Source organism: Haemaphysalis longicornis, unplaced genomic scaffold (genome assembly GCF_048455015.1).
Source record: "Haemaphysalis longicornis isolate Haplotype H1 unplaced genomic scaffold, Haemaphysalis longicornis Haplotype H1 scaffold_1, whole genome shotgun sequence".
In the NCBI taxonomy this organism is placed as follows: Eukaryota; Metazoa; Arthropoda; class Arachnida; order Ixodida; family Ixodidae; genus Haemaphysalis; species Haemaphysalis longicornis.
In genome coordinates this window covers 363,803,292-363,875,380 of record NW_027526203.1, presented here as the reverse complement: position 1 = coordinate 363,875,380, position 72,089 = coordinate 363,803,292, and the positions used below count along the sequence as shown (strand labels likewise).

At 47.6% G+C, this 72,089-nt stretch overlaps 2 protein-coding genes and 2 long non-coding RNA genes across 5 annotated transcripts; 1 reads left to right on the top strand and 3 right to left on the bottom strand.

Moving 5' to 3' along the window:
• Positions 1–15,561: 15,561 nt before the first annotated feature.
• On the top strand, positions 15,562–29,482 carry LOC144171113 (uncharacterized). Its single transcript, XR_013322849.1, has 3 exons — positions 15,562–15,728; positions 28,481–28,649; positions 29,156–29,482. It is a non-coding gene; the product is annotated as an uncharacterized LOC144171113 (long non-coding RNA).
• Positions 18,179–25,028, bottom strand: LOC144171102 (uncharacterized). The gene is made up of 3 exons (XR_013322838.1): positions 24,434–25,028; positions 22,643–22,912; positions 18,179–19,758 (listed from the first exon to the last, which is right to left on the bottom strand). It is a non-coding gene; the product is annotated as an uncharacterized LOC144171102 (long non-coding RNA).
• A 9,149-nt stretch (positions 29,483–38,631) lies between the features above and the next one.
• LOC144160171 (uncharacterized) lies at positions 38,632–43,062 on the bottom strand. The gene is made up of 3 exons (XM_077691764.1): positions 43,051–43,062; positions 39,063–40,123; positions 38,632–38,760 (listed from the first exon to the last, which is right to left on the bottom strand). Exons 1-2 carry the CDS (start codon positions 43,060–43,062, stop codon positions 39,101–39,103), a joined length of 1,035 nt encoding a protein of 344 aa, XP_077547890.1. The 3' UTR covers positions 38,632–38,760; positions 39,063–39,100.
• Positions 43,063–56,707: 13,645 nt separating this feature from the next.
• LOC144155030 (alpha-(1,3)-fucosyltransferase C-like) lies at positions 56,708–58,884 on the bottom strand. Of its 2 annotated transcripts, none has more exons than XM_077686227.1 (2): positions 58,739–58,884; positions 56,708–58,218 (listed from the first exon to the last, which is right to left on the bottom strand). In XM_077686227.1, exon 2 carries the CDS (start codon positions 58,205–58,207, stop codon positions 56,915–56,917), a length of 1,293 nt encoding a protein of 430 aa, XP_077542353.1. In that variant the 5' UTR covers positions 58,208–58,218; positions 58,739–58,884; the 3' UTR covers positions 56,708–56,914. The 2 variants fall into 2 exon arrangements, with proteins under 2 accessions (XP_077542353.1, XP_077542354.1); XM_077686228.1 differs by having other exon boundaries at positions 58,660–58,807.
• Between the last annotated feature and the right edge of the window lie 13,205 nt (positions 58,885–72,089).

Sequence of the window (72,089 nt, the reverse complement as noted above, 5' to 3'; positions counted from 1 at the left end):
GTTTTTAGGAATTTTTCGCAAAGGCACCGTGAAAGTGTCACGCAAAATATTTCTATGGTGCATTGATGTGGCCTTTGAGTGTCGCGCAAAAATAATTTAAGCCGATTACAGAGCGTACTTTTCAAGCAAATTGCTTACAAAGATGTAAGAAAATGAGTTTTTGCCGAACTTCACACCTAAAAAAAGCCCCAAGGCCCTCGAGGTAAAATTACATGAGATGGCTCATTATACGCACCAGCACCTTGCCTTTTATATTAGAAAATTTGATTGCCGAACTTCACACCGAACTTCACACCTAAAAAAAGCCCCAAGGCCCTCGAGGTAAAATTACATGAGATGGCTCATTATACGCACCAGCACCTTGCCTTTTATATTAGAAAATTTGATTCGGGTAAATTTTGTTTGAGGCGAGAAAAAAATTTTTAAAGTTCACAATCAGCTGCACTTGTGTCCACTATGCAACTGCGCCCCCAACTCGGAACGCGTTCGTGCCGCCACCCCTTTTTGTGGCAGGCATGTGCACACTTGGCTCGATACTGAATGAACATTGGTTGTGTCGCTTGACAACACAAAAAATACACCGTAAACAACATACTCCACTCTGCCACTTTTTTATTTTAAAGTCTTTGCCCAGTCACTTCCCATCATTGCAGTTTACATATTTAAGAGCGCAGTGCTCGGAATACAGAAACAAAATCAGCCTCAACTAAAAGAAGAAATTCATTATTTCTTTGACGGAGCTTCTTCGCATACAAGAAAAAAAAGTAACGTCGTGAGTCTCTTCTACACAAGGATGGCCATAAACTGTCGTCATAATAGAATTTCTTTGCCACTTTACACGGCAAAAGTGGATGTCACGGCGTTGGCGGCGCACTTAAACGTCTGACGGAAAGAGCATTTCTCCAGACACCTTCTGAAGATCAGATTGAGACCCGAAAGGACCTGTATGCCTGGGATAAAACAATATAAAAGGAGTAATGGTTCCAAGTTCTAAAATACAAGACACAAGGGCACAACTTGGTTCAACATTCGCCAATGCAATCCCAGTCAAAGGAGCGCGACAATTTCATCACTTCAGACCACCTACTCTTTCAACACTTTTTTTTACCATTGCATCCTAATCAAGCTAGAAAGTGTGGTACCGGGTTTCTTGCACCCGGCCGCGGTTCCCCAGAAAGGACACTGAGCCCCCTCGATCACACCTTTACTTGGAGTCCCGCTACGCCAAGGTACACCGCTCAGCCGATCCGGCTGCACACACGTCGCCCAGCCGAGTCCGCCATGTCCCGCCTTAGCTCGTCCCGCGCCACCTCTTCATCCTCAGCCGGCACATGTCCATCCCGTGGGATTGTCCCCCGCCACTATTGCCGGATTACCAGAAAAGAAATTAAGGTAAAAAAAAGAAGAACAAGGCAGACTTCGTTGACGGTGGTTATTCACCTGGTGAAGCGTTGAATATCTGTGAACAACAACAAAAAAAAAAACCGTAGGCAAAAGAAACAAGTGGAAAGAAATGGTATGTTTGCAGTTAAAAATATTGTGCGTTGAATTTTCTGGGGCTATGTGAAGTGTGTTGCGCAGGCAAAATGACTCTGCGATCGTTCTTCCTCCGCATCAGACATATTTGGTCCAGCTCGTTGATAACTGCTCTACAAAACACTCACTTGCTGTGTTCACTGTACGAATACCCAAAAATAAAAATTACGAAACCTCACACTAACACGCAAGACTTGAAAGTAGCGAAGCTGTACGCAACAGCAGCTGTTTCCTCTTTTCCACCTCACGGCGTCGTTTAAGCCTCACCAGTTTATGAGTGACCACAGCTGGATATTCATCTTCCTTCATCGCACACGGCTCTGCGCCGCACGTGGCCTCCTGGCCTCCATTCGTGCTGCGCGCTTATCACTGCGGCGGCGGCGGCTTGCTTGCACATTCCCGTTCCCTCCTCGCCTATCTCTCCCCTGCAGTCTATCTGTCCCTACCCTAAGGCCGCTGCTTCGTGCCGGGCACTTGCGGAAGGGGGTTGACCTCTATCGCTCAATGTCAAAACTGGTCATCCCGCGAAGACTTGCCGAGATAGTGTAGTGTAGCTCCCGCCACAAAAGTGGTAGAGTGGAGTATGTTGTTTACGGTGTATTTTTTGTGTTGTCAAGCGACACAACCAATGTTCATTCAGTATCGAGCCACGTGTGCACATGCCTGCCACAAAAAGGGGTGGCGGCACGAGCGCGTTCCGAGTTGGGGGCGCAGTTGCATAGTGGACACAAGTGCAGCTGATTGTGAACTTTAAAAATTTTTTTCTCGCCTCAAACAAAATTTACCCGAATCAAATTTTCTAAATTAAAAGGAAAGGTGCTGGTGCGTATATTGAGCCATCTCATGTAATTTTACCTCGAGGGCCTTGGGGCTTTTTTTAGGTGTGAAGTTCGGCAAAAACTCATTTTCTTACATCTTTGTAAGCAATTTGCTTGAAAAGTACGCTCTGTAATCGGCTTAAATTATTTTTGCGCGACACTCAAAGGCCACATCAATGCACCATAGAAATATTTTGGGTGACACTTTCACGGTGCCTTTGCAAAAAATTCCTAAAAACGTGCCATTTTTTGTGTTTTTACTTCGCCAATACAACGCCAAAAATACTTACACAGCTTCAGACACAGTCCCACATCAAAAAACAATGCAAGGGGAATGATCCAAATTAATATTTGTCATTACACATAGTTTCACTATTTATTTAAAATTTATTATCTCCAACCACATTTCGCGTGTTTGCAGAAATTTCAAGGAGCGCTCCCGCGACCGAAAAATTTTTTTCAAGGGAAATACTCCGTGCCGACCTTCTACACTTCATCGGCACCTAGCACAAATTTTTTCAATGAAATTGGCGATGGTCGATTTTTGGGCTGGGACGTTTCGCGTGGAATGACCCTACAACCACCCCGCCAGAATTTCAGGTACTTCAGTGCTGAACATTGCAGCTTTGTTTTCTTTTTAAAAACCTAGCCCCTACATTTAGGTGGTGCGCCTGTTAAGACAATACGAAGCTTCATGCGATCAGTTCACGCGTTATCAGCTTCCAAGATATTAGCAGGACATTCACTTAGGCATAAGCTCCAGATTCCCAGGTTGCAAAAAAAAACGGCTTGTCATTCTACCACAGGAGGCGCAGGAAGTGTTTACTCCTCCTCGTTCCGTTTCTCGCCAACCCGATTGGCGCTGTGATTATATTCAGAAACGGGATGCTGACCCAACTGAAACGTATCCGTCTCAATTCAGTGAGTGGCCGGTCACGACGATGACGCCGACTGTGATTCTGTGACAAACGGACAAATTCTTCTTGGAGCAGGCGTACACAATACTCAGTGATGAAGCCGGCAGGTGTTCTTCGATGCTGATCGCCTTTTTCAAAATGACGAACGACAACGTGCGTATGAGTGCGGACAATGAATAAGATGCCCATTTTCATTCTGAGCTGGCGGAACCCTCCTTGCGTATGTTCCATATGGTGCTGGTTCATTGCTGTTCACTATCAAGAACACTAGTGTAATTGGGCGGACCTAGAACACACAGGTGTGCGCTTTCTATCGTGGTCAATACGTTGGTGGTACGCAGTGGACACTGCAAAGTCCTCTGTGATGCGCTTAAGAGGACCTGCCGTATCCAAACATTAATATATATAGTGTACTGCCCAGAACATACTATCTACTATATTTACTACTATACCTACATGCTATATTTAGAATAGCAAAAAGAAAAAAATCCAATTGTGCGCCCATAAGAGCAGCAGTCTGTCCAGGTAATTTGATAGCACGGCTCGTAGCGAGTCCTGTGTGCCGTCGTGACGTAATGATGCACTGCGCTGTGTACACGCACTACGCAGCAGCCTGTTGAGGACCAGGACTTTAAGCGACCTCAGCGGGACGCGCACGCTGGGCCACGGCCAAATGCTGGGGCCTTTCAGCGAGCTACCGGAAGGGGCGGCTCCCGGATGTGGCGGCCGCCTCATCGCATCGCCACTCGGCTACCTTACAGGGAAGCGTACCTTGAAGGTGAGCAGCCTACGTTCCCAACGCCGCTCGCAATGCTGAGCTGGCCCTGAAGCGCTCACTGGAAAAGTTGCTCTCGCTTTGCTGCGCTCAATTCATATTCCCGCACCTCTTGCATACGTTAAAGTCGCGTTTTTAGATGCGACTGCATCTCATTCACTCGCCTTGTCCCTGCATCCGGCGTCGTCGGCGTTGTCGGCGTCCGCCTCTCCCCCATTCTCCTCGCCGCGTGAGCTGCGCTCTCCGCCGCTCCCCCCCTCTCCTCTCCGATAGCGAACACTCTCTCGCGAGGGGCATTGTATTGGATTCGAATGGATTGACTTGGCCTGGCTTGGATTGGATTGGATTTGGATTGGATTGGATTAAAGTGGATTGTGTTGGATTGTGTTGCGTCATAGCCGCGGCAGACGCACTGGCGCCGGCGCGTCCCCTCACCGTTATGCGCGCTATAAAACGCGGTGCCTGCGCCGCTCCGCTCCATCGTTCCAGCGCCGTACCTCCGCTGTCCAACGCTGCAACGTGAACCCCCCATGCGTCGCATCTACACAGGGGTTCCCGCGAGGGGAGGTGGGAGTTTTTTTACTCCCAACCTCGATGCCGGCTGGGACGCGGGGGACTTGTCACACGGCTGGGACGCGGGGGACTTGTTTCAGTATGATTACAGGGAAAGTGTCTGGTGTGATTGCTAGGAAGATCAGGGAGTGAAGAAGACCGGCGCATAGTGTCCCCTGTGTGGGGCCAATCACTTTCTCCGCTGGTTGTAAGGGGGGAGGGGAGGATGAATATTCGAGACTGGTGTTTCGTCAGCGCCTGTAGCCAAAGGGTAAGGACGCATGCATTGGCGCATGTCGCTCAGTGACCATCGACCGTCGTCGCCGGTACAGACAATTACCGCATTCGCTCCCAGAACGGTTTAAGCAAATAAAGTGCATTGGGAACACCTATGCACACTGCACCGTGCGATCTTAATTCAAGTAAAATGCAACATACATCCTTTAGTAATGTTGCCTAACGATCCTCCTTGCCCTCCACGCAGGCGAGGGCGTGCAAATTTACCAACGCAACGGGCCAGCCTGTCTGGGCGGATAGCTCGGCGCCGCAAACAGGGACTACAAGACAACCGAGAGTCTGCCAGCCGCACCGTGTGTCAGCGGTCCTTCTGCCCGATGCAGCTGACATTAATTTTTTCGCACCACAACTGGTGATAAACACTTAGCTGTTCTCGGCGTCTTTTAATATTGCGGGACATTTGACAGTTGCCGCACTAGTTAAGTATAGTTCGTAATAAGCTGTTCAGGGCTAGACGACCATCGGGGAGGCTAATTTGGTGGCATGTATAATACACGTACTAGAGGGATATATTAGAGGGCGAATGCTCAACAAATATGAGAGCATGGTTTGGTGGTTTTGTCTTCTTATGTCGGTTTCAGCTACTTTTGTTGGCTCTCATGCATGGTGTTTGTACACCGTCATCTTTTCTGCCTTTAATCGGTTTTGGTAAACTTTTTATTAAATGCAGAGCATTTCAGTAACTCACGATGTCACCCGCGTTGACGTCCGTAGTCCGCACGCTCACTGCGCATGCGCGTTCAGTCGAGGCGATAGCGAACGCTCCCTCGCCAGGGGCATTGGATTGGATTCGAACACTCTCTCGCGAGGGGCATTGGATTGGATTCGATTGGATTGGCTTGGATTGGATTGGCTTGGCATGGCTTGGCTTGGCTTGGATTTGGATTGGATTGGATTAAAGTGGATTGTGTTGGATTGTGTTGCGTCATAGCCGCGGCAGACGCGCTGGGGCCGGCGCATGTGCAGTACTCTCTCTTCCGCGGTTTCCTCTCCTTCGGGCGCGCTGCGCATATAACCGGCGTGCCGTTCTCCGGCGAAGCAACATCCGCGCTTGGCTCAAACACCTAGAGTCCACGCCGCTTTACAAGTACGCCAACGTCGTCGACTGGTACCGGCTTACGCAGTCCCCTCAACGTATATAAGCGGCGGAGCGCGCGTTCGGAATTCAGTCAAGGGCGTCCTTGCTTGGCTTTCGCTTGACGTGAGGCTTTGCTTGACTCGAGCAGATGCGACGCATTTACTCGAGTTCCCCGCGTGGGAAGATGCGGGCGGCTTTTTAATTTGGGTGGTTCTGACTGCTTTAGGTTGGTTTCAGCTCTCCATATAGCACAACGAAGGGTAAGAAAATATGTACTTTATTTTCTACAACTGAGTTGTTTCGTCCATTTTCGGTTAGCTTGTGCTGCATTTATTTCAGTTGGGGTGGTTTTGTGTGCTTTAGAGAGGTTTATGGTGTGTCATAATCCCCATTACTAGCTCAGATGATGGCTCGCTGTGCTTACTAGGAAATGAATAAAATTGCAGAAACTCCATCTAAAGAGGGAATTGTCGAATAAGTGCTTAAGCCACTCCGCTGTTCTGTGGTCTCCTTTAAAGTTGGCTTCACTATTTTACACAAGTGCACTGCCGTGGGGACATTTTTCGGAGGTAAATATAATCAGTCTGAAATCCGACTATGAAGTTCTTAGGGCCTTTCAATAAGTACCTTCCTAACCACACAATCTACCCCTATAAGCACTGAGTCAACCCAAATTTGGCTTCACAAAAATACACAAAGTTATTGCTACGAAAGCATTTTTAGGATAAGAAAATGGTCTGATGTCGAAGTATGAATGCTCTAGCGTAATTTATTAAATACTGCTATAAGACCCCGATTTTGCTATGGAGCGCTATGCAACGAGCCCCTTTAGGTAAAGTAGGCTTCACTACTGTATACAAATGCATTGCTATGAAATATTTTCTAGCGGCAATATAACTGGTCCTTCGAGAAGATTTGAAGGGTCTAGCAATTTTTAAATGCAGCATTTTGGTACGCGGTGAAATTGGTACACATCAAGCGTTACAGACGAACAGACGGGTTTCCTTGTTGAGTCGACCTAGACAGGCCTCACAGGAAGCGCTACCGTCGTGGCAGCGCGAGTAAACAACACGGTCAACAGAAACGGATTTCCGACTGCACCGGTCGAAATATTTGGCCGAGCATGTGCTTGATTCGCTGCAGATGTCGTCGAAAGACGACGGTCTTCTGCTGACTGAGGCTGAGTGATTCGATTGGAAGTAGAAAGGAGGTTTATTGAGCACATTATTGAACTTATCTGGGAGTTCACCTGCGTCAAAACCAGTTTTGGGACTGAAATGTGATGAGAGATAATAGGATAGAATAGCGAAAAGCGACAATTAGAAAGATGACATGCGGTAAATTGATTGATTATAGGGTTTAACGCGCCGACGCAACGCAGGCGATGAGGCGCGCCGTAGTGGAGGGCTCCGGATTAATTTTGACCACCTGGGGATCTTTATCGTGCGCCGAAATCTCGTACACACGGGCGTTTTTGCTTTTCGCCTCCATCAGAAAAGCGGCCGCCGCGGCCGGGAATCGAACCCGCGACCTCGTGCTCAGCAGCGCAACGCCTTAGCCACTGAGCCACCGCGGCGGGTAGATGACATGCGGTAATAAAAGGTAGATAGGAGGGGTTCCACTGTGGTTGATCTCGCCCTACACAGCACAAATGGAACATTGCTGGCTGGCGCCATGCTGTGCCTGCGTGACGAGGAGCCTGTACGGGAACGGTGAAGCGTAAAGGCGAGCTTGCTGTGAACAGGCGTGAAGTCTGCGGCGAGTCCGACCACTTGGGAGTTCACTGGACAGGATTGAGGCCGCCAGACGGTGAGCGGGAGCTTGCACTCAACGGCCTGAACCAGCAGAGCACAAACCGGGGGGCATATTCGTATCCAGTGCGACGACCAGCGTGGAGGGCGGGCCGCCGATCCGAAGTCCCGACGAAGTGGATTAGCGCGTTGAAACGTCCGTCCATCTTGGAGGCGACGACCGCCCAACCACCCCTGCCTCGCAACACCTTCTCCGATCCACCCAACCCCCAGGCTGTTCTCCCCCTTCCCCCCTACCAAAATGGAAGCAATCTGGCTTGCTCAATTCGATTCAACTTTCAGCCCTCGCACTGCTCGCGCGCCTTCTATCGGGGCTTTCGATTTTCATTGTTCTCAAAAAGAGTCGAGAAGTCTTTTCTAGTATTGAACCGAGTGACGTGCATTTGGGCAGGTCTGCTACGCTTGAAGGTTCTGCCAAGCGGCACACAATCCCATTTTTTTTCGGTAAGACCTCACAACCGTTATCTCCTGACACCTGTCAGAAGCCGCCCGCAATTTCTTTTGCATTATTAGCTTTACTTGTTCACCAGGCTCACACTGCCGTCGTTAGGTACTACGGCTACCGGGATGGAATTTCAGACAATTTTTCATGTACGTGTCGGGGGGCAAGTCTGTGGACAAGAGGCTCGCCTCCCAGACTTTCACCCTCCGCTCCCGAGGATGAGATCGGTATTGCACTCTCACCGTTGCTCCGGTCTCACCACCGTTATCATAACGTTGTTTTTCTTCGATCTGTGGTTTTCAAATCACTAAACTCCGGGGCAATCGTGCTCCGTGTTATAGACGTACACACAGGCGACACAACTTGCGGCTTGTGGTCCTTCGTTTTCAAAATTGTCTTCTTAGCTTCTGGCGTAAGGTTTGCTTTTTCCTTTTCTTTCATCCAGATATTTTCCCTTCTTTGTTATTGGTTGTGCCCATCACTTACTGGGGCGTAGACAAAAGTTCGACGAAAGTTCGTCCGGTCAGGTATCAGGATGAGACGAAGCTGCGGTCACTGAAAAAGTCAAAAGGAAAACACAGAGATGTTTTGGGGCCCGTACGGGTTCCTTGATCAAACTACCTCAACGTGATCAAGGAACCCGTACGGGTCCCGAAACGTCTCTGTGTTTTCACCTTGACTTGGTCAGTGACCGCACCTTCGTCCTCATCACTTACTGGGATCGGTGTTCTTCAGTGAGCGCTCCTCAATCTCTTTGAGGGAACACTTGCGATTTCAGAGCAGCCCATGATAATTAGTACATCTCCTTTAATGATTATGGGTCATCGCCACTATCATCAGCTCATGTCAAGCCGAAAAAGAGAGTTTGTCATGCGCGCCCGCCTCCATGAAAAAAAGACCTCTTCTTGGCCAATCCACCTAAGCATGTATGCGCCATTTTTGGGCCTCCACCACCACCACCACCACCACCACGCTCCACGCAACCGCTGGCTGCTGCCACGTTCGAAGGTTCGCAGCCGCAGTGGAAGGACGTACCCGGGGAACAGCTACTGCTGCTTCTCGGCCGCCGATCATGGCAGACAGCGGCGAAGGAGCTGACACCACGGTGCCTCGAAGCCCGCAAGACTTTCAAGAGCCTGCGAAAGACGACGACGAGAAGGACGTCAACATCACGCTCGAGGTGAGATGAGGACCCTAAAGGGGAATGAGCGCTAGTGTGACGGAGGAATATAGGGCGGATAGTTTTAAGTGTAGAGCACTTTAGGCGCTCGCCTTGTCGTCGTAGCTCGCTCTAACGATCGATGTCAAGCCAGGGATTTATACACCCTCCCCTAACCCCCCCCCCCCCCCAACACCCCCCCAGAAGAACTTCGACACCCCACCCAAAAAGATTCCACAACCACAAGCACCCTGCCTAGGGATTTATACAACCCCCCCAAACATCCCACGGACACCCCCCAAAATCGAAATTCTGCATAAACCCCTGTGTCAAGCGACTGCCGGAATCAGGCGGTGCAGCGAAATAACGGACCCAAGTAGAGCCCGGCGTACCGTCGTAAGGTGTCCCAAAGAGGCTTCAAAAACCAAGCGGTTTAAATAGTCATAACAATTAGAAACTCGTGAACCGCTGGCGCTTGTCCTACATCTCCCCGTTGTTTAGCGTAAAGAAAACTGCAGGTACAGTTGAGGCAAAATATACGTAATTAACCGCCAGCGCCCGCGTTCATTTAGTTCGGAACGCTCGTTGGCTTGGTTTTTACGATAGCAAGCGAAAAAAAAAAAAAAAAAAAACTGGCAACGCAACGCCGGCACGTGCGGGAGGAAAAGCAAGCACAAAAAGAACAGAACTCCCGCTGGAACTGTTTCATGCAGGGGGCGCGCGCTTCAGTCCATTATGGCGAATCACTGCTCTGTATACACTTCCGACAGCTTTCACGTTGAGTGGAACAGCTTTAATTTTTTAAAGACATGAAGCGTTTTTGCGTTGATGCATTTCGCTTGTGCGAATATGTGCGTTTGCGGGTTTACCCCATGCCAGAAACGTCGTTCGAAACACAATATGAAGGGACACGAGGATCAAACAGGGCTATCGTATCAACACGGTTGCAACACGCATGCCACCGGTCTACATTAAGTTTTGTTTTAAGGTGCTTATATTGTGACGGGTGTTGCAAGCCTTAAAATTTATTACAGTGAAGCTGTTAACTCTAGTTGGTGGGAACATTTCGTGCCGTGAACAAAAAAAAAAAAAAAAAAAGCCCAGGCAGGACCTTTCAGTTCTCGAAAAAGGACTTGCAATCGTGCTAGTTCGTATTCCATAACGTTCATCTTAAGCACACAAAAAACACACGGACACAGAAGACAAGGACAACCGCTTGTCCTCGTCTTCTGTGTACAGGTGCCCCAAAAATAATACGGAGCACGGGAGCGGTGGCCGGAGCGCGCAAAACTGCATGCCAGCGCGATCTATGCGTAGATGCGCCGCAGATAGCGAGAGTGCGTGGGCACATCCGGCTGGCCCCTCTTGATGTTCTGACGCTTGTCTTATCGTCGGCTCAAGCGAAGCCGCGCTGCTGCCACCCCGGCTCGGCAGGGGCGCTTTCGGAGCTTCACGAAGGCCTGTTTACGCAGAGCCAGCGAAGAGAGCTTCATCTTCAGCGGGGTCCGCTTTCTGCTTCGTCATGAATGCCACCGGTTTCACTATGGGTGCCTGCCGTGCTTCGCGATCCGCTTGATTTCGAATCATGTGCTAGAATAATGCCTGGCTCCAGCTAGCGCATAAAATGAGCAAAAAACAAAAATTTCATGCGCGTACTGGCTGCGTTGCTGCGAAGGTTCTAAGCGCCGCTCAAAAGAATTGAGAAAATGAGTGGAGTAAAGGCCAGTTGCTTCAAAACAAATAGGCTTCATTATATCAAATTCAATGAACTGCCAAAATCGGTAATATAATGAACTTAGCGAGGGCTTTCCGACAATATCTCGCACTGATTGAAAAACAGAATCCCGGGACGCTCGCCGCCGAGTCTGTACACAAAGCAGCCGCGTCGGCGGATTGCCTCGAAAGCGCGTCATCCCTATTTCATATTTGGCGCGCTTTCGAGGCGCGTTTTCAAAGAAAGTGCTACGAGTTGTGCCGCGCCCCCGCCAGATGGCGCCACGGGTCCCGCGACCGAGAGAAGACGCAGTGAAACACCCCCCTCGCGAGGGGCACGATCAAATGCAGAGCATTTCCGGGGGCGCACGACGTTAAGTAGTTTGCGTTACGTTAATGTTGTTGCACTTGTGGCAACGGCTGACGAGAGAGCGCTCGTCAGCAGTAATTTGAATGAGTCAACGATAAAAGGCGCGTTCGTAGCGTCCCATTCTGTGTCGGCTTTGTGGCGCAGTGGGTAGAGCACCATGTACATTGCGTTCCGCCCGCAGGGTCGAGGGATCGAAACCGGGCGCCGGGTAGTATTTTTTTTATATAGTAGGGAGGGGTGGGGACTACGGACGTCAACGTGGGTGACATCGTGAGTTACTGAAATGCTCTGCATTTAAAATGAATCAAAAGTATTGACAATTAAACAAATAGTTGAAACAGAATTTCTTGACAAGGAAAAGGGTTGCTTCACAATTTGCTTCAGTGGCAACCACCCTTGATTCATTTCGCCGAGCATTGTGGCAAAATATGCCCAATCACTGCCTTCTCAAGCCGGGACACACTTCATTTTTAAGTGAATTTGTGTAGGTTTGTGTCTCCGTATTTGAGTTGAAGAAAGTGGAGTCCAAAGGTAGCACTTCCCATTTTATTTGATCGCCCATTTGTATCGTTAAGGCAACGCAGCCAGTACGCGCATGAAATTTTTGTTTTTTGCTCATTTTATGCGCTAGCTGGAGCCAGGCATTATTCTAGCACATGATTCGAAATCAAGCGGATCGCGAAGCACGGCAGGCACCCATAGTGAAACCGGTGGCATTCATGACGAAGCAGAAAGCGGACCCCGCTGAAGATGAAGCTCTCTTCGCTGGCTCTGCGTAAACAGGCCTTCGTGAAGCTCCGAAAGCGCCCCTGCCGAGCCGGGGTGGCAGCAGCGCGGCTTCGCTTGAGCCGACGATAAGACAAGCGTCAGAACATCAAGAGGGACCAGCCGGATGTGCCCACGCACTCTCGCTATCTGCGGCGCATCTACGCATAGATCGCGCTGGCATGCAGTTTTGCGCGCTCCGGCCACCGCTCCCGTGCTCCGTATTATTTTTGGGGCACCTGTACGTGTGTTTTTTGTGCGCTTAGGATGAACACCAGCTCTCGCCGAAGACGCCGAGCGCATGCGACAGGCTAATCAGGCATACATCACAGAGCTCACAATTCGTTTAAGGAAAGCACAACACCAGTATCGAAACCATAGTATGGATGATAAGGCGCCTGTAAACAATGGGATCCCCCCCTCCCCCGCGCACTATGTGTTCCTGGTAAAGATTATGTTTGCAAATTATCTTTGAAGGCTATAGGCAGGACTAACCCGCCGCGGTGGCTCAGTGGCTAAGGCGTTGCGCTGCTGAGCACGAGGTTGCGGGTTCGATTCCCGGCCGCGGCGGCCGCTTTTCTGATGGGGGCGAAAAGCAAAAACGCCCGTGTGTACGAGATTTCGGCGCACGTTAAAGATCCCCAGGTGGTCAAAATTAATCCGGAGCCCTCCACTACGGCGCGCCTCATCGCCTGCGTTGCGTCGGCGCGTTAAACCCCGCAATCAATTATAGGCAGGACTAGTGTCAAAAAATAAAGTTCTTGCCCAAGGCATCGAGCGAATGCGTCAGGCTAGGCAGCACCCAGCATTTGCCGCCAGACATGCCGAGCGCAAGCGACAAGCCCGCTGAGACAACGAGAAACATTGCACACCCCGCCCCATCAGCATTTGTAGGGGTTTACAACAGCTTCGCTGGACATCCACTTTCGCAGGGCGGGATGGCGACCATTTTTTTTATTACGTGTCTCAAATACGACCCCCCCCCCCCCTTCCCCGACACACCGATCTACAGGACGGACAAGCAGGGACGCGTTCAGCTACACTGTTGCTGTGACTACTGTTCCATTGCTAAGTCAATAAATCCCCAATTGAGCGAAAAACCCAGCATCCGGCGTGCTATAGCTGCGCTACAGAGCGCGAGGGGTTCTATAATACGCGCTTAAACTCAGCTGCATCAAAAGGGGGCGGTACGTGCCAGAACTGGCTGCAGATGCAATAAGGGAGCGAAAGAACAGAGCCGAGAGAGTGAAGAGGCAACAGGGAAATCCACCATCGTCGTCACCTCTCCCTGTACATGGCAGCACGAATGAGCAGCGGAGCAACGCCCAGTGAAACACTGAAACGATTGGAAAGTGTAAGGCGGAAGTGGATCGCGAAGTAAATCGCATCGAGAGCCAATAGAAGCCCTCCGAAAACGCTTGGCGGAAGCAAAGCGCCTCAGGCGTTCAACTGGACATGAATGCTTTCGCAATTGCTTAGATATGCTGGAACTGAAAGTATCGCGTAAGGTGCGTTAATTTCCTTTAAATGGCATACCTTCCCACATGTCTTTATGTCCGTACTCTTGAGTCACTGTCTGTTCAACTGAAGATTGCAACCCTGAAAAATACTAGGCATCGTGTCATCTTCATTGGTAAAACCGAATCAGAAGTTGACGTTAGGACGCATTGTGCAATACAGGTTCCACGTTTAGTGAATCGTTTGGTGGGATGCCACTTTATTACATACTACACGTGCACAAAACTGTTCTGGCGAGTTTATTGTCGAGAAAACAGCCCACATCATGATTTACCAGTAGTAATGAAGCGTCTTTGCGCTACAAAAATCTGCACTGATTCGCCAAACAAGAATTGTTCGGCGAATCAGTGCAGATGATTGTAGCTCAAAGACGCTTCATATCGTTTGGCCTTTATTGCCTAAGCATATTCCAAAATACTATAGCATTGGCTTGGTAACGCTTGTTTTCCCCGCAGATGAGGCGGATGAGGGAACGTCATCGGCCAATCGCGTCAAACTGGAAACCGCCATTCACGCTAGTGTGAAGACCATCACTAACGAAATTCCTTCGCAGTAACTTCGTAATATCAGGTTACGTAGACGCACAAAATATTCACATAAAGCAGTCATTCAGCAGTTCTTCTGACATAACTTCCGCCTTTTTATCATTCGAGAAGTTCACAGTCATGCCGAGGCAACTTTACCATGTACACGTTCGTTCCAGCTGAGTAATAGAGCCGTTTATCTTAGTCTAGTAAAAAATTGAACTTTGGCCAGCTCAGGACAGCCTGCGTTTCACTGTTTAGGCTTTGCCCTGGATAGGTTAGTCCACTGCACATTAAAGTGAAGAAGGGGCGATCACTTAAGCTTAAGTATCCGACTCAGAGAAAGCCATCGTGATGTTCTCAGGCCTTGAAAATTAGTAATTCTAGTGACTAGTGTGGTACAAGTACATCTGCCGTGATCCGTGAAAAAAAAAAAAAAAGAAATTGCTCGAACCAGCGGCTGACGGGCGTACCCATGTAAAATTGTAATTGTGCGTTTTTTTCTTTTTCTTTTTTTGCAAATGGAAATGTGTGCGCTATTATTCACGCACGAGAGCAGCTCATGGGCGTGTTCTGGCATATTGCTGGAGAATTGCAGTGCTCCCCAGGAACTTCCGCTTGGGCGAAATATCAAATTCATATCGAACCGACCCACCGTGATAGCCCTTTCAGTTTACACGCGCAGGAAGGGAGTCGCTGTCAATTGAGCCGACAGCTGCCCCAATCGGTGGCGCCAACTAACCATTTAAGAGGTGATTGGGCAATATCCGGCAGGGATAGACACACTTCGCTCGTCTTCGGCACAGGCAAATGACCACCGGCACAGGCAAATGACCATGCACGCACGCACACACGCACACACGCACACACGCACACGCACATGCACAGACACACCCATACGCGCGCACGCACAGCGTAGAAGGCCGCTTCCTCAACCATGGTACGGTGCGCATGCAGCATTCCGTACCCCCACCCCCACCCCCCCACCCCCCAGTTTTTTTTTCACCAAATGCGGGCGATATTTTGGTTCACGATCGTTTGTTTGGCACCGCCGCAATAAGCAATGTAGTATATGCTCACAGTGGCCTAGCTGACCGCAGAGCTGCAAGGGGGATACCAATTCAGACCCATACGCTATACTATTGCCCAGTTCTGTTTTAAGTGTAACGCAGAGGCAGTGACATCAGTGTAAAATGTTTGTTAGGCATTCACAAACGTGAGTAGAGGTATTTCATATAGAAATCATAAAGCCTACATGTTAACTGTTTCCTGCTATATTTCCGGCATTTTTCTGGCCATCCAGGACGGCAGATCACGGAGCGCCCCTCCAACTGTCGACAGTCGTTAATTGCGTCGCACGGGCTTGTCTACGAGGTCTGGCTGCTGGACTCGCCGCATATTTGGAACCTCTGCACGCAGAGCCCTTCATCGAGAGTCGGCGACAGGTTAAGAGGTACTACCTTCACGTTACTCGAAAAGCGACCACTGGAAAAATTCTATTAATGCTCTATACAGAAACTTGTAACGTGATCCACGCAAGTGCGGAAAATACTTAAAAGGTACATAAACTTTTCTAAAAGCAAAGTACTTGGCATGCAGTTATATATGGACCAAGATTACAGTATATATTAATTAGTTCGAAAGTACCATTAGCCTATATCTTTCGATTTCTTGTGAAAAGGTCGGAGGCTAATTCATAAAGCTGCCCGTATTTTCCAGTTTTAACTTACCTGATGTGACCCGGGTATGCGATGGCCGGCTATAGGCCTGTCATGCTTTGAGGTTCAACATTGTCAGCAGCCGGTACCCGCTGCTCCACAGACAATGAATATGAAGTTTGGTATGGCGTAAGGTTCAACTTGGTTACCTAGCGTTACACACTAAAAATTTTTACGCCCAAAAGGGTGCTTCAGCTTGTCGCCGCAGGAGCACCCTAAAAACTGAATATTTTACGCCCTTTAGGGTGCTTGGATTTTGTCGCCGCAGGAGCACCCTCTGTGAAGCACCCCAGAAGACAGGTGCCTTATAAACACCCTTTTCCGCCTAAAAGTATCCTAGGGTGCTACTTAGCACCCCAATCTGTAGGAGCATCTTCTGCAAAAGCACCCACCTAAAGGGGTACAAAACGGGTGCGTCATCCTCGGTTCACAGGTGCAGCAGGTGTGAGACCACATATTGCACAATATCACACACGATTATGGTATGAAACATTCGTGCTTTCCAAGCTCGGTTCTGTGAGACATTCCATTGAAGCTCAACATCAGCTGATAATTTCCTTGAACTTGTGTCACCGATTGTTAAAACATCAATTTAAAAAGTCAGGAGCCACATAACTTTAGAGGTAGTTGATTACCCAAAACTTCGTAAAAAACCAATTATATGTTCACTTTGCCGAACTGCAGTACACATCCTTCGAGATTCACTGCAGAGCCTAACCATGCTGTGCAGTGAAAGCAATTAGGTGTGCAACACATCAACCACACAAAACTTCCTTGAACCTTAAAACCCTTGGCTTCTTAGTATTGCATCAAACTTCCAATCAAGGTAGCTACCTGCAATGTTTAGTGCCTTATTCTTGAGCTGAGCAGGAAGGTTCAATATCAAGGAAGACCAAACGCAAAATGTATAGTTTCCTCCGTAATGCGGCTCATAATATAGTTCCCTCCGTACTGCGGCTCATAATCTACTTATAAAAGTTGGGTACCCAAGCCATTTATTTTCGTTTGCATTATTCTTTTTGCTTTACGGAAAAATATTCATATGGTACAGCACTTGCAAGGTTTGGTGGTATTTGGAGTTTTATAAACATACCTTTAGACTAAATGACCCCACATAGCAATAACAAGAACTGCAAACATCACAGAACAATGCATACAAGTTCCCTGGTGAAGCCCATGGTTGAAATGTAATGCCATTGTTCAGAAAACATTATTTTATCATGAGGCTAGCTTGTACATGGTGCCTTGCATTATGTTCCTGCCGGTGGATGTGGGGTCATTTGTCACTGTTGCAAATGAAAAGCCAACAGCCAGGACCCATTAGTTTTGGCTAGTATTACGAGGTGCCTCACGGTAAGCATTCTACGTCGATAGACTTTTTTAGAGTTGACTAGAACTGAAATCAGCAAAAGATTCTCTACAAAACATTCATTCTATCCGCAGCTTTAGGGTTTGCTAATTTCCATAGTTGGGTTTCTTCTGCCTTTCTTAACAACATTTTTCTTTTGATAAGAAGGTGCACAACCAAAAGCAAAAAGCTTTTCTGTAAACCTTTGGTAGCTATATAATTGTTACAAAATATTTTACTCTAAATATGGCAGCTTAAACTGAGAATATTTGCATTTAAAAACATTAAAATAAGTTTAAATTGATCATAAATTTTTAGCTGTTTTTACGCAAAACTGTACATGGGATATGAAGTGCACCACAAGGAGGGCTTTTGATTAGTTTTAGCAAATTTGGGACATTTAAGGTGCACTGAAATCTCTACACATGCACTTTTTCACTTTCTGTATCCACCAGGAAAATGGCTGCCAATTTAGACAGCGATTCGTAATAGTAGTTGACGTGCATTTTAAAATAATCACAAACATTATAGCCACAAAATTAATTTTTACAAGTTGTAGACATTGCCCGTTACACCAGACATTGGACTACACTGTCAAGAGCTTTGACATCTACAATGACGTCTACAAAGCAGGCTTATACTGGTAGAATGTTTCATACCATAATTACTGTGTGTTCAGAGCTCACGTGTGAAGTATGGATACTGCTGCTTCAGCAAGAACCGAGGATGAGCACCCTTCCTGGTTCTGAAAAAAAATAACAGAGGAAATGCCTTAAGCAGGATTCTGAAACGGGGTTGAATGAAACAAGAATGAACAAGAAATTCTTTCAAAACATGTAAAGCAATGCAAACAAATATTTATTTCAACTTATTTCTACAAAAGACCACCTCATGAAGACTGGTGGTGGGGTATTGGCTTAAAAAAAAGCAGAGAGCACCTATACAAATGCTACAGGGAGCCTTCGCAGCCAACAATTGTTTGAACACACCTAAACTAATCACTGTTCAACAAACTCATAAAAAATGTTTGAATGCATAAAAAACCAGTGGTAAACACAGGAAACAGTTAAAACAGAATGACGGCACAAGTTTGTCCCGTCGTTCTCTTCTGTGTCCTAGGTTTTCCTATGGTTTTTCATCCATTCAAACATGTACCAGCTAGCCCAGTCCAACGCCTTGGTATCATAAAAATATGGATAGTCAATCCTTACACAAAGTTGAAAAAAAAAGAAAGTATAAAGTAGGTGACAAAATTAAAACGACAGCAAATTGGTTGGCTTTTAATTTTAAATGATAATATAAAAAATAATGGCATGAATGAAAGTGAGCAGCACGCGAAGTACCTTGTTGCTAGCCCGACATTCCACTTTGAAGCAAAATGTCCGCTTTCAACAACACTACATAGGCTAAACATGCAATGAGGCATTCCTTTAGGCACACAAAATATACCATAATTGTTAAAAAAGCTACGAATTAGTTGAAAAAACCTGACCACGACAAATTGGAATTAGTGACTAGATACAGTTTCAGAAATACACAGCGACATCATATAAAAATATATGGTTCCCATACAAAGATTGATCATAACAAAAATTCAGGACATTTATCAGACTGGCATCAATGTGCAAAGCAGCTTAATGAAGGAAGACGGTCTTCACTAAAAACATGTTTATATTGGGAGCTCATGTGCTTCCCTGCAAGTTGGGTGTGTAAACCCACTGACATCTTAACTAACCCGCCTGAATCATCACTTGATAGACATTGAGGAATTTTACGAATTGGTTTATTGTAGCCAGCTGTCTAGTTTATTTCCCTATTTTTCTTGGCATTTCGTGTCTAATTCTAAATTTGGGGACTAGATAGCTTTTACTATGGTCATGCACTGGTGACAACGAATATTTGATTTTACTTTAAAAAAATTTCAGTTTTGTTTTATTGCTCACCAGCCAACGATCTGAAATATCAGAGGTGCTTAAAACGTATGTTGGCATTTCCTTCCTGCAGTGTAGTACAACTAATCATGACTTTTACCATAATTTGTTCACAAATCGTAATATGTGGAAAGTATTCAGCTTAATGAAAATGTCATTTCAGAAGCATGCACAATCAACAAGGCCTCAATGACTCTCATGACGTGGTCCACTTGTTTCTGTCACAAATAACCTGAGTGCAGACACATTCCACCGAAGACGAAGGTAACATGCCCTCTTGGGTGATGAATATTTAAAAAGCCTTACGAGTAAATTTGCTGCTGAGCACGTGAAATTGTGGCATTAAAACAAAAGATCCCTCTGCGGCATCTTTCACTTGGAGGAGCGCTTGACCACAAACTTTGAGAAGCTGGAAAATGCTCCATGAACCGCTCCAGCCAGCAGAAACGATGCAGGACACAAGTTGGTAGGCGGACCGTTGGCATCCTGCGATTGTGAAGATATTTCTGTTTAGTAGATGCTCTTCTTTTTGTACCACTGTTTATTTCACCTTTAACAAGAAGCTGAACTCCTTAACGTTCGCATAATAAAATGCTGCAATGCGGAACAGTAAGCAGGGTTACCTCAATTTTGCTTTTCTACGAATTAACACAATGTAGGTAATCTGCACACAACTACAATCAAACTACAATTTTCACCTACTTCACTGCTAACATCAGCGTTTGACTGCTCAAGCACAAATACAGGTTAGACATGTGAGCAATCTGCTAAACGTATCCCCACAAACTGAACAATCAGGCATCAGAAATCGGCAAGGAAGGAGGTGTCACGTTTAAATGGCACTTTTTTTGTTCAAAACATAAACAACACCTGGAAGCTTGAAGCGTGAGAGGGGGTCTTTCACGCTGACAATGTCAGAACATAGCTTGCTAGTGGGCACCTGCACGATGTGCACAATGTGTTTCTTGAAAATGCGTGCGAAAGTTTGATTGATGTGTAGGACGAGAATTGCAGCACGTTTTGACACAGGCCTTGTGGACGCTTCTGCCTGCTAATGTCAATGTGGATTCTTGCTAGTCGCCCTCTTCGCTTCTTTCTGAATATAATGCTTTAGGCATTATATTCAGGACAACGACTGCATCAAAACGTGCAGCAATTACCTACGTCCCACACATCGGTGAAACTCTCGCACACATTTTCAAGACACGCAGTGCATACATTGTGCATGTGCCCACTAGCAAGCTGCGTTCTGACATTGTCAGCGTGAGAGACCCCCTCTCACGCTCCAAGCTTCCGGGTATTGTTTATTAGATTCCATGCGCTGAATGCAAATCAGTGTACATTGGCGAAACGGGCAATCTGCACAGAAGATTAATGCAGCACTGGAACGAAGTGAACAAGGGCCATGCAAAAACAAGTCCACTGGCAGAGCACCGTGAGAGGACGGGACACGTGGTCGACTGGAACAAGACAAAATTACTGACAACTGAGTGCAATCTATCTTCTCGATTACTGCTCGAGTCCCTCATTGTTCAGACGACGCCCAACATTATCAACATAATGGATGGCAATCTGCACCATATCTACGCAAACTCATTGCGCCGCGTAATGCCCAATATATAGCTTCATTTTCCACGACACATGCTCACGGTGAACAAGCAACAAACCGTTAAATGGCTTTCTTGACTTGGTCAGTGACCTACGTTTCATCACTGCAATAATGCTTTTACCTGCCTACACGGCATTCCGTCAAACACTGGACTACACCACATGAGCCATTGGCGTTCTTAACCTGCACCAGAGTATATAACCTTTCACTACTGCTATGAGATAGACCCATAAACGCACTTCAATATGGCCTTTATATTTAGCTCTTGGAAACATTATGTATAATTTTACCTTTAAGTTGCACCTGCTACAGCAGCTGGTACTATACCAAAAACATGAAAAAAAAAACGGTGGTTTAACACGCCAAAGCTACACTTGGGATATGGGGAGCACTGTAGGGGAAGGCTTCGCATTAATTTTGACCATCTGGGTATTTTTGTGCGCATCGAAATCTCCAAACACGGGCGTCTTTACGTGTTGCCTCCATCTGAAAAGCGGCCACACCAAGCGGTATCTAACCGACATTCGCCTCCACAGCACACCACCCTAGCCACGGCAGTGGGTTAAACATATGAAATAAAGCGAGTTTTGGAGTGCAAATGAAAATATTAATCACACGTCTTATTTTCCCAATCGATGTACCTTTTGAAATCCACCATGCAATCCCCCCTCCCCTACCGGCCTACCAAAACACCTTTGTCTCAAGAGGTAATCAGGCTGTTGTTAATGAAGTAAGTATTTACAATCCGAGACTTGCCACCGTTAAAGTCATGCACTTTGTTTTAGAGATAAGCGACATTAGCCATTTGCAGCACCAGGAGTTAATTGTGTTAAGATCAGATTGAAAGCATTGACGGTAGTAGTTGAAAGAAATTGTGTGATAAATTACAACATCATCTGCAAATAGACCTACATGGGAGGATATGCAACATGGAAGATAGACCAAGCAACCTGCCTGGGGGGACAACAAAGTGGCACGAGCAAAAGAAGTATATAGTTATTAGAAGTAAACTGCATTTGAGAAGAATGAAAATCTTTTGCTCAAGTGAGGACATTAGGGTGAAGTTTGAGAAGTAGTCTGTGGTGTGCAATGCGATTGAATGCTTTAGAAAAATCGAGAAAAACTACCGCAGTTTGTAAGCCTGTGTCAATGGATCAATGTAGATCGTGAACAAATCCTGAAAGTTGTGTTTCTCAAGTAACCCTTGTGAAAACCGTGGTGATACTCGAATGTGATATTGTGATTTTATAAATAATTAGCAACCTGAGAGTGGATGAAATGTTTCCTGACCTTGCATATGGTGCTTGTTAGGGAAATTTAATGGTGAAGTACCGTCTCCTGATTTAAAGACTGGTGCTACCTCGACTATCTTCCAACCATTGAGATTAGTGCCTGTCATGAGAGACTGCGAAAAAAGCGCTGTCAGAATTCTACAGACTGCGGGATGTACTTTTCGGTATAGTATGATTATTACCAGTATGATCTGAAGTAGACCAGTTTGTATTGCAAGTTTAAAACCATATCGAAAGATCCTAAATGTTTGCTTGGCTTGATTACATACGAATACTTGCTTCAAAGTCAGTTCAATTTCTCTTCTTGCCCTTTAGTCGTCAGCCCCAGATTCTCTTCAATATCTCTGCTAAGCAATGACACGCTCCATACGCACAGCACTGCTTCATGAAAATGTTTCAAATAATCAGAGGCCACAGCACTGCTAACAGGTATACATCATGGCAAGTTCCACAACATGCAATAACTAACCTGAAAACACATAATCGGTGGGTGCACCGATATGGCAGCAGTGCCTGGACCGATGTGTCGAGCAAATGCGCTGACTTCTGAACGGGTGGTCCAAGCGGCCAGATGATGGATGAATGACCATTCCTGGCGGCAAAGCGTACGGAGCACCAACGAAAGGCCAGGCAGTACTTGGGTACAGCAGGTGCAGTGTCGGTTGGCCAAGGGAGGCCCTGGCAAAGCCTTTGAAACTGGACTGGAAGGCAGCTGACCCAGGACAGCCAGCAGCAGCACCTGCAGGTGCATAATCTGTGAGTGTGCTGACACTTGTTGAAATACAAGAAGAGCACACACAAAGCACGAATGCTTACATCATGTAGATTTTTAATCGTTTAAAGACAGTAACCTCCAAGGCACTAATAAGAACATTCCCGGAACACCCCAAGTGAAATTTAGGTCACAGTAAGAATGTATTTATTATACCCGCAGGTACTGTGAGTGGGGTATGCATGATATATGCAAAGCTAGCTACTGAGCTAATTTGCATGGAACGCATGCTAGCAGCTCATCTGTATCCCTTGCTTTCAATCGGAACTGGTGTGTGATAGTTGAGGCTCCTCCATTTCAATGTCTGACTTGTATCTGCACGTTCAATTCTCCAATATAAATCGAGTTGAGTGAGTGCCTACAGCTTTCTTGTTAGTCTCTGTATGGCCTGCGGTTTTGCGAAAATGAGAACTTGCGAATTGGCTCAATTTTCTGCACTAATTTAAACAATACATATGCCTCTGATATCAAGCCCCAGACTTCCCGAGAGCTACTCTGACAGAATCGGCAGGCGCCTCGTAGGCGTTGTGAAATCTCCCCCACTACCCCTAGACTATGCTAACTCCCTGCGAGGCCACATGCGCGCATTTCACCTTCAATTTGCACGTATGTGAATTCTATACCTCTATGAACTCTCAGACGGGCGTCGTCATATTCGTGCCGGACTCGTGAAACTCGGCAACGTAAATTACCGCACTCGCTCGCTGGCGCGCGGCCCGAACTCTCTCACCGTTTCCGGCCCTTGCATACTATTTTCTCCACCTTGCACTTTGTAAATTCTCATGTTTAACTACACCTCGTGCGCCCTCATCTCTTGCCTGCTTTTCTTCCAGCACAACTCCGTCAGCACCCGGTCGACGCGTACGCTGTCGGGGCGCGTTGGCGAGCGAGTACGGCAATTTCGCTGTTGTCGAGCTTCACGAGAACAGCACACATATCGCGGCCCGAAGACCGCGAGGCGTACGGTCGCCGGTCTCGCGAGCGCAATAGCTGCGAAGCGCACTGCACGGAATTCGTGAAGGGGGGGGGGGGGGGGGGGGGGGGAGACGCCAGCCATGGAATCACGTGTACGCGTTTTCACATGCACTTCCAGGGAACCTCCTGTTCATGTTATTTCTTGGTATACCACGGGTATTCACGAGGGAGGACTAATCACAGCGTTGTGCCACTCACGCGAAATTGCGACTGCGATCTGCAACCGCAAAGGTACTGTTTGAGAGACACAAACAAACGCCCCGGTGTTAAAGAGCCTGGCGTGATGTGAAATTATTAGCAGCCGTGTACCATAGCGCGAGCATCGTAGCCAAGGTCTAGCTTCAGCGTAAATTGATGCTGACTTCTGCGGAAACGGTGGACTGGGCGCCAAACAAGTATACTAACTCACGTAGGCTCTCAGAGCAAACGAGATGGGGGTCCAGCGAATTACTGACCCATAAACACCAGAACTCGTTCCAACCAAACACAGAATAATAAAAAATGCGTACTTACCCGAGCAAAAACGATGTTTCCAACGTAAAATTCTCCTTCACTGTCGTCTTCATCTCGCGGACACACGAACACGCTTTGTTCTGATGCAATGTCATCCACTTTTGACGCGCAGTATTTTATCCGGCGATGATCGTTCTTCCGGGGTCCCCATGTTCAACACACGCGTAGGTTAGAAGGGTAGACATCACCCATAAAGCTTCTATAACTATGATTTAAGCTTGAAATAGATAAAACAGATTAAATCACGCCACCAACCACTCGGCACAAAACGCCATGAAAAAACACACACAAAAGTGAGAGATAGTTGCCAGACTTCAAATGCAGCACCTCTATGTTTGACGAAAATTGTGTTACTACTGTAATGTTGGTAATTATCTTTCTGCTTTCAAAGTCTGAAATGTGTTTATAACTTAAATTTAAGGTTTTTAAACACAAAAAGTGAATACACATAAAGTAATTGACATATATACTGATATTGTAAAGAGGTTTGACGTTTGTTTTGGTTTTGTTTTCACGGCGGGCTTCTCAAGAGAGAACGTGCGAGAAAACGAGCTACTTTGGGTTTAGGAAGAGGGCGGTAAATGTCGGCGTGATAGAAAGCAAGGAACAGGTCCTTACCCTGGTCGTTAAAAAAGGAGCTAATGAAACCCTCACGTAAAAAAAAAAAAAAAAAAACACGTTCGACGAGGAATCGAACCATTGACCTACAAAACAGTAAACGGACGCATTAACAAACAGCTATGTCGGCTTTTTTTTTTTTTTTTTTTTTTTTTTTTTTTTTTTATTGCACATTGAACAAACAGTCCCTACAGTGTCTACAATGCTGTTCTAAAACGCATCAGTGTCGGTTTAAAACCCGCTCACCGAACTTCGGTTGGCGAAAACTATTATAAACATCGAAAGAAGACAATTTCTCCAAAATGGGTAGCCACGTAAGCTCCGGGCACTGGGCGGTGTTCGGGGCGCCTAAAACAACTCTATACTTACGTAAGTTGTCAACGAATATTGTTGCTTGTGTCTAGTCATCGCCTCCTTTAACGATGGTCTAGTTTATGCTGCATTTTTGAAATTCTGGCTGTCCTAACGCTTGTTTCTCACGCACCGGTCTTGCAGACGAGGCCGCATTGCTAGCGCTGCAAGCGATTGAGCCAAAGCTCCATTATTTGACTCAAGAAAAGCTATCGCAGTCAACCCGACCTTTTCTGCGCAAGCCACGGCAGCCACGAAATAAATGGAGTGTGCCGTTAGAATTATGGCGTTGATAACGCTTGTTTGACCGGCACCGTCTTGCAGACAAGCAACGTCGCTCTAATACTACAAGCGATGTCACTCCTGGCATGTCAGGCGCATCAAACCCATCGTGTAAAACGACTGCTAACAGTGCGAAAACCTCTGAGTTTGTAACAAGTGGGGATTTGCGGTGGCGGCGACGTAATAGGTACAGCAAGCAGGTAGGCAGAACAGCAGCGTAGGGTTACAACCTTTCCCCGAAAAAAAAAACGGGCCTTCCGGGGGGGGGGGGGGGGGGGGGGGGGGGGGGGATTGTGTTGAAAAAAGACGCCATGTTTTTTAACATGCAGTGCCATTTATTGTAGTGTTTTCTTAGAGAGAAATCAACATAACGTTTGTACTGAAAGTGATTGAGAGCTTGGTTAATCGCTCTGCATGTGCTTCACTGAAAAGTAACCGCAATTGCTGACCGCGGCGGTAGAATTTCGTTATTTTGTTCTTCCCTTAGGTCCCCCTCCATCTGAGGCAGCGCGCTCGCCCGCGTATTTTCTCTGCTCGCGTGTCTTTGCGCAGCTTGTCGACATAGGCGTGCGCAGAGTTCTCAATTTGGGGGGGCAAAGTCTTACCGCTGCGCCCCCCCCCCCTCCCCCCCAGAGCAACTCCCGACCTCTTCTCACTGAAGGCCTTGCGGTGCGAACGCAGTGCAAAGAGGGATGGTTATAAAATTTTTATTTCAATGTGATGGAATTGCAACACACACAAACTATTTCTGAACAGAAATTTTACTTTCATGTGTTACATCGGCAAGGCATGGGCCCCCTGTGCGCACGCCTATGCTTGTCGACACGTATTTATCGTCTTCGTTGTTGAATTGACGCTTATAAAACGCCAAAACGGGCATAATCACGGCACAAAAGCCAAAAAACCGGCTGATGACGGCTGGTTTTAGATATGGACCGGCAACCGGCCCGCTGTTTAAAAAACCGGTCGGGCCGGTCCAAAACCAGGAAGGTGGCAACCCTACGGCAGCGACGAGCGAAAATGATTTTACACGACCGCCCCCGTCGGCCTGCGCAAAAAAGGAAGATAGAACCCCTGCATACACGCCCTCGAAGAAAGCTGTACAGCCGATTCAGTTTGTTGTGGACGAAGAGCAACCGAGGCTGCAGCCACAAACGATTGCGCTTGCCGTGGTATGAGCCAAAGCATATCTTCACATATATGTTATCGTCCGTCTGACTGTTACTTACTGAAGGGAAAATTCAGAACACAAACGTTGACGTCTAGCGTCTATGCCAGACATAGACGCTGCTGTTTAGGCCCTAAAAACCACCTTCAGGGCGTCTGTCGGTTCTGTCTGATGGCGCGCTCGCGCCGCTGATTACGAACGAGGCGTCTGTTGGCGTTGACTTATCGTGTTGGCGAGCCGGTAAACGCCATCACGGTTAAACTCCCTGTTGGAAGACTACGCTGTTGGGACGATAGAGTGCCGACAGAGCTTCTTATTGGCCCCACAAACGCCATCAAGGTTAAACTCCCTGTTGGAAGACTAGGCTATTGGAACGATAGAGTGCCGACAGAACTTCGTATTGGCCCCACAGGCGTGCTGTGAGCCCAACAAGAAAGTCTTGTTGGAATTTTTGCCCGGGGCATAATAATACGGGAACAAATTCTTAGGTAAATTCGATTTCGTTGAGGACACCGATGCCTCGCGTAAAAGTTTTATTTATAGGACTACAAGAGGCATTTTGTAGCCTTTCCTTCCCGTGCACCCAGACATCGAAACGAACCTTGTGATACACTCGAAGCAGTAGATTAGTGCAGAGTGGAATTTAAACATTCAGCACGTTTTGTTCAATTTACGAACAGCAATTTTAGAGCCTTTCCCCTGGTCTATGTGGAGAGTTCATATTTATTCTCTCAACGGGCGGTGAAATAGTGCAATGTGCGGTTTAAACATTCAGCCTGTTTTTGTGCAATTTTGCATGCTTGCATTCACACACCGTTCTTTTAGGCACCCTAACGATAAGGTGCCGTGGTAACACCCCAATCGAGAAGAAATACTTTTTAGCACCCCTTTAACGGTCGTAGCACCCTATGAAACTGTTGATTACACCCCTGAATTTTGGCACCCTCGAGGTGGGGTGCCCGAGCAATATTTGGGTGCTTGAAAGGTGCAAAAAGGGTGCAAAATGTTCAGTACACCCTCCTTGCACCTTAAAGGGTGTAAAAATGTTAAGATTTACACCCCTTAATATGTGGCACCCTCATGATTGGGTGCCGGAGCAATGTTTTAGTCCTTAAAAGGTGCAAAAAGGGTGCAAAATGTTGAGTGCACCCTTTTAGCACCTTTAAAGGTGTTAAAAAGTTTAGTGTGTAGTCTTAAGCATATGACATTAACGTTACGTCATGTTTACGTTAGTCTAACATCGTCAAACGGCGCCCATTGAGAAGCGTGCTGTACTCAACGTGCTTCAAGGCGCGGGTACAGGTCGACGTATTCAAAGCGAAACCTTCAGCCTAAGCGCCTGCGGTGTCGCGCATGAATGGCTGGTGCTGCCGTTATACTTCCAAAGTGATGCACACCCACAGAGCTGCGAATGCCCGCATCGGGATGTTGGACAACGTTTTGCAAACAGAAACAGGAACATTCGTGTTTACAAAACATTGTCCGACACCCAATGCGGGTATGCGCAACTACTTTAGCAGCTACTGTCTTCCCGGGTGATTCGAGAGCACAACTCGCGTAGCGAGCCCTGTGTGCCGTGCACCATGGAGAAGTATTTACTCACTGCGCTATGCACACGCACTACGCAGCCCCCTGTTGCGGTCCACGGCTGCCAGCTACCTCAGCGAGACGCGCAGGCTGGGCGCCGGCCGAATGCCGGGGACTTTTAGCGAGCTGCCGGAAGGAGCCATGCTCGGGTGTGACGGCGGCAACCTCGCAGCGACCACTCGGCTTCCTTGCAGGATAGCAGCCTTGTAGGTGGGCAGCCTGTGACCTCAACGCCGCTCGGAACGTTGAACGGGCCCTGAAACGCTCACTTGTACAGTTGCTCTCGCTGTTGCGCCCGATTCCACTTCTCGCAACCTTTTGCAGCGTTAGAGGCGCGTTTTTCACTCCCAACCATGGTATGAGGGGGATTTGCTTCGGTAATAGCAACAAAACTGTTTTGATTGCCAGGAAGAACAGCGCGTCAATCTTGAAGTGGACCAGCTCATTGCGTGTCTGTTGTGGGGCCAATCGGTAGCCGAGTACCGCTTTCGCTGCTTCTATAAGCACGGAGGCAAGGATACATCTTTGCGGCCAGCGTTTCATCTGTACCTGTTTGGCCCGTAATTGGGGAAGCATCTGCCCGATGAACAAGGGCGCATGTCTGCCAAGGCAAACTTCCGCGGTGTAGCCTTAAAACGATTTTGGCGAGTGAAGTGCGTTGCGCACCTGTGCCCACCGCACCCTTCAAACTGAAATAAAAAAATTGCAATACGCAGGCTTTCGCAATGTGGTCGAAGACGCCAGTACGAATCCACTTGGGCTCCATGCAGGCGCTTGCTGAGTGCCTGCAATTGTTTTGATGGGACGGGCCGGCCAGCTTCTGCGGGTGCACCTCAGCAGCCACGAGCCGAGACCACAACGCGACAGAGCGGGGTGTTCACGCCGGCTTTCTGCTCGCTGTGCATTCGCGGACCGTGATTGTGTCGTCGAGGCAGGCTGCGGTCCGGGCACCCTCCGAGTGCCACTCCGCTACGAGAGGCCCAGGGACGAGTTCCCACTCATTGCTACTTGTTTTATTGTTTTCATATTCTGCTTGTCTTATACCGGACCTTGGAAAATCGGTTCACCTGCAGTGAGCCCAATAATAAATACAAGTACACGTATCCTAAACGTTTTTTTAGGAGGGGGGGGGGGGGGTCAGACGTTTGGGCCCTATTATTACCCATTAGTTGCAATACATAGGAGAAATAACAATCGGGTGTTAATAAAAGTGAATGATAAGTATTTCGGTAAGACCTGCGGCGTGAACTGCTTTTCGGCGGTGAATGACGGCAACTTTCTGCACGTTGTCACCGACATGAAAATCTACACTTCTTCGGTATACCAACGACATCAGGACAAAATGGGCATATCGGAAATGTCTTGTTTGCGTACATTTTTTAAAAGAAGAAAAAAGAGAGAAAGCTGTTAAAAAAACTACTGGTAATGCGGAATTAGACGTAGTTTAAAGTTTCTTTGGATGAATGTTTACGGTGCGCCGGTAATGTCGTAGGTCTACCTACAATTAGGGAGACAGATAGCAGATAAAATGCTGCCAATCTTGCGGCTCAGAAGGCAGACTGTTCTTCGCAAGAGGAAGGCAATTCTTTCGACTTTTTTTCTGTTTATTGAACACAATCTTGCCGTTAAATGCATGTCTAGGAATTAAGTAGAACCGTTTTTCTTCATATTTTTATAAAATAACACATACTGTAGAGAATTTTGACTACATTGTTCGCTTTTATTTTGCTTTATCGGTGTCAAGACATCCCAAATTTAACCACGCAGAAGAATGACATTGTTGAGACCTCTGGCGCTGTCTCTATTTCTTTTTGTCTTTATTTTTTATTTTCCCGGTGGCATATAACACCGCCCCGCAATATATTTCTTGCTACGCCACTGATGAAGCAGAACTCTAGAGTCAGCACTTGACACTGCCCCTTACCACGCCAGAGCAATGGGAGGCTACGCTGCTCAGCTCCGACCCACAAGTGCAAGAGTGTGGGATTCAGCTGGCCGAACTCGGCCGCTAGAGCCAACGGGCTCCTGGTCATAGGGGACTGCAGTGTGCCGGTACTCCTAGCTGGTGCCTTTTACGATTCAATAAAGTTTTTACCACCACCACCATCACCAGCGCTACAATCGCACATGCATGTTTCTTGGTGTACACGAATTAAAAATGCATACGCGTACACCACGAAAGCGTGCGTATGGCCAAAGCATATGTAGGTGTGCTTTATGTGGAGAAAGGGACGAGCCGCGGAGACCCCTCCCGATGATATCTTTAATCGAACACGTTTACGATGATGATATTATAGGGCACGAGAGAGACATATCTACTTGTTTCTCAACATACTCCCACGAGCAACAAGGATGGAGGAGGGTGGTGCGTGGCCGACAAATTGTTCGGTCCAAGGAGAGCAAGTCCGTCTGAAGAGTTCGACACCTTGCGTCATCCACCTCAATCCGCGGTAATGGTATCTTGGCTTTGTTGGACCCATGAACCAAGCTATATAAAGCGGACCATGGATGCAGTCTTTTGAGTAGACATGTTGAAATCCTTCTTCCTGTGTTGGTTTTAGGTGTGCCTAGCTGTTTTCTCAAGTCACCGATTTCTTTGTTGCAGCCTGATGCACATTGGCCGTATTCGCGTTGCGGCTCTCCTAAAAGCGCACGATGCGGTTTGTTATGTTGGGTGCTGTTCCAGCTCTGTGCTTTGAGTCGGGGTTCACTGTAAGTCTCCTTGTAAGAAGGCGAAGATGCTTTTTTCGTTTTCCCAACATTAGCTGGAGTTGGTGATTCCTTTTGAACTGTGGCAAATTGTGAGTACAGCCATCTTTGAGGTCCTCTGCCCTTGAACAATACTTTTTAGCAGTTCCCTCTTTCTTTCGCATTTACTGCTTTTTTGACGCCTCGTGTTTGAATGACTGAGGACAAAGCTCGTCAGCTCTAATAAATGTATCGTTTTGTCTTCGCCAGAGTAACCAGCGTCAAACATCGGTTGCGCTCTCTATCAATAGTCACTTGAAGCACTGTTTGACCTTTACAAGAATACTTCTCCTGGGCTACCCTTGGGGTCAGGTGATCGATGTCAAAATCGTTTATGGTTTCCTTTGTTTGCGCTAGTTCAGTCCTGGAAAGAATAATTGAATAATTGTCTTTCGCTCCAAGAATGTATTGATAGTGGTCCATTCTTTGCGTTCAGTTTCTTCGGGAGAATAGACAAGATGGTTGGTTTCCATTGGCGTTATATCTTGAAAATCCAGTTTCACTGCATGTGGACCTTTACCGTTTTCCGCTCCATGAGCGTGACTTGCATTTCACATTTTGCTACTTTACAAATATTTGGTCTAATTCTCCCGGCGTTCCCGTGTTCTGCGCGAATCCGATCTTTAGAAGCAATTAGGTTTTCTCGATATTTCTTTGTTTCAACAATCTTAAACCACAGCCTTGGCTTTTCCCATTCAAACTAGGGCGTCAAAGTTAAATGCATCTTCAAACTCGGCCTCCAAATTATGAATGTCTACAGTATCTTTCACTTCTCGGTTAATCTTGCGTAGAACGTCATAATGTTCTGTCAACTTATTAGCAAGCTCAGTCTACTCATTTATTGGGGGTCGTGTCATTGGGAGGAGGCCTTCAACTTTGCCGATGATTGCAGTGATGTCTAGTCGGACGATGCGCCGCCATTCGAGAACGGCCTCCATGGTCCGGTCCAGCGCCGCATCGATTGTAAGGGCTGGCGACCGGGCTCAGAATGCAGAAGTCGGCGTCGTCTCCGCGTCGGTCTTGTCCCCGCCCAGAGATATTTCGTGCTGTGTCGGGCAGATATCTCTTACGGCTGAGCTCCTTCAATCTTCTTCGTACGCTGTTCCAATGTTCCTCGAATCGGCTCCTTCCATGTGTGGCTTCATTCCCGATCCCCAGAGGTGAGTAGGCGGTCGAAGAGTAGCGAAATCCGCTCGCTGCGGCTCACCTTTGGAGGTCCCTTCTGCCGGGTTTCATGACACCAAAATATGTGGAGAAAGGGACGAGCCGCGGAGACCCCTCCCGATGATTGGTTGGTTGGTTGGACCCTTAAATGTCTTTAATCGAACACGCTTACGATGATGATAGTATAGGGCGCGAGACAGACATATCTGCTTATTTCACAACACTTTGGTCGGCAATCACCAATCGCATGAAGTCCCCGTGACGTCATAAGGTCACGACGGAAAAGAAACTGGTGAGTCGCCACTGTTTCATGTTTCTTTGATATGTAGCTCAGTTGCTAGTTTACGTTAAAATTAACGAACCAAGCTTGTATTTTGTTATCACAGTACCTTTAAATACTTAACGTTGCAGTCAAGAATTTTTTTTTACCGTATCCACGGATACTCGAAACCGCACCACCGACCTTTAAATAGTCACGCGACAATATCTTTCGGCATGTTGGGTACCAAACCATTCCTCACAACTGGGCTACTGGAACCGTGACTGTCCGGTCGCAGAATGGTAAAGACTGTTGGAACTTTGTTGCTAGAGGAAAAAGAAGTGACATTGAGTGGTGGCGCTGGGCCTGCATTGCATGCTTGGGGTATGGGCCCGGCTCGTGCACTTCGTCGTCGTCCTCTTCATGTTCGGTCATGGAGGCGGACTGAGGGTGGTCTGCGAGGCGCTCAATAAAGCCGCCTGTTGTCCTTGAAGAATGCCTTGAAAGAGCTGCGCGAATGTGGTTGCACTCTAGCAGCAATAGATTTACACACCGGTAAGGCGGTTTCAGATGAAATAGATATCCTGGTCGGCACTGAGCATTATTGGGACTTCATCACAGGCCGAACAAAGACCTTGAGAAATGGCCTGAAAGCCATCGAGACAGTTTTTGGGTGGACTCTACACGGACCTACTTCTGAGTCAACAACCGCAGCACTTTGTTCACAAACCGTAGTGCTGAAATCTCATGCGGCCACCGCCGAACGTTTCCTAGAACGGTTCTGGGACCTCGACACTATCGGAATTCGCTCGGAGGTGTGTGAGCAACCGCAAGACGAGGCAACACTGGCTCAGTTCAACAACTCTATACGGAAAATCGATGGTCGGTACGAAGTACGACTTCCCTGGAAGCCATCGGTCGAGCTGGACAATAACAAGGCGAACGCTGAACGACGGCTGACTCAACTTGTGCGAAGACTTCGACAAAGTCCCGACCTCTTGAGTGCGTATCACACAGCGATCTCGAAATACGCCAACGATGACATGGCTGAGAGGGTGGCTATGGGCAGCACTGAAGGCCCAGTTTATTACATGCCTCACCACGCTGTTATCAGGGAGGAGCGGACGACAAAAACTCGCGTTGTGTTTGACGCATCGGCGCACGCACGTGGTCATGCATCTCTAAACGAAAGCCTCTACAGCGGTCCCAACCTGAATGCAGACCTATTAGGTCTGCTACTCAAGTTTCGCACGCACCGTATAGCATTGGTGGCAGACATAGAAAAGGCTTTTTTGCAAATCGCCATTCACAAATGTGACAGAGGCGCTCTGCGTTACCTCTGGTTCGAGAGAGCGCCTATTCCAAACGAACCCCTTCCGAGAGTAATGGAGTGGCGAATGAAACGGGTGCCCTTTGGTACAACTTCAAGTCCGTTCTTACTTGCCGCCACAATTAACTACCACCTCCACAAAATGTCATCGCAGTTTCCAGACACTGTTGCTCGGTTACAAGGCTGCATTTACGTGGATGACATTTTAACAGGAGCCGAAACCATTTCCGAGGCACTGAAACTTTCCACCGAAGCTACAACACTTTTCGCAACCGCTTCAATGAAATTGCACAAGTGGGCATCAAATGACAAAGCCGTCCTTGAAAACCTTCGACTAAAGCAAACCTGCGAAGAGCTTCCCCTCGGACAAGCTCTCGGCCTATTCAAGGTTCTCGGCTTGGTTTGGCATGCAGACACTGACGAACTGGCCTTTTCTCCTGAAAGCGTGACCGATTTCGTTCAGCGTCGGAACGACACCAAGCGGTTCGTGCTACAAGCAACAAGCAGGTTATATGACCCGCTGGGATTTCTGACACCTTTCACTATCAGAGCCAAACTTTGTTTCCAAAGAATTTGGAAATTGAAAACGGATTGGGACGCACCGGTACCACGCGAAATATTGTCAGAGTGGCAGAACTGGTGCAACGAGCTTCCCGCATTGAGCACAATCGTGGTTCCACGGTTTTACCGACACAACCTTTTACCGGGAAGCACAAGAGGAGCTCTTCATATATTCGCAGATGCCAGCCCCCTAGCTTATGGAGCCGCAGCGTATTTGTGTACTTTCGACCAGCATGGAGAATCCTTCTCCACACTCCTGCTCAGCAAGTCTCGGATCGCTCCTATCAAGGAGATAAGCCTGGCGAGATTGGAGCTGCTGGCTTGTCTCGTGGCAGCACGACTATATGCATTTATAACGGCTAACCTTCCTGACGCCTTCAGTGACGTACATTTATGGACTGACTCCATGATTGCGCTTCACTGGATAAGGGGAGATGTAAACCGATGGAAACAATTCGTGCGAAACAGAGTCACCGAAATCCACGCCAAGACCAAAACATTCTGGTGGAAACATTGCCCAGGAAAGGAGAACCCGGCCGATATGGTGACGAGAGGCATCACGTCACAACAGCTAATTTCATCGGACTTATGGTGGCATGGACCCCCGTGGTTAAAAGGTACCGAAGAGTGGCCGCCACAACCAATGTGCGATACAGACTTCACGGCCGAAGCGAAAAGGGAAGCGGTTTTGAACGATGCACTACAAGTGCTCGTGCCTACATCTCAGACACACCCGCCGGTCATCGACATAGCACGTTTCAGCTCCATCGTTCGTTTAATCCGAACGACGGCATGGACTCTCCGCTTTCTCGACAAGCTACGTCACAAAAGCGTGCTGAAAGGACCCCTTACTCCAAATGAGATCGATAACGCGGAGAAGTTCTGGCTTCGAACCGTTCAAGCACAAGCTTTCCACGACGACATCGTAGCGGTACAAAAAGGAGAATTGCCACCTCGAGCTTCTCCCCTTCGAAACACTACCATATTTATCGATGACGAGGCTCTGCTGCGCGTGTCTGGAAGAATACACCACAGTCAGCGGTTGTATTCGGAGCGCCATCCCATTATTTTACCGAAGCAACACTTCTACTCTAAGCTTCTTGTGCAGAAACATCATCGTAAGCTTCTACACGCCGGTGTGAGAGACACGCTCGTAGACCTTCGACAGCGGTACTGGATTCTTCAGGGACGACAGCTTGTGAAGAAAGTTATTTCTGAATGTACTGTTTGTCGACGGCACCATGCAAAACCCATGAAGGAAGTGGTTCCCCCTTTGCCAAAGGACAGAGTCACAGAAACCGACCCGTTCACTGTTGTCGGAATCGACTTCGCGGGACCGTTGTTTGTACGCACGGCACGGAAGTTCACAAAGGTGTATCTGGTGCTGTTTACTTGCGCTGTAATCAGGGCTATACATCTCGAACTCATAGACGACCAGACAGCGCCATCCTTCTTGAATGCGTTTCGTCGCTTTGTTTCGCGCAGAGGTTTTCCCTCTGTAGTGTACACCGATAACGCCCTCACCTTCAAACGCAGCAAAAAGGAAGTCACACAACTTTGGGAGACAATCCGTGATCCACAAGTGAAAAACACCTTTGCCAACCACAAGATTGAATGGAAATTCATCTTGCAGCGGGCGCCATGGTGGGGAGGATTTTACGAGCGCCTCATCCGTTCGGTGAAGCTAGCACTGAAAAAGACTGGGACAACAATGTGTGACAAGAGATGAACTTGTTACCCTCCTCACCGAAGTGGAGGCCGTTATAAACTCCAGGCCACTCACGTACGTTTTCAACGATAGCCAGGAACCCGAGCCACTGACTCCAGCCCATTTTCTAACAGGGAACCGGCTGACCTCTGTTCCTTGCCCGACATCATCAGAACTCTGTCGTTTCCAACATCCGCATCTTCATAACCTGTGGGCAAAAAGGCAAGATCTCCTGGAAACGTTCTGGCGAAGATGGGCAACCGAGTACCTGCTGGAGCTATCGTCTCGCCCCATCAAGTCAACAGCAGCTGTCAGAGTCGGAGACATCGTATTAGTCGATGATCCTCTCAGGCCTCGCCAAACCTGGAGACTGGCGCGCATCACAGATCTTCACGTTGGACGCGACGGAAAGATTAGAGCCTGCTCCGTCAAACTCGCTGATGGATCGCAGTTACAGCGTTCCATTCGGATGCTGTACCCCTTAGAAGTGCGTTCTGAGGAAAACTCATAAACCCCGCCCTGCCAATTTCGTGGGGGGCAGGTTGTTGGAACTTTGTTGCTAGAGGAAAAAGAAGTGACATTGAGTGGTGGCGCTGGGCCTGCATTGCATGCTTGGGGTATGGGCCCGGCTCGTGCACTTCGTCGTCGTCCTCTTCATGTTCGGTCATGGAGGCGGACTGAGGGTGGTCTGCGAGACGCTCAATAAAGCCGCCTGTTGTCCTTGAAGGGCGCCGTCTTCTTGTCAAAGACCATTATGCATAAATGCCAGAAATTATTTCCATTTTATGCGCGAATCATCAGAGAGATTTCTGAGATGAGATTTTCTTTTGGAGATGCAGCCTTTCTTTTGCTGCGCTTAAATACCACGCTGCTACTGCGTACAGATGAATGGGCAAAATTATATCTCCATTTTCAGAATAGGAGATAAGATTAGCTCTTAATCGATATTTATTTTTTCTCTGTAGTTTGTTTTGTTGCCCTATCTTGCTGTGATTCATCAAGCCCATTCCCAGCTCTTAACTTCGTTTTCTTCGATTTTTCGTTTTCAAATAAACAACCCTCGGGGCAATTATATTTCGTGACTAGTAGACGCAGAAGTGGCAGGAAATGCGGCATCAGTCCTTTCTGCATTTAAAAGATTTCTTAAAATCTGACGAAATAATTTTTTTTGCTTCTCTTCCATTATATTTTGTCTATTTTTTATTCGCTCCTATTGCGCTCATTTACTTTGATTCGTGTAATTGTGTAGGCCAATACTTACCCCTTTGAGGGACACTTGAGATTTCAGAGCAGTCCATGATCGTTTTCACGTCCCAATAAATTTTAGACTATGGGAGCAATCGCAAATTCTTCGCTCTTTTCACTCTGTTGTGAGAATCGATTGATAGCTGATGCCAGCACCGCACTCAAACTCAGCAGCACAATAGTGCTTAATCGGCGGAAAAATGCTGATGTACTTACCGTATGTTTATAAATTCTCATGTCGTTAGTCACCCTTATCATAATTTCATTTCAAGCCAAAGGAAAAGAAGTTGCCCATACGGACCCACAAGCCTCCACCATGTTCCAAACTTCTCTATCTTTCAAAGACGATGAATTACAATAAGCTCCCCCTTCCCCGCTGGCTTCGCGACACTACTACTACGGGACAAGCACCTGGCGCGTAAATAAACCGTTACACTGGCGCGTACTATACACAGTCGTCCAGAAACACCTTCAGTCTTGTAAATTACGTTTGTGCGAACACTACAAAACCAAACTTTGTAGATTTTACGCGTCGAAGCTACACCTGTGATATGTGGCGCGCCTTAGGGCTTCAGGATAATTTCGGCCATCCGGGGATATTTCACGTGCGCCGAAATCTAGGCACACGGGCGTCCTAGTTTTTCGCCACCACCAAAAGAAAAAAACTGCCCCCGCAGCCGTGATAGGACGTGCGAGTGTACTGTCTCTGTCCCACATAAATGTTAATTTTTCGTGCATACAAACGGGAAACCGCCATCGTAAACGTACGCGTCAATTTTATTGGACATGTCAGTGCTTCATCGATTTCCCTCGGCCGAGGGGAGACCAAAAGGTTGTTAGCGCTATTTGCAGGATCACCTCGAAAGAAAAAAGGTGCTGTGCCACAGCACATGGGACATATCCACGTGTGTGACTGGTTCAGAATAAAGAAGGGCTGTGCGTACTAGGCGAATAATAGTGGCTTCCTTGCTTGCTGGCTTGCCCAATCAGGCGCTTTAATCCTTCATTATGTGCGCTGGACGGTTTCCTCCAGAAAAGCTCAACAGTACTTTGTGGTTGTTGTTGGACTATGCAAGAAAAGCGCGTGTTCATGGTTACAACGCTGACTTCCGTTAGTGTTACTATCGCGCCTGTGTGGCCGGCAATAGCGTCACAACAAAACAGACGCAACGGGTGCGTCGAGGAACGCTTTGCATTTATTCAATGGGGGCGACGGCCCCGAAACTGTACATGTGAGCGCACGATGCGCTGCGTGAGCAGTGGGCGATATGGCTCCTGAGAACTCGTTGCGCCTGCTGCGATGGACCTGAGAAGGGAGAAAGGCAAGTGGAGAAATGAGTTGGGGCAAATGACCAAACTTTGTTCAGTTATTAACGGACATCATTTGTTTGTTTTAAGAGGGCGCCCGTACGTAGGCAAAGTACATCTACTTGTTTCATGAAAGAAATAATTATTTTCGCTTGAGGGCAAATTATCTGCACTATTACATGCGGCACCTCTCCGTGAATGTCGCTTCCGACAGCCAAAACAAAAGGAAATGTCCTTTCTTACAAACGCTCTACTGTAGATATCGCACACGTATGATACCGTGTCCTGTGGGGTACTTACTAGTATGAAGTATGAGTGCAAGATGAGGATGAAGGGCTTCACCATCCGTAGCCACCTCCGTAGCCACCTCCATGGCCTGCTCCGTAGCCACCCCCACCAAGTCCAACACCGTACCCACCCCCGAGTGTTGTCACGCCACCCTTGAGTCCAACACCAACAGCTCCAACAGCAACACCCTCTTTGAGGCCGTATCCGGCGACTCCGAGGCCGCCGCCGAAGCCGCCGTAACCCAATCCTGCACCGTACGCGACGTTCCCGAGTCCGGCACCGTAGCCGCCATATGCTCCAACATCGGCAGCGACCACTGGGCCCTTCAGGGCAACTCCACCGTATCCTCCTCCGTAGCCTCCGCCGTATCCTCCGCCGTATCCTCCTCCATAACCTCCACCGTAGCTTCCTCCGTAGCCTCCTCCATAGCCTCCTCCGTAGCCAAGACCGCCCGCGTGGCCACTCAAACCGTTTGCGTAGCCTCCTAGGCCGTAGCCTCCAAGACCATAAGCACTAACAACGCTGACACCACCGTCAACGGCTCCCAGGCTTCCCAGTCCGCCCCCGAAGCCTCCGCCGACAAGCCCACCTCCCAACCCCCCTCCGAAACCACCGCCCAGTCCCACGTTTCCGACCAGGGCGTGGCTGAGAGTGACGACGGGCTGGATAGTGTGCGACACTGTGGTTACTGGCTGCTTTACGTAGCTGACCACAGGCTTGGTGACATAGTTGACCGTCACTACGGGTTTCTTGACGTAAGAAACAGTCTTGACGGGAGCCACCTTGACGTGGCCTACGACGCCATGCCCATGGCCATGGCCGCCCAAGGGTACAGCCCCGCCATGGCCACCGACAAAACCAGTGGCCACGGCAACGGGACCGCCCGGGCCCACGGCGTGGCCCACGCCATGATGCAGGCCAACTCCAGCACCGCCGCCGCCGTGCACAACGCTGGACCCGCCTCCGGGAACCACCGCACTTCCAACGGCGCCTCCCACGGCGGCGCCACCCCCTGCACCGCCGGCGTAGCCACCACCCAGCGCTCCAGACACCACGGCCGCTATGATGAGTACCTGGAAAGCACCGGTAATTCGAGAGCACTATTATACGTCACAGCTGCTGGAAGTGGGAATACTCTAGAGAAAATGTACAAGTCTGTGATGTTTTGACGCACGAGAAAGCGCAAACTAATTCCAGTGGAAGCCAAACCCTAAGCCTCAAACGAACAAAAAGTATTGCCTGTATTTTCGTCCTACACCACCATTGATGTCTACAAATCTGCACAAAAGTACAAAAAAAAATAAAATAAATGTAAACATAGAGCGCCCCAAGTCAGAGCTCCCATCTTATGTCTACATATTATCATAACACAATACTTTCACCACAAATTACTTTGAAGGGCTTGAATGTCTCGCAAACTTTTTTTAGCACAGCTACCACTGGGGTTGAAAGCTTGCTTTGCGTTTGCATTCCATTCACGGGATACGTTTAACAGGTTCAAGATAGATAAACGCCATTGAGTGTAACTAGTATCAGTAATTACAATACAAAAAGCTTCTGAGGATGCTTCTTCATACCCAGAGATCACTCCCCCTGAAAGCAAAGAGCAGGAAAGAATATTACGTACCCTACAGGTTCTTAACTTTCCTCACCTCAATGGAATGCACCGTTTCGACCCAACAGGATTTTCTCGGCTTTTCCGCTTATGTGGAGAGCCCGGGACCCTTAAAAATATAGTGGGAGCCTTCCAAAAATGAACACCCCCCCTAACTTTAATTTTTTCATCAAGTCTTGCGGGAGAAAGCCTTGGCCACCCCCGACCTCGAAGATCCGCTACGCCTGCCGACAAGGCCCGAGTTCAAGGCATCCCGTAATGAGGACGCCTCCCTGAAGCCTTTTCACGATTTAAATGATACGTTTAATTTCTCTCTCCCCCGTCTCCGCCCTCTCTCTCTCTCTGTTGCGGCTTTTTGAGGAGTGTGAAGATTCTTTTCATTTCTTTTACTCACTGAGCCTGACAAGACGTTACCCAAGAGGCTTGAAACACTGGCTTAGCGTGCCGAAGAAGGCCGTAAGTACAGTTTTTTGTAAAAATCCATATAGTATTGTTGGCCTTGGTGGGCTTGACAAGAGGTTTCGAGTTTCAGAAGTGCAAGCAGTGGAACGAAGTCAATATACAGCTTTGCTTCCATCCGCAAGATTGCTTGCGAGGACCAAGTAGCAAACATTTCAAGTTCAAAACAAACTGCGCCTGATGATACTGAAAAATAAAAAGAGATGAAAATGATAATACTGGAAAATGGAAAGATATGCTGTTAGAGCCCAGAAATTTAGTCCCACTTGCCGAATGATGCCACTGGTTTGGTACACGGATTGCCCGTTGCCTATAGAACAACTGGAAATGGAGGACCATCACCTTCCTAGTAAAAGTAATTGTAGTCGAAATAAAACCACAAATGGTGCTTATTCCGCTGCAAAAGTTCACAGCGCGGTGAAGACGAGGTAGAAGCGAAGGACAAAACACCACGAGTGGCGACTCGTTTATCGCTTCATGTCCATCTGTACCAAGCTGTGAACTTTTGTAATGGGATGCCAACAAGCCCTACAAATTTTTAGCGCTTTTTACAGCTATAAATACATCATGAAATGGCTATGGTTCGTGCGGAACAAATAATAATTTCATTACAACGCATCTTCGCACCAGCTAAAGTCTCAGCAGCCAGAAACGCGGCTACAGAGTGGCTCTTCAAACTGGCGGACAGCTTTGAAATCGACCACAGAATGTAGCGACTCAGGCCACACGTTTTATAAAGAATTGCTTGTGGTCGACCTCCGGTCGACCTCAAGCGCAGTCATTTTCTTAGCCAGGGTTTTATCATACGAAGTAAGATTAGAACCCACGTAAACGCCGTTAGAACCCATGGCTGCGCCTCGTTATGTCGGAATTTAATCGCCAGCTATCCAACTACCGGTTCCTTCTGAGGCGACTCTTTTACCATAAAGACAGCTACCTGACTGGCCGTTTTTGGCCGTTTCCCCAAGTACGGAATAGGTGATTTGTAAATGGCCCCTTTATTTATAATAATTTTTCAGTGGAAACGTTTGCTGTCTAACGAGGTTGCAGTGAGGTCCGAACTTCCAGTTTTTTTTATTGAATCAAAGCGGTATATTTTTTTGTCATGGTTATTCAGGAATATATAATACAGAAGCTCAAATTGTGCTCTTATGAGCTGAAAGAGGCAACAGAGAGGGACCTCCCCAACACCTGTATGTGAACTCCATTGAGCAAAACCGTTTTTGAACTTTTCGCAAGAATTGTTGAGGCTATTGCACCTCGTCCCTTGCCGGTATTTTGATCGGTAAGTGATCTTTTTTTTGGCGCATGTTAGAGATCCTCAGGTGGTCGAAATTAATCCGGAGAACTCCGTCACGGCACGCCTCATAGTCGAGCTGTAGCTCCGGCGTGCCGAAATTTGAAAATAATAACGTTTTTTTTTCTACTCGTATGCCCCAGCTGTTTATCCTGTCCGAGACCCTCAGCCTTGAGGTGGACGAAGGGTCTTGAACGAGGAGCCCCTTACCATATGTTTTTTTTTTTTTTTTGCCTGAGAGTTTCGAGACCACTAGTAGTTTCTAGTTCGAACAAGCGGTTGGTCTCCTACCTTAAGAGGGAGAGCATCGAACTACGTTCCGTTTTCACACGAATATACATTTTGTGAGCGCTCCCCGCAATAATAATTTGGCTATGAACGCCTGTTTCTATATACACCATGCATCAATGTTGGTATTGTTCATAGTCCCCCCTTTCTCGGGAAAATCACGCTAGAATGGCAGTTCCCACAAGCACCGTGGTTGAATAACCATGATGGCGAATAAATACGCTCTTTTCGAAGAGTCACGAGAGCTCAGGCAGCTTCGACTAAGCTGCCTGTGACGCGTGCCTCAGTTCGGACCGCGTCGACGGCGGCTTGCACGAGAAACTGCGGCGCTCCACACTTACAAGACCGTTCATCTTGGGTATCCTGGTCGGTGGGAAGTGGCAAATCCAAGTGTGACCACACCTCGCCGCGCGGCTCATTTTTATAGGGATCGGCTCTCGATCAAGGATAGCGCCGGGCGGACCAGTCTTTCCCCACTTCGCCCGCGTCTGATGAGGCAAAGAAAAAAAAAATGAAATCGCACAGCAGAAGATAGGTGGGAAATATGTACGCATCGCCTGGTTCGGCCGGTGGAAGCGAGTAAGAGAGAGTCGGCGCGCTTTCGCGTCGAATCGTCCGGCCGAGCGGGAATTATTCGAGCCTCTTTTTGCTCCTCCTTTCTGCTGGCCAGCACACGGAAGTCCGACGGAGCCCGAGAGAGGAGTCGTCGCTGGTCGTCGTCGTCCTCCCGACGATGGTAAAAATACTGCTTATCAGCGCGTTCATTACGCACCCACAGTAGTTGGGCGCCCTGGTTTCGCGACGTCCGGCTCCAGGGGGGCTCGGCGTTTTTCCTGAATAGTGCGCGCCGCCAGGACAGGCAGGCATCGGGAGCACGCGCGCCGGCTTGCCGATAAAGGGGGAGTCGGTGTACCTAATTAAGACGGGGAAGTCTCGTCGGCGCCCTGCCTGGCGACTGCATTGTTGCCGCCGTGCTACCTGCCGCTTTGGCGGCTACTTCCCCTCGGGCGACAACTGCGGCCTGCCTTGCCGCGGGCGACTGTACGACCATGCTGGAGTTCTCCGCGGACGCGCCAGAGATCGTCCATCGCGAGGAAGTTACGCCTGTTGGTCGATACATAAACGGATACTTTCCTTTGAGCTCCATTTCCCTCGCGCGCACTTATTTCATAATGATCATTAACCAGCTTACCACCGTGCACACCCAAAGTGCAAACATCTAAAAATCAAGGTAAACGCTCATTCGGATTTCGTTGTCGAGGGTGTAGAGGGAGGGATGTAAATAGTGAATAGCGATCTGAAACAGAAGGCCTAAATTGCAGACAACTAGATAATTTTGACCTGACTTGGAACACACGCAGCATAATGGATCAACTCAAAGAGAAATTGTTTCAAATGTTTCTGTAATGCTGGGCATGAGTTCATGCCAGTAAGCTAGGCCACGGGAAACGAATCTGCAGAAGGGATACGGTTGAAAGAGAGGCATGACGAAGACACGAAGGTAAGGCGTGGGAAATTTTCTAGTCGGCACCAAAACTGAATCGGCGACAATTCGCGCTGAGGAGTTTGTGAAGTTACACGGGGCGTGCGCGCAAAGTAGCTTTACTTCCAGAAGTAAAATTCAAGGTAACAAAATATTGACTCAATAGTTCGTCCCGTCTTCCAGCTGCAGAGAACCCCGGATGGCAACGGCACATACAGAATGTGAGAGGGAAAAAGACTCCCAGCCTGCACCACTACAATACACATACCGTGATCATACCCCGCTCTTACACCGCAAGTACAATGTAATGGCGCATTGATTATGTACCTTCACCCCACGCCGTCTAACAGGCCGCACTTCCTGCTATGCTTCATCTGAGTAGAAAGAAGATAAGGATTACAAACTCTTGCCGCCAAAGAGCTCGTCAACAACATTAGGAAAATAAGCATTTCATTTCGTGGGCGGGCCCGCTATATCTAATTTACCGTCAGTATACAGCTCCTTTTCGTTGGACTTTACTCAAATAGCCGAATTTTTGCATGCTTTTAAAGCAGACCTGGGCATCTGCTTGAAAAATGCTTCCACTAATAGGAGGAGGAGGAATGAACGTTTATTTTACAAATTTAGAGCAGATGGGTGGCCGCCTTTTAGCCACTGCTTTATTACAGAGCTTCTAAATGAGGTGAGTTCCCTTCCATTTACTCTGCTTACGCCAACGTATGAATTCGACCGCCGTTCGGAACAGCGATGCGTGTTCAGTTCGCTTTATTCAGTCACAGTAGTAAGCGTGCCTAACCTTCTGAATGCTGGGGGGACGCGATGTTAAGGTACTAAGTTCTGAGAACGTATGGTTCCGGTGATCGTATGTGAAACATATTTAACTGACCATGTAAGGTCATCGCGCCTTCGGCAATGTGGTATGTGGCAGGTTGGCACAAAAGATTTGAAAGGGACAGCAAACCGCCTTTTGCGGAGGGCATGTACATGCAGTGCTTTGTATAAAGCACTGCCTTTATATGAGCTACAGTACATGAACTATATGACCTAACTAGGGTAACACGGAATTTCTGAATAATTGGGGGAAATTATTTTCATTCCGAACTAAGCTTTCTGAAATGTGACAGGTGGCGCCAGGTAGTGTCTAACCCTGACACTATCGGTCGTATGCCAACACCTCCGTCGATTTCAATGCGCAATAAAAACCGTATGAAATAGAAAAGACTGCATTTTATTATTATTTTAGCCGGGGACAAGTATAAAAGTACGTTGCCACGCACGTCACTGTTATGGTTGCCAGCATTAGTTTTGTCAGCATACTAAAACCTAGTAGATCTGAAAATTCCGCTTTCAAACGTTTTTTAAGGCTAGGTATGGGGTTAAAAAAACGTTTGAAAGAGGAATTTTTAGGCCTACCAGCTTTAAGCATGCTGCCAGGACTATTGCTGGCAACCCTAGCAGTGAGCCGCATGGCAACGTACTTTTATCTGTCCGTGAGATGAAAGGTGATATTTAAAAACTTGTCCCCGGCTAAAATAATAACACAATGCAGTATTTTCTACCCCACTTTCCACAAAGAAAGAGACAGGCAAGATCGAAGGCACTCCTCGTAAAATATGCAAAAGATACCAACACAAGATGTACAGACGCGGCTCGATACCCACACCACCACGCTTTCGCAATAAGCGTCACGGACTGACGAGGCAGGAACTGGAGTCGGCCCCAGTACCGGATCGTAGCCCCAAAACTGTGGAATAAGAAGTTATCGCCTTGGTAATGACCACGTGCTGCGACAGAGCACTCATATTCAACGACACCAACTCCCAAGCGGCATGTGGGAACTTTCAAAAAGGATGCGTGTCCGCGAGGGCACTTAGGATCTTGAAGACGCGCCCCCAACTTTCTGACACGTATCTATGTCACCTGGATCCCGGGGCATAAATGCATGGTGGTAAACGAAGCAGCACACGCTGCAGCCCGAGGAAATACCAGCCGGGCTTTCCTGCCACCCAACACCCGTGCCGCAACGGGCGCAACAGACACATCATAAGGGTCATATAGCAGCGCTAGACTTGAGCCGAGGGGATATCTCCCACAACACCCAGATCTCAACAAGAAAGAAGGCGTAATCTTTCATTGCCTCCATACAAGCACATATGCACACGGAATAATCATGAACCGCATATACCCCACGCCATTTCCGTACCTCCGCCCGCACTGCGACATACCTGACACCTTGCCACACATTATCCTGGAGTGCCCTTGCGGGAACCGCCACCCAGAGCCACCTGTCGATAACCAAGCCTCTTTAACAGCCCTCACTGCTACACTACAACATAAAGCATCTACCCCAGAAAAAAAGCTGTCAGACCGGTGAACCTGACACCGGTGAACCTGACACCGCGGATGCACTGCTATGCTCGTCGACGAGTATCCGAAGAGCCAGAAGAATCTGGTGAATCGGCTGAGACGGCAGCCACAGCCAGAGTTTTCCTAGTCGGAGAAGACCTACCACCTCGGACCAGCAAGGACCAAGTCATGGGTAGTCTCTCCACGAAATAAACGTTTATTTCTGTCTCTTTCAAACATTTTAGGGTTCTATTACACAAACCGTTTCGGTCCAAGGGGTTTAAGTGATTCCACTTTATTTGGCACCACGTAAATCGGTTCGCTGTCTCTTTAACCAACGCGCTTCATTGAGTCTTGTCTTCAATGCTGAAAAAAAGAGCTCTTGACCATTCCTTGATACAGTCGCCGACTTTGTGAAATTCATTAACTCTCGCAAATTCATGAACTGAGCAAGCCACCAAGCAAACGGTCCAGCAGTCTTAGCAAAGTGCACGAAGCTTTTATCCATACGGGGCCGAAATTTAATCGTTCGTACGCTTCAGCATTCTCATCTCGTGAAAAATGCTAACGCATACTCGACAATGTTTGTTTCTCCAACTGTATATTCTGAAGGTGTTCACGCACAGAACGTAAAAAAAAAAATGGGAAGATGTGTTGAGGCACTGTTAAAGGTTGCATCATATGCATAATATGGTGCGAAAGTACCATAAAGTTCATTTATTTATTGATTCTGTTAGCCCATGAGGGCCGATACAGAATGGAAAAAATAAACAATGCTGGGATATGCAGCTGGCAAAATAAGTAACACTTCAAAAACAGACCATTCAAAAACGCATACATTGAAGAAAAAAAGCCGCATCGACATTTGGAAACACATGGTTCTTCACGCTCGAAACCCTGTTCAACAATACTCATAATAATGTCAAATATAGTCCCGCCCGTTACGCGGAGACACGTGCTGCCAACCTGCGAAACAATGAAAGAAAAAAAAACCTTGAAGGTACTTATCAATAGTCACACGTTTAGAAGTATCCGTAAGCACAGACCTTACCTAATTTTCAAGATTCACAGACAGGTTTTAAAACAACTCGAGGATCGCACTTACACTAAGAAGGAAAGTACACTGAAATGCCGCCCGTTCTGGGAGCAGAGGGCTGGAAGACGAACTTTAAGACTGTTAAGTTTCGATTAAAAAATGGTTTAACAAAGATTGTTCAAATTGATTCAAGGTTCCTGCATTTACGATTTATTGTGGCAAAAATGTTGCATTCTTCTGTTGTTTTACGAAGGAAAGAGTATTTGAAAGCATTTATACGTGCCATTATCGCCATAAATTGACCTTGATGACTACTTCTTACTATTCGCGTGGACCGCGGGTTTAGCTAGAACTTTAGCTAAAACTTTAGCTAAAACTGTGAGCTAAAATTAAAGTACTTATGGTTAATTAAATAAAGAAAATCTATTCATATCACTTCTACGTCGCTAGGAAAGAGGAGGGAGTTCGAGCTTATGCATAATTTCTGTAACAGACTCTGATGAGCGACAGTTAGGCATATTAAACCTTGCTACTCTTCTTTCGGTCCTTTCTAGCTGATCAACGAGGTATTTTAAAGACAATAGTCTTTCTTGGGCTACTTAAACCCAGAAATTTTGGTCTGTCTGTATGTCTGTCTGTCTGTCTGCCTGTCTGTAACTCGATTTTAGCCACCCGGCCAAAGTAAAATAGATATTGCGCAATGGTCTTATATACTCACAGCCACATCTAAACGTCTAAGCCCGGTTTATATGTTCATACCTGTCAACTTTGTTGAACAAGAACAAGACATTACGCAAATATAAGACAGGAAATTAGTACACAAGGGATATTTACAGTGTTCCTTTATTAAAAAAATTCATGGATGCTTGGTTTTTCGATAGCAAATGATATTTTACATCTACTGCATAAAACAGCCGTCTCCTGGCGGCATATGAAAAATTGCGCGGCAACAGCAGCGAAAGGTTCCACTAGCTAGGTTCCACGTTCTGCTTGAAACGCACGTGGAGCACGGCCACGCGGCCCTATAAACCTTCTAGTCGTCCGCCTCCATTCACACGCGTCTCCGCCGTACAGCAGCGCTGGCATCGAGGCCTGTAGAAGTGGAACGCGGTAAATTCGAATCGCCTTGTGCAAACCTTTAGTGTGTTTACCTTGGAAGGAGCACGACGTTACAGGAACAGCATGAGAGGTGAGCGGGAATGCAAGGGGGGGGGGGGGCATTTCTTTGGCAAATGTTTATAAAGACTATCGTCTTTTGACGACATTTGCAACGAAAGGAGCAGATACGCGACCAATTTTTTTGAGAAGGGTCCCATGCTATGCTACCGTACTCTAACTCAGGCCGTACAAGGGATTCATATGCCGTTAACTTAGCTTTCGTGGAAGCTAGTTCAGGTTTCCTTCTTAAGAACCATAATTTTATTTTTGTGGAAAAGCATACATTACTTATGTGCAACTTTCAATTTAAATATTCGGCTATTGTGACGCCTTGATATTTGAAGTGGGTAACTTGCTTTAAACGTTTTCCATTAAGCTCATAATCAAACGAAGGGGTATTCTTAGTTTTATTTGTTTTTCTTGCGAAAACAGTTTTATCGAGGTTAATTTTCATTCTCTATTTCGCGCCCTAATCGTGAATTTCTTCCAATGCTGTGTTCAATGTGACCTGGTCATTCTGGCTTGCTTTTTTAGAATAAATTAAACAGTAATCCGCGAAGAGGTGAACCGTGAGTGAGCTGTCAATGCCTTCTGCAATATCATTAATTTAACAGAAATAAAACGGGATCGGCACCGGACGTTACCAGTTTATAGTGCAATGAAAACAGTGTAAGTAATTTTACACAGTGTAATATTCCAAGTTCTTTACGAGGTACGTTCCTTTGAAAATGCAACGCTGCAATATCAAGAGTAAAGAATCAGTGGAACCGTTGTCTTACGAACTCTGGTGCGAACGGGCGGGGCAAAGTTTACAAACCAACAATAATTTCAAATAGGTCATTGTATTGTCTGTATACTTCGTTGTACTGCTTATGCCTGTCCCCATCCTGATCGATTTATTGGCCTGGCAATACGCGGGGCTGACCTCCGCAGCATTCCCAAAGGTTTGTTCCTCCACTACGCACCTGGTATGGGTCTCATTGCACTCTAACACTTCTGTAGTCTGATATTCTGCCTTTGCGGTACAGGAGGGTACTGCACCTTATTTAACCGCTATTTACTGCAGATATTGCAAAACTTTTATTTATCGACGCCTGAAAGCAGATAAAAAATAGAAAAGGAAATGCTGAGCAAAACATTGCAAAAGAAGTGCCAAGTACTCGTTCCTGAACGCGCGATGTGTACCCAAGCAGCAGCTGGAGATCCCATTCGAGGCATCCTGGCGCTACACAGCCACAGACCACCGTGTAAAGGTACCAAATATCTAACACTGAGACCTGCGTTTGAGTTTACATTCTCGGGTAAGATTTGCTCTTGGTTTTCATTCAGCTTCCTTGTTGATTCCTCGGGATGGCATGCGTCATCGAAGTGTTCTGTCTACGCACAATACTGACGAGTTTTTGACTTCCCTGATAAGACTTGTCTCATATAAGTGCGCTTCTGAAACTTGGTTTACATTCACCCCCGTAATGTCTTTCACGATGTTGGTTGTCTTCTATTGTGCGCATCTTGCGCATGGAGTTCCGGGATGCTTTCGGTGGTTACCAGATACTGTGCTTCCATTACACAACCTTAATAAAAAAAGTTAGGCGCGCCGCCATAAAGATGTCAGATCGGCAACTTGCGGCTCACCAGCTGCTCTGAATAGGACTTCCTGACTGTCCTGTTCCATTCTTTAAGCTGTGCGGCTCCTAAAATCATGGATTTTTGTGAGCCAGTTTTCTGGATGAAAGTCGTCGGGTATCAGCTTTCTTCTCGACGCGCCGATTGCATAGCAAAATTAATCGTTCATGCGGGGTGTGATAAAAAAATGGACGCTATCCCGCGCTGCGAAAGCGGATGTCCAGCGCAGATGTTGTAAACTGCTACACATGCTGATGGGGGAGGGTACGAAATGTTCCTCGTTGTCTCGGCGGGCTTGTCGCTTGCACTCGGCTTCTCTGGCGGCAAATGCTGGGTCCTGGCGCATACGCTCGGCGTCTTGGGCGAGAACTGCTGGGTCCTGCCTAGCCTGACGCATGCGCTAGCCCTCGAACGACGTCTTCAACCCCCCTACCCTTTCGAGAGAAGCTGCAAACCTAATCGTTACCAGAACACATGGGGTGTGGGGGGTTTGGGTTCCCGTTGTTACCGGCGCCTTTTTGTCCGTCATGCGGTTTCGATGCTTGTCTTGTGGTTTTTCCTACACAGGAATACTGAGCTCTATGCTGCACGCCTGATTAACCTGACGCATGCGCTCGGCGTCTTGGGCAAGAACTGCTGGGTCCTGCCTAGGTTTTTTTGTTTACGACACGAAATTTTCAGACCAACGAGAGGCTAGAAACGTCGCTGTAAAAAATATTTGCTTTCTTTCGAGAAGGCAACCGAATACTTGCGGCATAAATGACATCATTCATGCGTAGAACAAAAAAATATTTTACAGATGATGTTATAACCACAGTATGTCGTCTAATATTGGGAATGTTTCCCCCGCACCACGCCAGTCTCTCACGCGAGTTTTTAAATGGGAAAGAAAATTTGCAAATAATCAATCGCCATTGAAAGGATAAACAAAACACCAGTTCGTCAAGAGTTTAATTCGAATCATTATGTTATCGTCCACACAGTTTTGCAATATTTTCTTAGAATTTTACGGTATTGTTGCTAGTGCACCACATCTTGGTCAGACTAGGGCGACTTTTCGTCCACAGGCAGATCATGCATAGCGGTTTCTCGCGACGCTTACTTGACGGCACAAATACCGCGATTATGCTTGCCGGGAATGAGACGGCGTGCGGCTGCGCTCCCCCCGCCAAAACTTGCTTTCTCAGCGGTTTCAATAATTTCGCCAGTGGAGATTTACGCCAGCGGGACTGTAACCTGGGAGGTTGCGATGAACTAGTAGCGACAGGGAAAATGTCACAGTGTATACGCGGGCAAAAATTTACGGCATTTGTTGGCCCCACGATTCTCTCTGCTGGTTCACGAGCTGAATATATACTTTTTTCTGCCCCCAAGGATGCGCAGACTTCTCGTGGTAAAAGCGAAGTCATGCGAATCAGCATACTTTTCCGCTGTTTTACCTCGTAACGTCCTCGACACAGGAAAACGATTTTTCCCGTACCGTGATTCAGTTTCTCTCCTTTTTCCCCCCATGTTCCGGTGGTGACTGAGCGGTTCGTCGGGCTAGTTTCGGGAACTAGCGTTGCGCCTCGATCGTATTATCTAGGGACCACCACTGACAAGCATCTTTCCACTGCATTTCTTTCTACCTTGCTTGCTTGCGCGTCGGGCGTTTGGCGCCACGACAGCTTCGCGGGTCGTTCTTTGAATGCGACGCCTACTGTTGGCCGCCGGCGTGGTCGGAAGGGACGCAGCTACGCGCGTTCTCCATCAGGCCATTGGCAGGCTCGAAAGCGGCGCCCTGCTCGTTTTTGTCCCAACACAACGCCGGGCTCCGACGCTTATAGACGCACCTATAAATGTGTCCGTGCGAAAAAAGAACTGCGGCGAAGGTCCGGAACAAGTTTTAACGAGGCTCCCGAAATGGCTGCTGATTGCAGGTGCTCACTATCTGGCTCAAGGGCATAATTTCCTGCCGCGTTGAATTGAAAGGAGAAAGCAACGGGCGACGTCGCGCGTTCGAGGCATGCAACATGCTGCAGGAAGCACCTCGCGTTGGTAAAGGTGTGGGGCGGAAAGCGCAGTCACGCGGCGTCGTTACGAGGCTTATCGGGGCTCCACGGACGCGTTTTAACTCCTCGGCGGCAGCGAGGCGCCGGCATCCGTTGCCGCGGTCCGACACGTCCGCCGCGGGGTGTGGGGCACGTGCTGTGGTGGGTGTGCTACGCGAACGGGCATTCTACCGTAAAGAGATAAACACTGGTAATGGGGCAGCGCTTTGTCCGGAAGATGGGACGAAGGTACGAGAGGGAAGCTATTTTCGGGTGTTTCACGCGTGACAGACTCGGTACAATTTAGTGCCTTCGAACGCGTCGAATTCCGATTAGAGCGCGCAAAGACTGTTGCGCGTGTTCCGATTGTTGGGTGGACTGCGTGTGGACAAACAAGCGTAAACGGAGCACGCAACAGGCGGCCTAAGCAATATTTGGGCCTGTAACGCCACCCGGAATTTGATACGTATAAGGTATTTGTTTGGAACTGAAGGATTCACCAGCCCAAAAAGAGTAACTGCTTAACTACCCTGTCGCCTCGCGATTCATCGCCAATCTTTCTCATCGATAAAATCGAAGAACGCTTGTACATTTGTCGACATCGATACTCCGGCAAGTCGAGCACGCGCTCGCACACGCACACACGCACACGCGTACGCGCGCGCACCCACACATACACCTTGTGCTCCCCCGCCCTTCTCCCCACCATCAACTCCCACGCCTCAATTCGCCCACTCCCTCCCACAAGCTCTCCAATCCGTGCTCCCCTCCCGACCACTCTGTCCTCCTGTCAACTTTTAGTGGGGAGCACTTTAGGGGCCCGGCTTGTCGTTTCTCGTCCGCGGTCACGGTGTTACGCGGCCTCACGCACCCAAACAGAGACTTCGAAAAGATACCCACTTGTACATCGATTCAGCCTTCCAGCCAAGTTAAGGGGATACTTTAACAAGAGGTTTATATAAGCAGAACCATTCGAAACTCCTGGAACCTGTGGCACTGGTCATACATGTCCCCATTATTTAGCGCAAAGAAAACTGCAGGTACACTTGCGGCAAAATATATGTACTTAACCGGCAGTCCCCGCGTTCATTTAGTTAGGAATGCTCGTTGGGTTGCTTTTTACGACAGTAAGCGAAAAAAAGTGGCTGCCGAAGAAAAATACGACGCATTCTAAAGGGCGCAGAAACGGTCCAATACGTGCGAGATGAAAGCAAGGACAAAAAATTGGTCGCGTATCTGCTCCTTTCGTGGCAAATGTCGTCAAAAGACGATAGTCTTTGTAAACATGTGCCAAGGAAATGCCCCCCCCCCCCCCCCCCCTGAATTCCCCGGAGCTCACCTCTATGCTGTTCCTGTAACGTCATGCTCCTTCCAAGGTAAACACACTAAAAGTTTGCACAAGGCGATTTGAATTTACCGCGTTCCACTTCTACAGGCGGGGATCCTCGATGCCAGCGCTGCAGTACGGCGGAGACGCGCGTGAATGGAGGCGGCCGACTAGAAGGTTTATAGGGCCGCGTGGCCGTGCTCCACGTGCGTTCCAAGCAGAACGTGGAACCTAGCTAGTGGAACCTTTCGTTGCTGTTTCCGCGTAGTTTTTCATATGCCGCCAGGAGGCGGCTGTTTTCTGCAGTAGATTTAGAATATCATTTGCTATCGAAAAACCAACATCCATGAATTTTTTAATAAAGGAACACTGTAAATATCCCTTGTGTACTAATTTCCTGTCATATATTTGCGTAATGTCTTGTTCAACAAAGTTGACAGGTATGAACATATAAACCGGGCTTAGACGTTTACATGTGGCTGTGAGTATATAAGACCATTGCGCAATATCAATTTTACTTTGGCCGGGTGGCTGAATCGAGTCACAGACAGACAGACGGACAGACAGACAGACAGACCAAAATTTCTGGGTTTAAGTAGCCCAAGAAAGACTATCGTCTGTAAAAGAGCGGAACTCCCGCTCGTGCTGTTCCGGATAGAACAATAAACAAAAGATGAAGAAAAGGATTCGGGCTGTCCCAGGAGAAGGCGCGCGAGCACTACGAAGGCGGGAAAATTAAAATACATTGAACAAACCTCTGTACAATTCATCAAGAGAGGAGTGAGACAACAAGACGAAGAGCGTGAGGTGTGGTAGCGGAGAGCGGCGCCACAGCCTTTCTGGCGAATCACTTCCCCGCCCTTTACAGCTTTCACGCTGAGTGAAATTATTGCTTTAACTTTCTTCTTAGGCTTCCCACACAGATGGCTCGGTGTGACGCTGGACAGGGACTGGCATACCGCAATGTATCTGAAGTGGGTCGAAGGCTAATCGTATTGTTAAAAAAGCATGCACATATACAATACGCGGAGGGTCACCACTTCCTCTGTACATTAATGGCACCCGGTATACATCCAGCGCCGTCTCACGTGACGCTAGAATCTACTGGACGATGACGTTCAACACAAACACCTGTCATGGCTCTTGACCAGTCATCTGCCGTGAGGGGCTGAACTAGTAGGGCCCCCATTCCTAAGGCGAGTTCGATTCCCACCAATAACTCCGCTCAAATTTCTTCATTCGTGTCTACTTCCTCGGTTACTTCGTAAAAATGGTAAACACCGTGCAATTGAGATGAAGTTGAGAACAACGCTTCGCGTTAGGAGGTCGTTATCATCGCATAACACTCAGCCAAAATGCGCAGTCAATCTGCTAATGGCGCGCTAACGTCAATCAGCGGACCTCGAAACACCGTGCGACACTTTCCACCTCGTCACAACGGCTACATACCCGCACAGTATCGCACCGCACTGCACTCATCGATACTAAAATGCGACATCTGTTCATACGCGTCAAATTTGCGGCGTCGCTTGTGTGAGTTCTGGACAAAATAACTTGTTATTCATTCATTGACGCCGATTTAAACTCACGTTGACTGTTCCGTCGCAAAAAAAATAAACAAAAAAACGAAACGAAACGAAACAAAAGCCTTTACTCCATAACAAAGGGCGTGATTATGATTTATTCTGTGCGATTAAAAAGTGATTATTGGCCCTGCTAGCATGACACACGTGACGACATTGTTTAGAGCAAAAGGAACCAAGGGAGTATTTGTAGCGAAACAAGACCATAACCCAGGCAAGCACGATTTCCGGAATAGGGAGCAAGTGGGCTGGTTGGACCATTGCTGGAACGTGAGGAAACAACGCTAAAAACAAGGCATATACAAAGAAGACAGAAACACAGCGCTATGCTTGGGTAACCTCAGGCTATGTCCTGTATTTGTTTAGAACAGTATACTCTAATGAAGCCGGGGTTCCGCGCAGCGAATATTCGATTCCATGAATTTACCTTCCGGCAAGAAAAATTGGTTGCCATCCCTCGTGGACCACTACAAATGGTGATGGAGGAGGGTATGAAATGTTTCTCGTCGTCTCGGCGGGCTTGTCGCTTGCGCTCGGTTAGTGTCGCTAGATAAGGGCACAGAATATCGGTACTCTTTTCTCCTATTGTTTCGTGCCGGCGCTATGGCCATTGGTCAGTACGCATTACGTGACATTTGTTTACACTGCGACGGTTCATGGACGCCGCCATCTTGTTGTTTAAGCGTTTCAGTCTGTCAACTCTGGTAGGCTTAGCTTGCCCTGCCTGCTCTGCGGCTGCGCGAGACTGACGTCGTTCCGAATGCGAATCAAAGATAATGCGTGTAAGACCATTTCAGCAGAAGTGTGTCCAAAGATGCGGCGAATGTTGTGTCCTGCCTAGCCTGACGCATACGCTCGGCGGCTTGGGCAAGAACTGCTCTATTTAGTGACACTAGTCCTGCTTAGCTTCGAAGACAATCTACAAACATACTTTATCAGGAACACCCGGCAGGGGGGGAGGGGGGTCCCATTGTTCCCAGGCACCTTATCATTCATAATGCTGTTTGGATGCTTGTTAAACCATTCGAGGGGTGGGGCACACAGCTTGGCTGTGAAAAAGTGTTACAGGACCACCCGCTTCACAAAGACTGGAGTACCAAGTGCTAGTAATAACGGGAAGAACGCCCCCAAGCTTAAGGAAAACTACCAATACTAATTAAACCGCCGCTCTAAAGCTCAACTCAGTAGGAAAGTGCAATGCAGCTTGGAGCAAAAACCGTCCGCCAAGATATGTAAAAACGTCGCCAGACTACCTCGTGTGCGAGATTAGTCCACATTGCTGGAAGGGGCAGCTCGGCATCACGGCACACGGACGGTGAAAAGCAGCTATAGAGGTCGCCGAGTTCTTTCTGCTATCTTTAGATTATTGGTTTTCTTTCGACAGAGTTCACTTGGAATAATTCAAACTGCACAGATCTGCACGCGTTTATTGAAAGCAACGGATAGACAGAGCACGAAGGCGTAAAAACGACATATGTCATGTCTGCAATACACGATACAGGCAGACACCACGACAGCATGAAAGGTAAATATGGGCAAGTTGGTTTAGAAGAGACGTAGAAAGGCTTGAAGAAAATGCGATGAGTTCGATGGAAAAATTAAGGCGTCCAGCACAATCTTTACACGCCAGGGAGATCAGCGGGAAGGTCAGTGTATGGCGCCGCCAGCGGCGCCGCGGAACGTTCGGGGCAAGTGGTGCGATTCTGCCACCACGTTACCAAATCACTGTGCAGGGGTTTCTTCGGAGAACCACTCAGGGCGTCACACAGAGAACACAAAGCAGATGGTGCATCAAAGACCTGGAAATGGCGTCGCTGTTTAATGAAGTCGTCATAGAGGCTCGGTGAGTCTTGAAGTTTTGCGAGGGCGTCGACAACGACAGCAGAATCGCTAAGTTTAGAGGTGTCCACAAAGGAACTGGGTGGAAGGGACGCACCCAAGTCGGTCGCCCCGAAAAACACCGGCACAATGTAGTACTGCAACGAGTCGTAAATCATTTGCACGGGATTCTGGAAACACTGCGATGATTCCATTACGAAGATGAAAAAGTACTGCTTTTCCAAGATGCTGAGGCAGCCCTGTCGCGAAGAGCAAAGCTGGGCGCCGCATTTGGGAACAATTTTCACATCAACATATTCTAGTATGTCATTCATAAACCTTTCGCTGCCCTTCCAGCGACTGCTAACAAGCGGGGAGAAGCCGTCGAAATGTCGCAATTCCTCTTCCTCGCACTCACCGATTATCCATGCGGCCGTTATTGTCTTGTTTACACTTGGCGTGACAAAGGAAGACGGAGCTTGGAGCAGAGGTGACCATTTTCGATAGGGCACCACAATGTCAGCGTCTTGCCTGAGCCCCATGGTGTAGTTGAAGAGTTGTGTCGTCTCCCGGAGGTCTTGCAAAGGTTCTTTTCGTGGTGGACCGTGCGCCCAGAATACCCATAGCTGCTCCGCGGGCCGATTGGACGGAAGGTTCGCTGAGTGGACGCTCTCTGCGTCGAATACGACGACGTTGCTTTTCTGAGCGAGGTCACGATCCTTGGTCACGTTGCAGGCAACTGCTCCGTCGGAAGACATGCAGGAAGTCAGGCCCCGTGTTTCGGTGTCTGGTTTCAGTACCGAACGCGGCGGCATGCGCATTGCAGCCTGGTGGACCGGCGCAGTCGACCACAGCAAAACCAGGAACTGGCCAGGGTGCACACCCTGTGGGGTGTGTTTCGGCAGCGGACTGTAACGCCCTGCGAAGTAGCCTTGTATGTGAGGGGTGAGGGCGATGGCTACGAGGAACAATACGAGGAACACTGCAATCCAATTCGTGGCACGCGGATACTGCCGCGTCAAGCCATTGAGTCTCCGGCAAGGACTGCGCAGGACGTCTCGGACGCCCTGCATCTGTGCGCGTAAGCCGTCCATGGCAATTGGACCTGAAAAAAAAGAGGTGATATTGCGTCACTTTCTCGACAGGCACACAACCGAAAGAAATACACCTCGTGACGACTACACATGGTCTAACGACCAACGATGAAGATACAGAATGTGGGTGTATCATGGCGAAACAACTGCAAGCGTATCTACGCAGCACGAGGTCTGAAGTATAGGCGCTCAACGGAGAGGGTGCTGCTGGGAAAATATTTTAGCTGTGGTTGAAGTCTGGTCTCTATGAATATACACGCGGAAAAAGAAGGACGGCCTTTCAGCAGCGTTGCGGCAATGAGCGTCGGAAATGGCTGCTGTATTACGCAGGGATCGCAATGCTAAACAAATGCATATAGCGACAACTAGCAGTGCTATTCCGCATAGAGTAAATAACCGCCGCACTTTTGAGTGTGCCAGTTCAAAGCTTGTAAATGTCGTCACTTAATCACCGTATGCTTCCGTATAGACGCGGGCCTGACGTACGGGTCCCGCGGAAAGAAATAAAATGCACGTATGAACAATCCCTACAAGCCTGGTGCGTCCGGCAAGAAGATGGTCCGACCAGGTATTCGACTTCAATCAAACTGCCGAGCAGTAGGAAGCGTTCAACGTTTAAATAGCTTGGTGTAGCAATCTGTTAGTGACAGGCTCCGAGGTATCGGCTGCAGGAGATACAGTTGAACTAGTTTCAAGAAACTTTATCTCTGTTGGCAATGTTTGTTTAACGATACATGTACATCAGAAATTGCTAAACTTAAGTGATAGCAGGCGATTGATAGTGCGGGCTTCTGGCAAAGGGGAGTTTCAGTTGCAGCCTGGACATGCGCTGTACTTCATGCTTGGTGAGAGTGGGATGAGACATATCGCACGCGCAAAAGTGGCAGTAGCCTCGGGCCAGAAAGCATTAAGGGATGTAAGTTTGATCATGCTGACCAAGACTGGAAGTGCAAAACGTATTGCGCTCAATCATGCGCATGATGTGCAGGGATCGCTTCATTGGAAGCCGCGTGAATGTCAGTGTTAGCTATATCGTGTACTTCTGCGACGTTGATAGGATGTCGCGCTAAACCAATGTCTCTCCCACATACCCCGTGAATAGCGGAACGGATTGTTCTAAGCTAATTCCTATGAGCACGTTGCCGTAATATTTACCACCAGATAAGCAGCGTAATTTTGCACACCGTGGTGATTTTGAGCGTCATTTTTTTGCGCGCACAGCCACATGCTCACGAATGCCTTTGTTTCTAAAATTCAATTTACGTAAGCGTCGGCACCGTACTCGAGGCATCAACAGCCAGGTTTAAAACGAGTAAAGCCACTGACTCCCGCAAGGAGAATGTACCTAAAATAACGTAGTAATTTTCAAAAGCCGGAACAAAAGAGCAGTTGTTAAAGTGGCGAAGGTCACGCAGTGCGGATTTTGTGGGTGGCAAATCCGGTTGTTAAAAACAAGGCAAGAGGTGACCGATGTACCTTTTACGGCTAATTTTATTTTCACCTCGCTTATGCGACAACACTGTAGTGCCATCCCCGTGGATCGTTGGAAGCACAGGCCGGGCACTGGCTCGTAACTGGTCGAGAAATTTTTCCTACTTCATAGAAGCCCTATGTTCGTACATCAGGCAACTCTAATCAGAAAAGTGATGTTCTCACAGCGGCCTATGTACAGCGCAGTGGTGCCTATCAAGCAAAGACGTTGCGCAAGAGCTCTGAATGATGACATGTGACCCCATAGCAATCCTGCGTGACATTTCTCTTGTAGCAAACGCGCTTAACGACAATGAATGTTGTCTCAGCAACCATCACGGCGGCCATAACACCGGCGCCTGGAGCCTTGAGCCCAAATTGTTCACACGAGTTGTTACGTTATGGCCTGATCGAGTCGATAGCGCACTCGATTTGAGAACTGGATCTGCGAATGTTAAGTTGATAGCGGATCTGCATATATTTTTATTATATGTGAGTGTGAACTGTACGTGTTGGTGGAAGGTACCGCTGAGCGTGATGGATAATAACTAGAGGCCGGATAATAGGCCGGATAAGCTTGTCCTGTTCCTCGCGCTCCTGTCGCGCCATTTGGTAAATGAACATGGATTAGAGGTTCAGAAGGGCTTTTATGGTGTTTTTATGATGTCTATATATGCATATGAGTGCAATAAAGGTCTATTTTAAACGCCCATTTTCAATATCGGCGCCCATATGTACATTATATGGCCTCAAGTTTTGCTTTCGGGTGCAGTTTTAGATCGCTATTTACGTTACCGGGCAACATTGGCTGTTCAGAACTATATTGAATTAAACCTAGTTCTTTAGTTCAACCACCTCTCCGAAAACGCCGCTAACACCAGTGGAATGGTACGCTCATTCTTAGTGACAAGAGGCACAATATTGAATAAAAAATGTGGAGACGGTGGTAGTTTGCTAATGTTTCCCCAATTTTAACAGTGATTCTTAGCCTACCTCCCATGTACTCTCCAAACAGATTTCTTCAAACATGTGCAGTCGCATCCTTGTTTCTAGAAGAGAACTCAAATCCAACTCTATTTTCAATGCAACGGTTGAGCATCGACCACGCCTTTGTTAGCGGATCATTCCCGTGTGGAAGAGCTCCCTGCGCAGCTCCATTTCCTTACGCCCTAAAATTCACACTCCCGACGGGATCTAAGACACGCTTTTCCATCAAAATGACGTTCGGATGCTGGCACCTTTTCAAAAATGCTCTTCAAATGTGTGTAAGTGTATTTGGCAGTGTTGAGACGTCTTGACTGTTCAATTCGGATATCATTGTATACGAGAAAATCGCTAGAGTTGTACCTAACAGTTCTCATGTAAGAGCGTATTGATTGATTGTGTCTATCTCTGTTGCGTCGTAAATAAATTGCGCCAGCAGACATCAGCTGTACTCGGGCACAACTTCAGGACGGCATCGGAAGTTGCCGCTGCTCCTCATCGCCGCAGCTTACTGTTCCTCCGTGCGGCGCAAAGCACGCCTTACTGCAGCGAGTATTTTCTTAGTGGGAGTGATGGCATCCTGTCAAAAAAATATTTCCCCAACAGCTCAGCAAAAAAGAGGAAGTTATGTGGAGGAAATTGCAAACAGGGGTGTTTCTGAACCCTCAACTATACAGTAAATGGCATCCGGAAGTCTTCAATCCTAGATGCACTCACTGCAATAGCATTGCAGACCTAGTCCACATGGTCTGGACATGCCCTTCCTATAACGAACCGAACAGAAATGTGGAATCTTGGGAGACCTTATTACTCAACCACAAAGCAGAAGAGCAACGCAAAGTCATCGGTCTCGCCCTGACTGCCGCCCAATCCCAAGGGATTCCGGCCGATGGTCAGGGGAATGAACGGGGGTATAGGCTAATTCCCTCTCCCTCGTCATTTTAGACGGGTGCAAATAAAAGCGATCTCTCTCTTTCTCTTCCCGTAGGCCGGTTGGTCGACCGAAAAGCTCTGATAAGATCTCTCAACACACGTGGCGTACGTGAAACCAGGCTTTTATTGTGATAAAATGGTTACTTGAAAATCGCCAAAAACGAACAGTTCTAGATAAGACAGTACATGCATCGATAATGAAGAAGTAACATACTAGTATATCTTTATCTCATAAACCATGTATAGGTATGCATTTAGATCGTTCGTAGATGCGTTCACTTCGTGCGCAAAACATTGTCGCATGGTTCGTTCTATATTCGCGATTCGGGTCTTTGACGGTTTGACGATGGATTGGACGCACTGTTAGCAAATGTTTTGACGCACTTTTGACGCAGTTTTGATCTGAGAAAGCTTTCGCGCTTCTCTCAACTCATGGTAAAGTTTTTTGAACATGACGCAAGTCGTAGTAATTTTTCAGGCTTAATCTGCTAATTAATTACTGCAACGACGACAACCAAACACGTAAGAAAAAGAAGCCGATATCACGCATTATGCGCAATCGCCTTTCAAAACACGCGCAAACTCTGACATTCGGGGCTGTCGCTCCGGCGGAGTGATGCACTGCATGAGCTGTTGCCGTTCTTAACGTGAACCCAACGCTTGTTTAAATCAGTGTTCCCAGCTTTCAGTATTCTTTTTCACAACTGTTTCACTATATGCGACATTCGAGCAAGCGACAGTGGCCATTGAACATGAATGTGAGCACTGCACTTGTTGAAGGAAGCCAATAGATCGCCATTAGTTTAGCAGTTTTATGGGACAATTGAATGGCAATGTTCAACTGTTGGCGCTTTTATGCTATCATAAACAATAAAGGCCGCGCACGTCTTCGTTTGTAATTATGTGCATTTATATAAAAATTATGGTGTCTGTATTTCCGAGGTAGGAAGCCTGCAATTTCTGGCCTGCCTGTTCTTGGTGCCTAAACCGCGCTTTTTTAATGCCTAAAAATCCGGCCTCTATTTAATAACCGTCGCAGTGGCTCAGCGGCTCAGGCGTTGGGCTGCTGAACAACGGCAGCCGTTTTTCTGTAGGAGACAAAAATAAAGATAAAAATTTTTCTGCCTGAAGATTCAGGCACTCGTTAGATATTCCTAGGTCGTCTAAAGTTACCGTCAGCGCTGCGTAGCCCAAATGTAGCTCCGGAGCCTGAAATACCAATTTCAGCTGTAGGACGAATTTGAGCTGTACGCGCAAGGTGCGCAGACGATAGTTTGAGCAACACATGGCGCGTTAAAGATTACCAGGTGGTCAAAATTAATCTGGAGCCCTCCTCTACCGCGCGCCTCATCGCCTGTGTAGCGTCGGTGCGTAAAACCCCATAATCAATGAACAACACATGTGCATGGTACCACAGCCTTAATTGCTGCTGCGTCGACATGAATGCGCGTGCGCGACCAGCGACTTTTTGTTCCATACAGAGCGTGCGTGATTACTGGGCCGTGCTGGGCAGTTACGGTCGCGGGGACGGTGACCCTTTCCCTTGAAGCTCAAACGTCCGCATCATATGTGTCTGAGCGTTATGCAGTCGAATTGAAATTTCCGCCGGTGAAAACTTGGCTAGGTTAGGGCACCTTTGAGAGCTTTAGGTTGACCCAAATATGGCCACTGATACAGCATGTTTTAACTTCTCAGGGCTGCAGCTGTGTCGTTTGATTGATTGATTGATTGATTGATTTGATTTGATTGATTGCGGGGTTTAACGCGCCGACGCAACGCAGGCGATGAGGCACCGTAGTGGAAGGCTCCGGATTAATTTTTACCACCAGGAGATCTTTAACGCGCGCCGAAATCTCGTACACACGGGCGTTTTTCCTTTTCGCTTCCATCAGAGAAGCGGCCGCCGCGGCCGGAAATCGAGCCCGCGTCCTCGTGCTTAGCAGCACAACACCTTAGCCACTGAGCCACCGCTGCGGGTTGCAGCTGTGTCGAGATGAATACAAAATAGATTTTTCAACATCCGTATCCAGTATTCAGAGCTAATCAGTACTTGCACCTAATGATCAGAATAGTCGTGTTTGAAGGCTTCCGCTTTGATTTATGGCGATTGCAAGTGCTCGGCTGCTTGCCTGAGTAACGTATTTAGCTATTGCCATACATTTTCTTTCTAAATTAAAATTTGTATTCTCTCTTCGATTATGAGTGATAGGAGTGACAAGGACATCCCTATCGCTATCAAAATAATAGTGATAGGGATGTCCTTGTCACCGTCTCTTCCCTAAATTTTAGCCACCAAGTTCTTGTGGCTTTTTAAAACTATTATATGCACAGCAGGCAATTCTTTGCTTCAGGAAGGTGCATGTTACTTTTATTTCGTGCTGGATGGTACTTCGTTAAAATTAGGTGCAGGAAAAACGAAGCATACATAGAGTAGGCGGGACACGCTGCTTGGCGTTTGACGCACTTCGGCATTCCCTGCGATATGTGATGTGTGCAAAGGTCACAGGATCTTTGATCACCATACACATGTCTTGTCTTGTGGAAGTAATTACTGGTGTGAGTTCCTGCCGGCAGGCAGCCAGCCAGGACTTAAAAAAGCAAGACTGAATTTTGGTTTTCGCGAAAAACGTTCTTTACTCATTCTTCGGTTGCCAGCTTTATAGAGATCAAATTACTTTTTCATGTAGACACTTCCCACGAGGGTATGATATTGTTGTAGGCCATCTGTATACGTACAGTATGCCATCAGCTGATTTCGGCACTGAGAAGTTAATATGAACATTACATGCGGGATGCCTATCGAGTTCTGTTTATTTTCTGATGGAGGCGAAAAGCAAAAACGCCCGTGTGTACGAGATTTCGGCGCACGTTAAAGATCCCCAGGTGGTCAAAATTAATCCGGAGCCCTCCACTACGGCGCGCCTCATCGCCTGCGTTGCGTCGGTGCGTTAAATCCTACAATCAATCAATCGAGTTCTGTTTATCCATACACAGATTTGTCTTACTGATGGTATCGCTTTTTGTGAATCATTACTTGAGCGCCATTTGTTTGAGCGTTAAATACCATAACCCATTATATCTGATTCATATTATTTAGGACGAGATGTAATACGTATTTACTGCATATATCTGCAGGTTTATGGATGCTTTTGCACTGACACCTAGAAACATCATGCTATGTGCCCAGGTATAAGTTTTTTGTCTCAACTGTCCACTGGAGCGGCAAATTAAGTCAACGCATTTTTACTGAATAAGATCGTATTTATAGTGCGTTCAGGGCCTCCTAAAACACCTCTTCCACTTTTTTTAGCATCTGAACGCTGTTAGATCACAGTCAATAAGCACGTACAGACCATAGATGTGGTGGCTGCGAAATATCCGGGTCACGTTTTGCAGTACTACGCAGGAACTCAGAAACTCAGTGAAAAGATTTTTTAAATTTTCCCCCGTTCTTTGAAAATCCGGATATTCGTTGTGCTTATGTCACGTCACAGGAGCAAGATGGCCGTTTTTGGCAAGCTTCGTTTTAGCCGGAGCATAAACGCATTTGGTAGTGGCGGTTACAATAAGATCGCAGAAAACCAACGTCGGGAACATCAACAAAGAATTGCACTGTGAATTATACAGATGAAGCGAAAATAATAGGCTAAGTGGCTCCGCTTGCGACATATACTGGCAGATCAGAAGAAACTGGAGGGAGTACGAGCGAATATTTTTATTCGTGGGAAAACAATAAATGTATGCCACTGTTTTCTTCGTTCTAGAGCTGCTGACGATATATATTAATTGTAAATAAACTATTTTGGGCACTTCATTCCGCTTACGTCGTTTTAATGTGAAAGTGTCATAGCCGTGGAAATTGGTCAACCGGCCGTGAGCCTCTGACGACCGTTGTCACCATCAGTGGCCCAATACCCGTAAACGAGTTTGTGGGAGTTTTGCGTGGGTACTGTGACGCCGACCCAATGGGAATCGGTGGATCGACGGTGAGCGTCTGACTGTAGCTGCCATCGTCATTGGCCAAAGCTCCGTTGAAAGAGAATGCGACCATTCGGAACTCAGCACTGAGGAGCTATGAATCTCCACTACGGTAGCTTAATGAAACGAGCATGACACGCTCACGATAAAGCCAGGGAAAGTCATAACGCTTTCGCAATCAAAGCACAAAAGTGTAGCTCGAACGCCGTGTTTCACGTGGAGTTGCCATAGAGGAGTGATTAGGTCACTTCTCTGTCACCTGTGTTCGTTTCCCGTTTATGACGCCAACGGTAACTGTCATTGTCATTCGCCAATCTCCTTGAGTGGATATGGGACCGGTCCGAAGGAAAATTGCAACCCCGTAGTGATTTGCTTCGAATCTGTGGTATGGTAGTTTCAGAGAGAGAGAGAACAATCTTAATGAGACTGGCGACGTCAGCCGAGCTAAGCTGCCTGGCTTGCTACGCCAGATGAATGCGGTGACAATGATGACTATAACGATAAAGACGAACACATATGGTTTTACCTCCCTGTTATGCCGTAGGGCAATCTATCGCATTTAAAAAAAAGTATTTACAAAGTCTGATCAAGACTTGCGTCTTTCAAGAAAGGCAATAAGGCTTTTGTATCACGAGAGGCTCGTTTGGAAGAATTCCAGGGACCTAATACGTCCCTCAGTTCTAGTCCTACGGAGAGCGGCCGGTCCAAAGACACTGCGAGCCACACTCTTTGGGTACTAAATCGTGCACTATCTCCGATGAGGTGTTGCAGATATTCACGCACATCACACTGTGGCCACAGTGGCGAAGTGGGCTGCTTGATTTTGTAACAATAGTATCGCGCGTAGGCGACATTCAACCGCATACGGTGTAGTACTGCTTCATTATGCTTGGATATTCCACGTGGAATGCTAAAATTACAATGCGGGTCGATAGAAAAGAGGGGCGCGTAATGATGGAATGCGTCTGCCCAAATCGATCGCGGCATGCTCCATGCTACACTGGATGCAAGTGCTGAAGCATCTTTCCGAAAAAAAAAAATTCGCGCCAATTCACCCTGTGAATGTGGTTGGAAAGCAAATCTGTAAACGGCACCTACAACGATTACCCATGCGACGTCACTTAAATTCACTCCCGTCGCTCTACAAATAGTGATACCAGGGAGAAGTGAAATGCACTTCACCACACCCTCTATTACTTCAAAGAGATATTCTTGGTAAGGTTCGATCAATGCATGATGCATGAACGCTGGTTGGTTGAGTTGTACTGTTGAAGCACATGAGTGGAAACTGTTTTTTTACAAAATTAAAGGAAGCTCAAACCCGGTGTTAGACGATCTCACTTATCCATCTCTACCGCCGCGGACGGAGGCGACGATATCGGCGGCAGAAACACAGGAAGAGGACGTGGAGGAGAACGGGGAGGAGGGGGAAATACTTCTATTCAGATTTCTGAACAGCCCAGAGCGCGGCCCAGGGGAGTGGTTCCTTCTTCACTGGAGCTCATATGCAGTCCGCGCCGCCCGTGCTCTGTCCACCAGCAGGAGCTGGGTAGGCAGAGAGGGGCTGGAAAGAAGCATCTCCCATTGCCATTCCTTGGAAGTCGGTGGGATGAGGAGAAGGTGTTCAGGGCTAAAGTTGCAAACCCTGAGTGTTCCTATTTCTGAGGGAAATTTACATTCAGCGTCGTGGCGTTTTTGGGTGCACTAAGTGAACACGCGTCGGGTCTGGGAAGGAGCCGGATTTTATGAGCCATAGGGTACTAGTTTGTTGTTCTCTGGAAAGGTCAGAGTAAGGCGAACATAGGGTCTGTCTGTGACGTCAAGCATTGCAGTGCAGCCCGAGAGTCCGTGAAGATTGTCCACACGCGTGCAGGCTGCTCGATTATATGAGCCAAGGCCAGTCGCAGAGCTGCAAGTTCGGAAGCCCTAGATTGTTTTGTTGCTGAGCATGGCACTGAGGGTGTTGCGTGGTGAAGGTATCTACACCGCGGCAGTGGATGATTTGGATGACACCGATCCGTGAATGTACAGATGTGTGTGTACTCCGTATTTGTGGTAGATATATTAAAGAAAAAAAAACCGCAGAGTGGCAGACGGAATATGCTTTTTGCGTGTAATTCCGGGCACTGTGGTCCCTATTTCCATGGTCGGGAACATCCAGGGCGGGCGCAGAGGAAGAGCTGGCGTCTGGTAATGCTGCGGCAGGAAGTCGTACACTTTATTTATTTATTTTATTTATTTATTTCCAGATACTGCGGACAGCATTGCGGCCCAAGCAGGTAGGGTTACAGAAAAGGTGATAAGAAGCGTTCAAAAGAATTTCCACCACGGCACTCCACAAAATCAGATGGCAATGAATTCCATTGTTCAATTGTACAAGGGAAAGATGATTTTTGAAATATTGTACTATGGGCGAAGAACGGTCGTATCGTTTTTGAGTGGTTCAGTCTGGCTGAAGTCTGTGGGGCAGGGAGTAGATATGTATCACTGTTCAAGCCATTTTTTTTTGTGTGATAAAGCAGATAAAAAAACTTCAGCTTGGCAATCTGGCGATGCTTCTGGAGTGGCTCTAACTTTAGCTGTTTTAACATATTAGTAACGGATGATCGGAGTCTGTAATCAGAAACAATGAACCGTGCAGCGAGCCGTTGAACCCGCTCAATTTTTTTAATATGTTTTGTATAGTGTGGACACCATACAATTGATCCATACTCGATGACTGGTCGGATTAGTGTGCGGTAAGCCTCTAGTTTAACGTTTTGGGGTGACTGCCTCAGCTTTCTGCGCAGAAAGCAGAGCTTTTTAAAACTCTGTTGCAAATGACGTCGTAATGTGTGTCCCAGTTAAGGTTATTTGTAATACTTAGGCCCAAATACTTAGCAGAAGATACAGTGCTAATTTACGGCGTTCCAGTTTGATAGCAATGAATGAACGGATTTTTCATGCGTGTTATTGTCATAGAAACTGTTTTAGAGAAGTTAATAACATACCATTACGTCCGCACCAGTCCGCGAGTTTACACAGGTTTTTATTCAAACGAACTTGAGAATCGCAGTTATCAATAACAGAATAGAGAACACAATCATCAGCAAACAATTTCACATGTGCATTTTCATCAATTTGCTTCGCAATGTCATTTATGAATATCAGAAAAAATAATGGTCCTAGCACTGATCCTTTGGGACCCCTGACAAAACCGGTAATTCATGAGACCTGGAATCATTACATTCAACAAACTGCATGCGTTTTGACAGGTAGGACTGAATCCATCGCACCAACTTTTGCGGGATACCCTCTTCTTTTAACCGCTCCACCAGCTGCACATGGGGTACCCGATCGAAAGCTTTGGATAAATGCAAAAATATTGTGTCAATTTGCTGTTGCTTATCGATTGCGGAGGCAAAATCGTGAACAACAGATACCAGTTGGGTCTCTGTAGGAACATGTTTTCGAAATCCATGCTGATATTCAAAAACTGTTGGGCTTCTAAATAGTTAGATATATGACTAGCGATAACATGTTCCATTAGTTTGTAGCATGTGCTTATCAGAGAGATTGGTCTGTAATTAGTAGGAAACAGCTTATCCCCGGCCTTGAATACAGGTATAATCTTTGCCAACAGCCAGTCTATCGGTAGGGAGGCTTCATCAAGAAATGCATTAAAGATGATGTAGAGATACTCCGAAATAACCTCCGCGTACCGGTAGAAAAAGGCATTTGGCAAGCCATCAGGACCAGATGCTTTTTTTAGTTTTAATTTTCAACAAAAGATAAAAAATTCTCTCACGGCTGAAGCCCAGGTCAGACATGGTGGCACAAGGAGACAACGAGGTGCTTATGGGAGCGCTACCTGCGCTAAAGGGTGATCCCACTGCCTTGCCACAATTCGCAGTCGCGCGCGAAGAAGCTCCTGCGTGCCCAGAGCCAAGGGTGACAGGCGTCGGCATACCGTCAGTTCTCCCGCAGTAGAGGTAGTTTTCGGGACACCAATGGAGGTCCTCAAGATCTGTGCTTGAATGGCCTCTATAGTCTTGATCGTTCCTTTAGAAAGAGGGATCCAAAACAGCGGTGCTGTAGTATATAAGGACAAGGCGTAGCGCTTCGTAGAGTTGAAGGAGAGGATTAACAGAGCAACCGCCGGAGTTACTGGAGAGCGTACGGAGTATGCGGGCGATTAATCTGAGCTTCTCATCGAGATGGCGGACATGAGGTGACCAAGTGAGCGATCTGTCGAGTGTCACCCCCATAAATATGTGGTTGGGAACGTATTGGATGATATTAGTCCAACAGTGAGCCTGCAGCGAATGATATCCCGCTTCGTAAAAGCCAACGCAGCACATTTGCATGCTGAGATTTCCCATCCTCATGCTGTCAAGAAAGCTGCAATTGAGTCGATTGCTCGCTGCAGTCTCGACCGTACCACACCCCTGTTACGGCCAGAGCTCCATAGGCAGATGTCGTTCGCGTACAGGGAGATTTCGACCGACTGCGGCAAGCGTTTCTCGATGCCTATAATTGATGTGTTGAACAGCGTGGTGCTTATCACCCTGCCCTGAGGAACACCTCGGGTAACTCTGTAGAGTGCTGAGTCACCGCTGTCTGTTGACACATAGACGTACCTATCCGAAAGGTAGTCTGATAGCCATGCATACATCCGGCCTCCGGTATACCTGAGCACTTCATAGCCGAGCGAATAGTGTCATGCGCTTCGCAGTCAAAGCTTATTTAATGCCCAGGAACACGGCAATAATGATGTTTCGCCTATACTTAACTTGTTTGATGCTGGTTGCAAGGGCGATGACATTATCAATACTGCCACGACCCATGCGGAAACCAGACATCTGTACCGGGTATACATGTCTGACTGCCAGATCCCGGTCCGAGTGATAAACCATCTTCTCCATCAGCTTGCCGACACAGCTCAGGAGGGCTATGGGATGGTAGGACTCGATGGCAGTTGGAATTTTCCCTGGCTTGAGAAATGGCACAATGCAAGTATGTTTCCATTTTAACTCTAGACGAACAGTCTCCCACGAGCGATTACAAACGTTTAGGAGGCACGTTTCTCCCTTTTCGTCTAAATGGGAGAGGGTTGTATAAATGACGTCGTCCGGACCTGGGCACGTGGATTTTTCGATGGAGGGCAGCGCAACCAGCAGTTCTATCATTGAGAATGGCACGCCCATGGGAGACGACATCTCTGGGGAATCCTCGCTCGGGGACGAAGAGGATGGTAGTACAGGTGTCGGCGCCATGGTAATTTTCCTACAGAAGGCGTTTGCAATGAGTAGATCAGTCGTGTTTGTGCTGAGTGCAATGAAGTTAAAGGGGTGCAGTTGAGTTGGTGGGGCCCACAGGCTTCGAACCAAGCGCCATATTATGGAAAGCGGCTTCCTCGGGCCCAGCTTCGAACAGGAGGACTCCCATTCGCGCTTGGCAAGCTTGGCCATATGCCTCTGGACCACCCTCTGAGCACGCCTGGAAGCTCGGATATTCTCAGGAACTAGCTTCCGACGGGCTCGTCTTTCTGCTCGTCGACGCACTGCTCGAAGCCTCTCGTACTCTGAGTCAGCAGCGCTGTATTTATGTGGCAGTCTCAGCACCTTGGTGCTAGACTTACAAGCTCTTGGCATTGTTTCCACGAAGGAGTCATTGTAGTTCACAGAGTCCACACTCTTCCACCACAGTTGTGAATGCTTCCCAGTTTGAATAGGGAATTGCATGCTGTAAGTGGATACCCATAAGTCCACCCAGTCAAATGTAGGTCGGCACGCGCGAATTAGCACGAAAGTATCGCCAGGAAAGTCATAACTTTTTCGGATTCAAAACACGTAAACAGCCGTAAGTGTACCTCGACGGCCGTGATTCGTGCGGCGTAGGTGTACAGTGATGGGTAATACACTCGGCTGTAACCCCGGGTGCATATGTTCGAGCACGGTTCGTGGCCCGGTCTCATTTGGTTGCTCACATAGAATTGTGGGGCCATCCGCGGCTCCCAACACCGGGTTTTTCGCCTCATGAGGCGTGTACACAACAGCTACCAAACAAATTAATAATCTTATATTCGTTGACGGGATGTGTCCTCTGGTATCAGGAAGAGTTGAGACCAGTTTCTGTCCTCTGGTATCAGAAAGAGTTGAGGCCAGTTTCTCCAGTATCTTCGCTTCTTCAACACAGCCAGTGTGTCTTGCTCGAAGATGCAAGTGCCTAGGTTCATATTGGCAAAAATACTTTGCGTACATTAGATTTTCTACGCTGAGTCGAATCGTGGATGCGGTCTTATGTGACATCCCAGGCGTGGATGCACGTATGTTAACGTTATTGGACGCCATATAAACTGTGGCACTAATGAGCACTGACTGTTTGATCTTATGGACACCTTCTTTCTGTATTTCACCCGGCAGTTTATTGGGCTGAGAAAATATTTATCTCTGGTGCGAATGGGAGCAGAGGATGCTTTCGCACTTAGGTTTTCAAGTTCAAGTTCAAGTTTATTTTCCAACATTAGTGTGTTGGG

Coding starts and splice junctions, on each gene's coding strand:
- LOC144155030 (XM_077686227.1), bottom strand. CDS start 58,207: ATGGACGGCTTACGCGCACAGATGCAGGGCGTCCGAGACGTCCTGCGC.